The 72089-nt window shown below is 41.1% G+C and overlaps 1 protein-coding gene across 1 annotated transcript; it reads right to left on the reverse strand.

Annotated features, from left to right (window-relative positions):
* Positions 1–13769: 13769 nt before the first annotated feature.
* On the reverse strand, positions 13770–25543 carry LOC309669970 (uncharacterized protein; the record flags this gene model as incomplete). Its single annotated transcript, XM_082480765.1, has 10 exons — positions 13770–13869; positions 15482–15576; positions 16347–16492; positions 17599–17686; positions 18122–18241; positions 19510–19571; positions 22145–22312; positions 23149–23263; positions 24257–24342; positions 25291–25543. 10 exons carry the CDS (start codon positions 25541–25543, stop codon positions 13770–13772), a joined length of 1233 nt encoding a protein of 410 aa, XP_082336891.1.
* Between the last annotated feature and the right edge of the window lie 46546 nt (positions 25544–72089).

Consider the following 72089-nt stretch of genomic DNA (forward strand, 5'->3'; position numbering starts at 1 on the left):
GCTTGGGGCGATGTATTATTAAATGCTATCTACTGATATGCTACTTCTGTAGAAGCTGATTAATGACATCCTACTTTATTATTCCGTATCTTTTATCTTCACCTTGTTTCACAGATGTAGCTGGCAGTACACGGCGCTAACCAAAAGACCCGTGGCACTCATTAGATGGTGGCTGCTCCTCACAAGTGCCATCAGGCATGCGATTCCTATTCACGATTCTGCTAACGATGCTGGTTAACATGTTGCTGTGTTGCTGTTCAAGCAACCTAGACAACATGGTCTTGTCAGTCTCGAACTAACTTATCTTTTACTTATCATTTTCTTTGACACAATCCTCTGATAAGCGGAGAGATAAATACATGACAGGCTCCGCGATGTATTCCCCCAGCACTATCATCTGAGCAGTAACACTATAGAGGGGTTTCATCTGACGAGTGCTTCTTTTGACCTGTTTTCCGCTTTGTTAGGGTGTTGCAGCTGCAGATCTTAAGGCGCATTTAAACTAGAAACAAATTCTTGTTTAGCCGTTCCCCGTGCCTCGGGAAGTTTTCTGCCTTTGTGTGAATGTGGGTGTTTAACGTTAGCAGCTCAGGACAGGTACAGGATACAGGCAAGTCAAACACGTTCAATTGCTTAAGGTCCTATTTTGTATTAGCTTTGATGCTGTGATTAGAGGAGAGGAGTGATCCCCTCTAAGAGAAAACTAACTAGAGGAATAATTTTCTGCTAGGTTAGAGTGCTGATTTATCTCAGCAAAGGTGAATCGGGCACCAGGACACTTTCGTTGAAGACAGCTAAAACAACCTGGGTTACTTCTTACAGCAACCAGAAGTGGATTTGGTGAGGGGGGGAGAAGGAAAATGCAGCTCCTTGTTAGAACTGGCCCGTCGGATGGCAATGGTGTCGCTGCTGGTATTACCTGAGCTACGGCCAGCATAAAATCAGTTCCAGAATAACACTGAGAGCCACATGGAGTTCAGTCGTTAAATTAACAACAGCATGGATACACTGCGGAGATAGCTTCTGCCCAGAGAACGTGTCGTGGAAAGGGGATGCTGTCAGGCGAAAGGAAAGCAGAGAGCAGTGACTGAGCTATGGTGTCACTGTAGGCGAGAGCATGGGATCCCCCCCACCTTGCCTGGTGTTCTGTCTCCCACTCCTAAAGATGACTGGGTGACTAGTTCAGTTAAAGATCATGGTACTAGGACACAAACAGTGTTTTTGTTGGCACACCACTGTGAGAATTTGGCTCCGTTTATTTTATTTCAGTGCTGCGAAGGAAGCCCGATAATGATGCTGAAATAAATTGCGATAATGTGCTCACCTCCTCTTTAAATCGGGACATTTTTAATACTTGTCTGCACATTTTCAAGGGTTTACTGAAATATAAAGAATGGAAAATTTGAAAGAAAACGTGATAGATGATCCAGTTTTCCAGCCATACTTAGTATTCGAGATTGCCAGTCACTGCAAGTCCATTCTACTGCATGCCCTCTCCTAGCTGCTTTCAAATGGCAAGAAGACTGATTTAATGAATTGGAAGTGAGTAAGATGCAGCTTTCTTAATGTGCTATCCCCTTTTTTATGATTTTCCAAGTCAGAAGGTAGGGCCTTCGGCCATACCATACACCTCACCAGTCTAGGCTGGGCAAGGGGTTCAAATCCCTGCCAGTCAGTCTCACAAGAAAGGTTTCCAAAAGTCAGTGTCCTGGGAAGGGGCTAATAAAAAAGCTTGTATTTCATTCTTTTTTTTGGACAAAAGCCTCTCTGAAGCTTTTCCTGTTCTATTAAAAATGGCGCTGGGAAATGAAACCTTTCAAAGTGCACGTCTACCTGGTTTCAATCGCAGAAACTAAGGGATTACACTTTTGTAGCTCTTGCACTTACACCTTTGTGCTCTTTAATAAACGGCTAAGAGGTGCTTAGTGTCTCTTCCAGATCTCCAGCCCATCCAGTCCCTTGGTTAAGAAGGAACCATAACTTTTGTTTTGCTTCTGGCCTGTGAAGTTCTGATGAAATCCTGAAAGACCTTGAGAAAGACCAGACTAGACAGAGAAAAAAAATCCCTTGAGTTTATTAGTTTTTCAAAGTCATGATTTTAAAGTAAACCTATAGGTTTTTGAAGTATGGCTCATGAGTTTTGGCCTTGTAAAGAGGTCATAGAAGGCGTCATCAATGGAAATTATGGTCACCAGCCAGAATGAAACAGGGTTGACATGAAAAAGTGTTCACCATAAGCCATAGTTGTAAAAAAGTTAAAATGACAAAGTCCCCCCAAAATTACAGAAAAAAATCTAGATCCTGAGCGTGCAGACATCTAAATCCAGTCATCCCAGGATAAGCTAGTGCTGGCAATGAATAGCTACCCACTATGATTCCTCAAGTGTCTGCTCTTTCTTCACATGCTCAGTAAAAAATAGGAGGCAAAATGTCTCTTTTTCATCAGGGGTTTTGTTTCCTCATGCCTATTACAGGATAAGAGCACATACAGGGGCAACCATTATAGAATACTTAATGTCTCAAGGCTGTTACAATAGGTTTCCCCTATCTTTATGCTCAGGTCTTTATTCATCTTGAGAAGTATGTTTGTTTGTGAGTATTAGACATTATGAGAAATGGCTCTCAAAAGCAAAGACTGACTGGGGAATGAGATTGTTTCCATGAAATATTTTCAACCATCTTCCAGAACTGACACATCTAAGCATTTATATTTAAGTCTTTAGAAGATATTTTCTTTCCATTGGATAGCTTTAAACTTCTGTATAAAGTGTCTGATTTGCTGTAGAATACGAAACTGATTTTTAGAGTATGAGACATACAGAAAATGAAGGACAGGTCTGATCTGGATACAACTGATGTACTGAACCTCATAGCAAAGGGTGGAGTGAGGGGACGGTAATCTAGGTTAGAGCTTGACCCAAAGGGCACTACACAAACTCCTGTCTACTGTCCAGACAATCATTATGCCTTAACTAGGTGGAGCAAGCAACATGACCAAGCAAAGAATATACATTCCACATAAAAGATACAGAGATAAATTATTCGCAAAATTTATTAATACAACTGACTGAGACAGAATGGGGTTAAGCACCTAATTTTCACACCCCTGTGTGAAACACTTGACCACTCTGCAGGTAATAAATAGCAGTTATTCAAAGAAGAATAGGGGTGTGGGTGTTGGTAAAAGTCCCCAGAATGAAGTGTGGCACATCGGTGGTTGTAAAGGGAGGAGCAAAAGAAGCCCTGGAAAACCCAGTGAATTATTTCAATGCAGCACTGTGACTACATAAAGATGGACCATCCCAACACTTTCACTTACTTCTTTTCCTTTACTGCTGAGGATTGTGGAATTAAATGCACTGATTTGTACAGTCCTGCCAATTTCTTGCAGGTGCAGGACTGTATTTCTTAAAGATGTAAGAAACATTGGATGTGTTCCTCTCTCTGAGCCGCATTAGAGACGGAATTAACAGTAGATGACCCAGAACCTGCACAGCTGTCAGCAAAGATGGCCCAGCCCTGGGCAAGCTGAAGGACTCACGTTGCCGTCACGGTCTGTGCATCCTCCATGTTGGAGACCCAGCGATCCCATTCTTCTGTGTGAAGTGTTCAATCCCTCTTTATGGCCACAGGGAGAGCCAAATTATGTTTCCAGAAAACTTAGATGCTAAACAGGTTCCTCTTTGCTTAGGTGGGAGGGGGTGTATGAAAGATAAGGAGGAAGTTGCACAGTAAAAGATTGTGGTTTTGTTATGATCTTTACGGATCAAGGTGTCATGGTTTGGGCCAGATGGGCCACTCAGGGGGAATGACAGGTGCTCTCCCCCACCTCTCTCTGAGGAGAGGCAGGAAAGACACAGAAAGAGACTTATAAGTTTAGAAGGGACTAAACTAGTTTAATGAAATCTTAATAATAAAATAAAAAGAAAATAATGAAATATATACAAAACTGGATCAAGCTCCCAAGATGACAATCGTGTCACTGGCTGGCACTGGGGCAGTCCCAGACTGGACTCAGTGATGGATGGGAACTGGATTCTGGATCTGGATTCAGGATCAGGATCACAGGCAGATGAACAGACAGAGTCCTCCTCGGATGTCGGCCATTGAAGAAAGAGGACTGACCCTTTGATCCCTCAGCTTTTACACTGAGCATGAGGCAGATGGGATGGAATACCCCGTTGGTCAAGTTGGGGTCACCTGTCTTGGCCGGTCCCCCCTGCAGGTGGGACCCCTCTACGCTTTTCCGCTTCCGACCCTCCCATGGGGCAAATACCAGAGTTCCCTGCCCCGGGGGGTCAGAGCAATGAGCGTAAGCAAAGCCTCTCCGCACACCATGTCCGGGCATCAGCTATAACATAGGTCTGATCACTCTGAGAGCGAACAGTGTCTGCACAATGTGCTGCTAATTTCAGCGGTTAGAAGAGGGTTAGCTAAAATGTAAAGTTACTGAACAGAAAAAATTTTTCTGTTTTGTCTCAAACCAGGACACAAGGTTTGAGAGACAAAGCCCTGCTGAGCTCTGCCTTGTCTAAAAGCCAGAAAGCTCACAGAAAAATAGAGAGAAAAATCTTCCTACCCAATGATGACATCTGGTTCGTACCGTAGCCCAGCCACAGGTGGACAAAGCTCAGGTGCTGAGGCACTATTTTCTCTTCCTCATACTGGGGATCGATCAGCAGGTGTTTCTGCTACATCAGTCAGGTGATTTTCCCCTTTCTTCACAGTTAGACGTTCAGACGTGGAGACCCCAGCATTTCCAAAGAAAGTGCTGGGACAAGATGCTGCTTCCACTCATGCAGAAAGCTGGGGTGAGCACAAGGGTCGCCTCCCACCAAACTGGGGGAATCTCCACCTAAAGCAGCTCTTCCAGTAGAGGTGAGTGTGTTGGACCACTTCCCATCCACATCCCTGCTTTCCTCATCCTTGTCCTTTTAATTTTTTCCCTTCGCAGCACATCTACTTGACAAGGACGGCAAGCACATCAGCTTACTGCTGATGAGGAGGGACTGTGCTGGTGGCTGAAGTGGGAAAACAGATGAAAGGAGAGAAAAAGGGAGCTCAGCCGCCTCTTCTAAACACGCTCCTGGGATGCAGCTGAATTGGAGCCATCTAAGAGTTTCCCACTGTTGCTGGGGGACATTCTATTCCATTCTGCGTCTGCACATCTCAGTACCAGCCAGACTGTGGGTAGTTTTCTGCTGAGTCAGGAAACGGAATCAACTCAGCAAGGAGGAAACATAGTGTTGGCGCTGGGGATGATCCTCCTCTTCCGACCGTGGTAACCTGCGTGAGCCATCCCAGATCACTTTGCTTCCATGGGGCTGTCAGATGAGACAGCCCAACTGCTCTAGTAATTTTTTGCTGCTCCCTCATCTCTTACTTCCACCCCTACAAACTCGGTCTCTGTACTTTGACAGATTACATCTGAAATCCTACCCATGAGCTACGCATGAAGTAATAGCGTAGTTTAACTTTCCCCCATTCCACAAAGCTCATTTCTGCCTTTTTACATCCCCTCAGTTGTAACAAAAGGACTTGATGTTGGACCTTACAGTGAATTGTGCTGAGGAGCTTACCAGAATTAAAAATAGCTGATTTTTCATAAGTTATTTTTTCTTGTGGACCAGCTCGCTGAGAAACAGCTCCCCCCAAAAGAGTCAGAAGAGCATTTACAGCACAACTTATGGAAAATTTGACAGAAAATGCTTGATACAGCACTGCTACTAAAAGATAAACTTTGCAAACTATGGCCATAGCATACTATAGGCAGAGTAATACGTACACTTACAGCAATGGACAGTCCCTGCCACTTCAAGCTGAAAAAGTCAGATTTATTCGTGACATATTACAGCAATTGCTGGCTTGTGGACAGGCTGAGACCCAGATTAAAGGATCCCTACAGACAGCTCTGGGAGAAATACAGCTGCTTAAATCCGAATGTGTGGTCCTAACCGCCTCTGATAGCTTTCTGCCATGCCAAGGGAAATCTGTAACCCTTATGCATGCCACAGCACGGAGCGAGTAGGAGGATTAAAAGCTTGTTTCCTATTAAATTGTAATAGGCCACTCCTTGCTTAGTCTTTTGTTGCAATTTGCATCCGATTTGGAGGCACTTACCTCTTGTGTGAGGCACTGTGCGGGCAGCCTGGGTGCCAAACAGAGGATTGTGGGTGCCATGGCTGGATTCCAGGGTGTAAAACCTCAGGTTCTGGAGCATTTCTTGGACCAGCTGAGGGCACGGATGATCTCTGGCCCTTATAAGATCTGAACGTGCGTCACCCGTTGTTTGCTTTTGCAGCTGCAAAATGGTAAAATGATAATCTACACATGTGTAAAACTATCTGTAGATTATTCCTGTTTTCTTTAAAGTTTGTCTTATCTTTCTTACCTGTCTAGCGAGTTGATGCAGCAGAGCAGGTGGACACACGTGTAATGTCAGGAAATGCATCTGAAAGTAGCACAAAAATAGTTATAACAACGTTCGTTACTGAGTTGTGTAACACTTATCTAAAAAGCTTACCTGTGGTTAACTGTTACAGAGAAAATTAATGAGGATTACCTCCATACAAGTAGAAAAGGCCCCTTTCTGCTCAGATTATTAATATTTGAAGTACAACAGTCCCAGTTTTTTTTAAGGCCTTTTTAAAGTTCATTGTATTTTTATGATGTCTTTACTCTTGCGGAACAGAATACAAATTTGGCCGAGGCAGACTGTGGACAGTCTGGTACTGGACACAGGGCAGTATGCAGCAGATGATGACTCAGCCTCTGAGGGAATCTGTTTGCTAAAACTAATCTTACATATGATAGGTTAAAAGTTAGACAAACAGTATGGAAGGAAGAACCAGCCCTGGCAGAATTAACTGAATGGGAAAAAAGAAACCCCACCATTTCTTGGTCTTGTGTAAACTTACAATTCCAATCAGTTTCTCTGGGTTTACACAATTATGTGAGAGATTAAGCCAAAGGTGCATGCTCCTGCGAAAACATAGGAAAAAACGCACTAAAAATCAGTGCATTAGTCTAATGTAGCAATTTAAATCAAAAGTGTGAAAAGTCTAAATGTGACTTAATAATAAAATTTAATAAAAAATAAGTGTACTACACATCTAATCTTTGTAGGCTTCGCTGTAGCCTCTCTCTCTTTTTAGCTATTAACCCATTAGGTTTAGCTGAGGAACGGAAAATTTTATCTACCATGCAATTTCAACTACTTGTGACATGCATTTCAAAAAAGTCAAGCTGTCCTTCGACTCAAAGCTTAGGACTTTCTTCAAGACAGTATTTGAATACTATGGAATTTTCCATATTTTGATCAACGCATTCATGTATGCTTTCGTAGCAGGATGTTGGTAGTAATCACAAGGCCTACATTTCTGGGCTTCCTCAAATGTTAATAACTTATGTCCAGTGCAAAAAAGGGGGAAAAAAAAATTGATAGATACATTAAAAAGTGTGCCAGATGTTAAATTTCATTAACATATTTTAAAACATTAATAATTGTGAACTGTATTATCTAATGATGATGTCTCTTGCAGCAAGAACATTTTTGCCTTTGTGATACGTGCCAGGCAGCGCTTCCTGGAAGCTGTCGGGCAGATCAAAAAACTACAGCTCCCGCTTCAAATCTCAAGGAAGTATGGAAAGAAATTCACTGAAGTCATTACATTATCAAAAGTCAGTTTGCAATGTTTTTGATTAATTTATGAGATCTGTTGTTTTGTCAGGCCTGTTTTCAAAGATATCCTTATATTAAGCCCATGTTGTTGTCTGGTTGCTATCTCTGTCTTTTAAAATGTTTTTGAGTTTGCTCCTTAGATGTTATTTGGAAATGAATAAAAAGGTACAAGCAAAATGAAGTGGGGAAAAAATAACCGAAGAACTTATTCGTGTGAAAATAGTACTGAAAACACAAAACATGAGGTTATTTTTTCCCCTGCTGTTGATTACAAGATATACAATTTGGAAGTTTGAATAGATCTCACCAATCTTTGGAATGACATTGCCATTTGCTTAAGGTTTACTTCTCTTATAAAGCTGTTGGATGCACAGATGCATTGTTAACCAGCGTTGTCCGGTGAGTGCCAAGCATTCATCGGCTTTAGAAAAGTCAGCCCCATGATGAGGGTGTTATTTAAAAATTAGAGATCCTTCTTTGTTAGTTTTTTCAGATGGACACATACTTTGTTTCATTCAACTCCCTTTCACGGAGAACAAATGTTACTTTAAAGCACGTACAATATCTTTTTCTTGAATTTTGGGAAAGAGCTGTTGTATCGTGCAGCCAGGAGAGAGTCTAAGTGAGAGGCAGCCCGCAGTTTCAGGAGGGATTTTTCAAACCCACCACACATAACAAGACTGCACCGTTTTTCCATCCTCACCCTTGAACATTGTTGTAAAAATTTAAAGTGTCAAATCAATCAAGGCTCTAGGCGCACATTTAAAAGTGTGCTGCGTGGTTTTGCTTTGTGGGTTTCAAGAATATTTCTTCAAATTTAAAAAAAAATAAATAAGTGAATCAAGGCCTATAGCTTGAGAAGAGTGTAAAATACATCCGTCTTACAGCTTTCAGAAGGCTGCGTACATTCTAGGATTATCCAGAAGTTTCATAACTAATGATGACACGTTTTCAAAATGACATTAAAGTTTCTGTTTCAGCCCTAAAAAGATGTCATGACTGTTGGATATGAAATCTGGGGAAAGAGCAAACTCAGTTCTACCTGCCATGGGAATTTTCTATCTGCCACTAAAAGACATTATTTTTGTAACGTGAGAGACAGGACGCTGCCTTAGCTGAACTGAGCATAAGATAAAGTTTTGCTGTTCCTCTTACACCACTGCACAAGTGAGAGTATTGTTGCAGTTTAGAGAGGAACTACTTCTGGAAGGTCCCTTCCAACTGAATCTATTCTATTCTATTCTATTCTATTCTATTCTATTCTATTCTATTCTATTCTATTCTATTCTAAACTGCTTACTTTTCCACAGTGAATCGGGGGCCCATGGTATGGGACGTAATTCAAGCACTGTCCTAGAGCAGCCAGCTGTCTGCAGGGTTATCCATCAGGAGTAGGTGAGAAGGAGGAATCGGGAATAACACCTTTCCACAGGCCCTCCCATGGAAGCTCCTTGTCCACTCTGGATCCTTGGTAAAGGTAGGAAGGGTTTCAGGGGTTTCACTTTGAAAGGTGAAACAATCCAGGAACAGGGTGTGCTAGGAGGAATGCACAATCTGATGACTACAGGGAGCTATCGGGAACAAGGCACACTGCCTTGATGCACGTTATGAAGTATATTTTATAATGGCTTTTGAGTCTTTTACCAGCACTGCCTGGTTGCAGAACTCCTGTTTGTCACCAAAGTCAGTCACTAAACCTTTCTCATGCCCAAGAAAAAACAGTGGCTGGACACCACATAAAGCAGCGGTCATCGCCATCTGCCTTCCAATATATGCTCACATGAAAAAAAGATGTTGGTGGAGGTCTACTTTTTACCAGTTTGTTTTGTAGTGAGAGAATACGTCAGGGGGACAGGAGACCTGATACAATGGCAGTCTGCAATAAAGCCAAGGTTTCTGAAGAAGGTACTGTGAGCGCTAAGTTAAATGCTATTTGGGATAGCTGAGGAAAATGTTCAGTACTCCACCCGTCACAGGTATGTCTCTTTGGAGAGAAAAAGCATATAAAACACCTTGAAGCACACAGGAGCAGCTTAATATCTCTGTAGCACAGTACAGGACATCTTGGTTTTCCAGCTCCAGGGGCTGTTTATACCATCATCAATCTACCAATTGTTATTTCCTCTCCAGATCTTGTCCCTCCTAAATACTAGTTATTCATTTTATACTAAACTGTAATGCATTAAAATTCTGGCATATTTCTTAGAACACAGTCAGCTCTTAATGTTCATTGAAAGAAATCTGGGAACCTAGAACTTGGTTTTGTCCAAGAAAATGCCCTAATGTGCTTGTGGTAAATGGGAATGTGGGTCTGACCCTCCTTTAGCCAAGAAAAGCATTCTGTGAATGTTTTCCACATCATTGGCAAAAGCTGCCTTCAACCGCGATTGTGACTTGTGGCTGGGGAAGATCCCATGTGAGACATGTCCCATGTGGGACATCCCATGTGAGAGCTGTGCAATTAGCTCTGGATGTGGGTACTGCCCAACTGTGTAGACACCTACCTGCATTGCCAGAGGCCTCCATCTCTGCCCCTCGCGCAGGAGCATCATGGATATGTGTGTCCCAACAGCATGTATGTGCCATGTAGTATTACTTTAATCTGAACCACATCTGCCTAGATTGCGAATGTCTTTTGCAGCCTTGTCAACCATGCTACCAAAGCTGAAACATCAGCCACTTGTCTGAGTTACTCATTGAAGAAGAAAGTTTGGTTTGGCAAGATCAGCTTTTGAAAAATCCATGCTGGTATTTATACTCTACTGATTATAAAATGACTGGCAAACAATTTCCTCTATTATCTTCCTAGATATCTAAATTGGGCTTATTGACCTTTAGTTGCCTGGGTCCTCATGGGTGAGATATATGAGGACTGGAGCACCTCTCCTGGGAGGAGAGGCTGAGAGAGTTGGGGTTGTTCAGCCTGGAGAAGAGAAGGCTCTGGAGAAACCTTATAGTGGCCTTCTGGTACTTAAAGGAAACCTACAGGAAAGATGGGGAGGGACTTTTTACAAGGGCATGTAGTGATAGGACGAGGGGGAATGGCTTTGAAGTGGAAGAGGGGAGATTTAGGTTAGATATGAGGAAGAAATTTTTCACTATGAGGGTGGTGAGACACTGGCACAGGTTGCCCAGAGAAGTTGTGGAAGCTCCATCCCTGGAGGTGTTCAAGACCAGGCTGGATGGGGCTTTGAGCAACTTGGTGTACTGGGAGGTGTCCCTGCCCAAGGCAGGGGGATTGGAACTCAGTGATCTTCAAGGTCCCTTCCAACCTAAACCGTTCTATGATTCTATGTTTTTTACCTCATTACACTACTTCTTTCCTCTTGTGAGTGACTGAGAAATCAATTCTTCTGTTGTGGGTTATGATGGAAAAGAATAGATTTCTAGACCTGTTACTCATAGTAAAGGGACCTTTTCAGGAGTGGGGCGTAATGGGTCTACCCATTTCCTTAATGGTAGCAAAACTGGATTAGCTACTGCATTATCATCATTTTTACTTGGACTTGTGCTAATTATTTAAGAGCGCAGTAAATCATGTTCCAGCATTCACATCTGTGCCTTGGCATTTAATTTACTAGCAGAGATGTACCCAAATCAGAGGGCAGTATACCATGGAGGAAAAAGGTTGTGGAGGTGAATGAAACAAAAGAACAACAAACAAACAAGCGACAACCCAAACAATAAGCACTTTGAATTGTGAAACGAGGCTTTTAGCTTAATGCTCATCTTTCATTCTAGAAGAAATGCCACTGAAATATGAGTGAGTCAGAAATGTGTGTTGAAATTGCCACTGAAATGAATGAGTCAGAAGTGTGTGCTGAAATTATTCTGTGCCAAAGACTCTGGGACTTGGAATCTCAATTATGACAGCAGCTTCCTTACTAAAAGAGGACTGAAACGTGAAACCATTGCAAGGTGAGATTAAAATAATATTTAGTCCCACTGTTGACTGCACAGTAGGGCACGTGCTTCCCAAAGGCCACAGAAGTGAGTATTGCATGTTATTTATGCTAATGGTCATTCTCTCTGAGAGGAGTCTCAAGGAAAGTTGTTTGCCTGACTTCTGGTTTTGCCTAGGAAATCTTCAGTTTCTCACATGAACTGTTTCTGCTTATGCTGCTAACGAATCAGGGTCCCTTCAAGACCTAACGCTGATAAAGTCACAAAGTTGGTGGAAGTGAAGTGAACTGTATTTCACAGTAATAAGAAAGAAGGAAAACGACAATGAATAATGAGTAATTTAATGATTGATACAGCAAAATCACATAATAAAGAATAATTTTGGAAGACACCCTCACTTGTTAAAAGCAAAGTTTCCAAATGCAGGGACCTTTCCCCTTGGCTATCTGGTTTTGTTAATTAAGCCCTCTTCTCAGACAGTTGTTTTCCATCAGAGGGCAGGTTTGGTTACCTGTATTTATGCTAAGTGCAATCTTATATTCTAAGCAGACTCATTAATTTAAATGAAATACACTTTTTTTTTTTTTTTTTTACATTTAAATATGCCTAAGCATTTTACAGTAGAACGTATGTCAGCAAAGACACAGATTCTAAACCAGAAGAGTTCTAGCGGAAACTGCGCTGCTCTCCTAATTCCTTTTAAGAACTACACATTTCAGGTAAGCCTGTTTATCTTTTGGTCTTTTGGAACCATACAATGGTTCAAAACATTGGCCAATTTAAGACTAGTTGCACGACCAAGGACTATCTGTCTATATTAAGAACATATGAAACATATGGAACCGCAGAACTTTAAAAAATGCTCCTTAGATAACATTTTGGGAAACAATGTGAGAAGCTAACCATTAAATATATCTGGCGCTCAAATGCTAAATTTCAATTATGAACTCTGCTATGTTCTTGTCTTGGTTTGAGGACCATCTAGATCATTATACAGATAGAATATATACATCCTTCTACAGCTTTTTCTAATGTGAATTGCTGGATTGAAGTCAGTCCTTCTGTGGGAACGGCAGGATGGAATCTGTTTTTGTGAAAGAAGTCACTAAGGAGATGGATGTCCAGGAAGGGAAAAGTTGAGCCTATTATTATTTTTTTTTCCTCAGTTTTTCATTGGCAGGAAGCAGGGCAGAGAACTTGACGAAGCCATGGGTACATCCAGGATCCTTTGCCAAGGCAGTTGGAATAAACATCTTCACATTTTCAAAGCTTGGCTGAAAATGAATTGAAACACAAAATAAATCATAAATGGGAAATGAGAACCTGCAGCATTTCCTTTTAGAATAGTTTTTCATCAATATTTCTTTTCTCTGTATTTTTTTCATCTTTGTTGCCATTTAATCCACAGCAGTATCAAAAACCTTTGACCACACGTACAAAACCCTTAGCTCTTTCAAGGACGTTTCTCACTGAACTTACCAGATGTTTTGTAGCTTTCTTCCTTTATGCTACAGCCCATGACGAGAATTAGGTTAATTCCATTAACAAAAGATTGAAATCAAGTCTTGCATTATAAGACTCAGATCATATGTTTTTATTTTCTGTTAGAACTCTTAAAACTCAGATTTGCTACTTGCTCTTATCAAATATGTTGCTACTGCTACCTGATCAACCACCGTTGTTCAAAGGAGGAACAAGAAAAAAAGACAATGTCCCCTCCTTCCCTAGTATTTCCTAGATTCAAGGATGAGAATTGCCTCTCCTGGGTATGGAAAAACATATAAACTGCGACTGGAAATCTGGAGCTGAAATTTCTGTGATACCACTGGTATAAACTTATCTTTGACCTCACTGAAGTCAATGCATCTTCTTACATCAGGAAATATTCATGAGAGTTTCCATGTGGAGACCCTGACACCATCACCTTTAATGAAGGTATCTAGGCCATAAGAATATCTTGATCCAAGAAGTGGAGGGCATCTTTATCTCAATCTACACCTACTACTGTCTAACACATGTCCACTCTTATCATAGATTCCTTCTTCTTTGTTTTCACTCCGTAGTGGTTCTGTAATAATGTTTTTGGCCTGGTACTTGAACAAATAATTTCAAAACCTTTCCATTTGCATAAATTATATGGGATTTTTTGAAAGCATCAACTTTACCCGAGTCACAGTTAAAACGTTTAAAACTTACTGCATAATCCGTTCTCACAAGCATTAGGGCAATCACCACAGGGTTGTCCTTTTTTGTAGGGTGTCCGAATTGAACTTAGTAGATTTCCCCTGAAACATCAACATTACCAACATAAGCTATAAAGTCACTATAACATATCTGAGAAAAAAAATCTTAGTTATACGGGTGCATACATACATTAATTTACACTCAGTCTTTGGTTATATGTCAAAAAAATTATATATATATATATATATGTTGGGTTTATCTGGAAAGCTTTTGGTAGTGGGGTAGGGTGGAATTTGCAGGGGTGGCTTCTGTGAGAAGACACCAGAAGCTGCCCCTCATTCAGACAGAGCCAGTGCCAGCTAGCTCCAATTTGTACCCACTGCTGAGCCCATCGTCGACAGCGGTAGCACCTCTGTGATTAAAGAAAGGTTAAAAACTGCTGTGCAAAAGCAACTAGAAGAGAGGACTGAGAATATGTAAGAGAAACCATCCTGCAGACACCAAGTGTAGTGAAGAAGGAGGAGGAGGAGGTGCTCCAGGAGCTGGAGCAGAGATTCCCCTGCAGCCTGTGGTAAAGACCATGGTGAAGCAAGTTGTCCTCCTGCAGCCCATGGAGGTCCACTGTGGAGCAGATATCCACCTGCAGCCCATGGAGGACCCCACGCTGAAGCAGGTTAGTGCACTCAAAGGAGGCTATGACTCCATGGAGAGGAGCCCACACTGGAGCAGGTCTTCTGCCAGGACCTGTGACCCCATGAGGGACCCACGCTGGAACAGTCTGTTCCTGAAGGACTGCACCCCATGGAAAGGACTTACGCTGGAGAAGTTTGTGAAAAACTGCAACCCATAGGAAGGGCCCACGTTGGAGAAGTTTGTTCAGGACTGTCTCCCCTGGGTGGGACCCCACACTAGAACAGGGCAAGAGAGTGAGGAGGAAGGAGGAGCAGAGACAAGGTGCCATGAACTAACCACAACCCCCATTCCCCATCCCCCTGCACCGTTCTGGGGGAGGAGGTAGAGAAATTGAGAGTGAAGTTGAGCTTGAGAAGAAGGGAGGGGTGGGCAGAAGGTGATTTAAGATTTGTTTTTATTTTCTTATTATCCTACTCTGATTGATTGGCAATAAATTAAGGTCATTTCCCCAAGGCGAGTCTGTTTTGCCTGTGATGTTAACTGGTGAGTGATCTCCCCGTCCTTATCTTGATCCACAAGCTTTTTGTCACATTTTCTCTCCTGCTGTCCTGTTGAGGAGGAGGAGTGACAGAGCAGCTTGGGGGGCTGCTGGCAGCCAGCCAAGGTCAACCCACCACAATATTTTACAACATGAATGTGAAAATTAATTTGAGACAATTTATGAAATCATCACTCTGCCTTGAAACTACCATTAAAGTATTTAGTATTAATTATAGTTTTCATTGCACTGTACATATTGATAGGCTTTTCTAAACCAAGATTTCAAGTAGAATGTGGAAAATACTTATTTGTGAAAATTAGGATTTTTAGGCACACGAAATTTAATGATTTTTATGTGTTTTATGCCTTTCCTTGTTTGACAATTCTTTTAATGACTGTGTTTCTGTCTTTTCGTATTCCTAATACACTCTTCAAACCTGTTCCTCAGCTACGGGTGATGTGCCCTGTTACAAATTACACCATCTCCTGACTAATTTTGGTAAAGTAATAAGAAGTTCTAGAATTAGAATCGATACGTACGCGGGGCAGTACTGGCAGACATAAAAGTACTTGTATTTACTGTTGGGACAGAAAGCAACAGCACATCCAATTTGATAAGAACTGTGCCAAACCACCTGTAGGTATAAGAATAAAAAATCACAGGAGAATGAAAAATATACATTTGAAAATCTTTTAAGTACAATACGTATTAAAGAAACATTTGCAACCAAGTTAAGTCACTCTATTTACCCTTTCCAGTAAAATATAAGTCCCACCCTGCTGGAAAAAAATCTTTTTCCCGTTTTCAGCCCTGAACAAAATAACATTTAGGATATAATTATAATTTATCGTAAATATATAAATAATATAATATAAAATATATAATAATAAAAAACTTTTGAGTTAAACTGTCTCAATTATATATGTTTTCATTCAATTAAAACTGTTGAGGAGGTGTAGGAATCATAATGTAGAATTTTGTATCCTGTGTTTGGTGCAGGTGAACAGTGGAGCTTATCATAAGCTATTGTCCAATTAGAAACTGAGTCAATGGAACTCTGTTGACTGCAACAAACCTATTTATATTTCCTTGCTGACACTTTAATGACCCTATTCTTCCAGTGTCTGAGCAATTCTTAGATTTTAAACAAATAAGTTTCTTCCCTTTGTGTCTTCCTGAAGTTTTGAAATACCAATATCCTTACTCTTTACTCCATAAAGACACTTAGCCTATTATTTTCATTTTAATTCTGTTACTTTGAAAGTTTTCATCTCGTTTTGTGAGAATAACTCTCATGCCTCCATTGTGCTTATTCCCTTTAAATATGATGAGAGGGTAAATGTTGCTTAGCTAACATACACATGTTTATTTATTCAGCCTGAAATATAAAAATGTTGCATCTACCTGAGTGTAATGGCCAATCACAGCACCTTGTGTTTTTGCTCCAGTACCGTATTCGAAATCTTTCTCCTCATTGTACCAGGCCTGAATAGCATCTGACCATGAGAAAGGGGCAGTTGACATGAAGAGATTTTCACCGCATTGTACAGCTGAAAAGAGAGAGGTATTGAGAAATTCATAAAAAATACGTGTGTGAGAAAAAGACAGCAAAAGGTAGTATGATTTCCTTGGAAGTTCTCATCCCAGATGGAACAGAAGAGCGTTGGGTTTTTTTCCGGTTCGGTGACATCACTCTTTGTCAATACTGATGTTGTCACTTGACCAATTTGCAGCACGGCCAGCCTGTTTGGCTGGTAGTTTGGTTGTTGACAAACCTTCTACACGTCTGCAGATACACCTGCACCACAGATTCATGACTGTAATTTTGCTATTTTTGAAAGTTAGCAACCTAGATGTTATTCAGGTCACAGCTCAATAATCTTGGGAAAATCCCAATAAATCAAAACTTACTTCTGGTACGCAAGAAGGTGTCTACATTGTCTTCACCTACTGTTTTTATCCAGGTCCAACCCTACTGCATGTGCATTAGCTCTCATCTAGGTTCATTAGATTCACCTTAGCAAGGACCAGAGGATTGGGTTTTTAAGAAACAAGTATGGGACTAAAGGACAGCCCACATCCTACACAGATTATAGACAGAAGTCAGTCAGCACCACCCCGGGCTCTGATCGTGGCTGTTGTTAATATAGTGTAGCTGTAACTTCAGTATCCAGTGACTGAAGTTTTCATATGAGCCTCCAATATAGTTATAGGTTGCAAATTGCCAGCGGATTTAAAAACTATGTCTCGTCTTAGCAATTATGCTTAGCACCACCAGCTGGTTTTGGACCTTCACCCTTTGCCCCTTCCTTCCCAGATAGTTTCATCCAGCACTAAACAGGGTCTAGATTCTCCTCTTTCTCATGGATATTTTGAGAGAATATGTTTTCTCACTATGACTTTTTTCACCTACTGAAGAAAATGGGACATACCTATGTAAAACTGATTCAACTGAGATGGGAATGGGATTGAACTTTTCTCACTTGCTAGACAGACTTATATCTACAGTTTTGCCTGTCTCACGCACCAACAAAATTATATTAAATATAAATGGCATCTCAAAAAAAAAAACAACCCAAACCCCCGAACAAAACCCAAACTGGTCACATCAATATCATGTATGACATTATTCAGTTAGCACTCATCTTTCACTTACTTGTTGTCCTCATATTAGCAGGACTGTGACTTAAAGTACATTGATTGGCCCATTTTTGGGCATTGTTTGCAGCCGCAGGATACCATACCTTAATGAAAGAAGAAAATATTAGTCAATCAGACATATACCAATTAATAACCCTTTATGAAGGAACAACATTTGGAAATTACAGTTCAAATCAGAAAAAAATCATATACAAAATCCCTTTCTTCCCCTTTTTTGGAGCGTTGGTGGATAGGAACAAAGTTACTATGGACCCAGGAGAATAGAAATTGGGAAGACTGATGAAAAATGCATCAGAAAGAAATGAATAATGCCACGACTCCTCCTTTTCCTTTTCCTTCAAAAGAAAGACGTTATTGTTCATACCCCACAAAATTTTCCAGACTTTTTCTTCCACCTGCCCAGCTCTACGTTTCTCTTGGTGCTGGCCATGCTCAATCCTTAGGAAAGGTCTGGAGAGTGAATTGTGGCTAGATACAATAATTACTTATTAAAAATAGATTTACAACACGCAACTTACCATCTTCAACATGTTGCTGGCAGTTGGGTTTACTCCTCTCCTGAGGGTATTATGTTTGTCAACAATCACCTTTTGCTGATCTATTTTGCTAGTTGACAGAGCATCGAAACCTCCAGGTTCCTAAATTGAAAGAACATATTATATTTCTTTTTTTTTATTTGAATGTAACTAAATCCTGAATGCTGTCTAGGAAACCTTAAAATATCAAAATACTGATATCAACCAAAGAGATGATCCTTGTGATGGAGGAGGTCCTGTGATAGACTTTGTCTCCTAAGTATCTCTAGGGGTGCTTCCATATGGAACAGCACTTTCAGTGGTGCCACAGCGGAGGGCTCAGCAGTAATGACACACGTTCCTGCATCATATCTGCCAACCCCCTGTGGATGGCAGAGATATCCTGGAATGCCTCGTGTGCCTGTAGACTCTTATATTTAGGCAACTGAATCAGAATTATTTTACTGTTACTGTAATTTCCTTCATGAGGTTTTGAGGAAACAGGATTTAAAAATCAGCTGAAGACATGAATGCGCTTATGATGTGTTTCTCTTCTTCAGCAATTTAAACATGCCTATCAATGCTGTTTTTTTTTTTAATTGAACGAACCTGTGGTTTAGTCACAAGATCGTCACAGACCTCTTGTGGTACTTTGTCCGAACAAAAGAGTGCCTATGTTTTTCATGCCATAGATTTTCTTCCACTCCTGCCACAACTGATAGCATTTCTCAAACTTGTCATGTGTTTTTTAATTAAAAAATAGCCATGTGAAGAACTCAGCCCCCCCCCCCCCCCCCCCCTTACAACTATTCTCACTAGCACGGAGAGCAGAAATTGAAAAATTAGGGGGAAATGTAGTCAAGCCTTCAGTCACATTAGTGTTTCTGAAGCAGAAGTAGCAAAATTCAAACTTCAGGCTAAGTACGGGTTGGGAGGAACCACTCTAAGTGTGTGTTGAGTATGTTTGTTTAGCTGTTTGAGGGAAATCAGTTGAGAGGATGGGACTGCCAGCAAAGGGAGAGGCAGGTAGCTCAGGACCTGTAGGATGAGAAAGGGAAAGAGTTAGGTAACAGCTGTCTGTAGACCCATGGGGAATCAATAGGAAGAGGGCTGGAACTTTGGGAGTTCCAGACTGCTGGATCTGCATATGGGAGCTTCCGGAAAATGTAGTTGTCTCTGACCCAACTCAAAAGTAACACTGAGATGGTTTAGCGTGCAAGTGTGGAACCAGTCCACTGCTCGGAAATGGAACAGACTTCAAGGATAAAAGTTTTCCAGATCCTAGATATCTAATCAGACTCTTTCCACATCTGGTTGGTGTGCACAGGAAAAGCCACATTCAGTCAGACCACGTGCACCCAGATTTTCTGAGTACAAAGTGTGGGTCTTACCTGTCCAGTGGACAGAGGCAGCACAGCTGCAAGACACAGGAACAGCACTGGCAGAATCATCTCTGAAAAGGGGAGAATGGGGATTTAATTTATTTTTTACAGTGTTTTCATTTCTCTGAATACATAATACATCCTTCTTCTGTGTATTTCCTGGCTTTTTCTCAAGTAGCAAGCTAACGTTTTCTTTCTCTCCTCCTTCTCTCATCCTTCCATTTTTAGATGTTAAAACAATTAAATTCATTCCCCGTCTGCATTTCCAAATTTCTATGAATCCACTGCTTTGTACATCTCATACTTCCTGCTGTGATCCTGGCCAAATACCTGAATTCGCAGTATAGGAGGACATCCGTGCTTCCATTCCTGTAGGAAGCCTTCTGCTCATTGCCACGCTGTGGGACAGCTGGGGTGGGATGCTGCTTTTAGCTTGTCTCTGTCCCTCTTAGTCTGAAACTTCCTCTATTCCCAATTGCTTGCTTTGACCAGACTACGTTGGTTGAAAGGGGAATTAAGCAGTCAGCCTACGTGCAGACCTCTGCAGTTAGGTGTCCCTTACTAATGACCAGCGTGTGAGCTGGGGCAGAACTGGCTGGACCAGAAAAGGACCAGCACTGGCTTCCTGGGAAAGACTTATTTCAGAAAGCTTTTTTTTTTGTTTTGGTTGTTTTTAAAGACAACTCTCAGTTATATTACAGGTATTGTGGAATGGCAACACAAATGAGAGCCGCCTTTAATCCAAGAAGCAACCACCTGGACTCCAAGATCCTACTTGCTTAGGAGCCGTACCATCCCACTACAGTGATCCAGGAGGCAATGCAGGTCACCTCAAAGTTCAGGGGTCTGATTGAAGTCAGTCATAAGAGTTACATTCAGTTTGTTTCTGCTTAGCTACCTTGGGCAGGCAAGCAGGTGACTAGAGTGGAATTTACTTATTTTGGCATTTTTCCCAGCCTCCCACTGCAAGGGAATTTATGGGCATGTCGCCACAGAGATGTATTATTAGCTTAACTCCTTATTCCGTTTTGAGGGGCCGCTGGTTTTAGTTTTAACGTATTCCTGGGGAACAGCCAATAGGATTTGCTGATCTTTCCATAGTCAGCAAAGCCCCTTTACCTCGAGGCAACCAGTTTATACAAAACACAAGGTGCTGCAGCTCACGGAGAACATGTGGGTAAGAAAAACTCCCCTTTTCCAAATGGTACATCAAGGACCGTTTTCCTCACCAGCCTGCTTACGTTGCACCGGAGGCGACCCACTGTCCCCAGCCCGTGGGCAAGGGGACCTACTCCAGCTCTGCTAAAGGGTGAAGCCTGTTGAAGTGGACTGTGGCTACGGGCAGCTGTAGCTCAGAGGCCAAAAAACTGGACAGACTGGCCATGTCTGTACAATTAAACTCTCACAGCCTCCAAAATAGTGTGGCTTATTCCAAGCACTTATAGTTGAGGAAAGATCTGGTTGATCTGGGGGGACAAGGTACGGGTAATTAACCATGTAAGTCATTGATTTCCTGTTCATGGTATTGATTTATGTCACTTATGTTTAATTATGACATCACCATTGCCTCCTTGAAATGCTTTGGGATCACAGAATTTTTTTCTTGCTAACTTTTCCACCACTTATTTCTCACAGCCGTTACAAAACTTTGCAATGCATATGACCTAGGTGCTTCGCAATAAAAGATTATACTCCCAATAACGTGAAAAATTATTCTTTTCACTTCATTTTTAACTAGAAAATAAATAGAGGTGGGGGTTATTTTTAGCTGTACTCAAGTTACAAGCAAAAATACGTCTTTTGAGTGCAAAATGTGATGATATGCAAATAGAAAACAACCCTTTTTGCACCTAAAACATGTAAAAACAAATTCTCTGTTTCTATGGAAAAATAACTGTTCATTAAAATTGTGAAGCTTCCTATTTTGCCAACCAAACTGAAGAAGCTAACTTAAATACATGGTCAAAGTATTCATTCACTGTAATATTTTCTATGAATTAACTTACAATTAAATATAATTGGTAATCTAATACACGATACAAGTTTCAAAATGCCACTGGAATGCTTTTTAAGACCCAGTGGCATCCCTGCTCCGAGATATTAACATACTCTTGGCAATCCCACCGATTTCAACCAAATGCTTATAGTTTATGAGATGTAAATTTAATTGCTCTGCATTAATTTCTAGGCACTGGTCCTAAAATCAGTCTCTCTGCCCCCCTCCCCTGTTCCCCCTCAGTCAAACACAAATCAGGACATGTGCCAAGTCTTACTGACTTTCCTGTAACTCCATCTGTGTGCAGGGATCTGCCACTGAAAGATGGTGCTTTAGCATCCCTGGTTTGTATGAGTTTAGCAAACTTGTGTGAATATGTTTTTCTCATCCCTCCTCCTAAAAAAGGAAAGATACCGCTTTCTTGCGTACGGGCAGCTTTTCATCTGGTTTTGATTGTTCATCAATTTTCCCTCCCTTTTCTTCAACTTGTGTTACACTGCTGCCTATGTAATCCTTATTTTTCACTGCATAAAATCCTCTTTCTGTGACGGTTCTAAATGGTTCAAGAAATCTTCTGACAATAAGTTGCATTTTAATACATGAAAAAAATTGCAATACTTTAAACAAAGAAATCAATCTAAATCCTACCTTTTGTTTCCAGGAAGGCTGGAAGTTTCTTCCGTCCTTCTGCAGGTGGTTGTGGAAGTGACCAGGGTTGTTCAGCGGAGAATGATTTATAGCTCTTCTGTTTCCTGATAGGAGAAGGTGACTCAGCGTCACAGGTGTTATAAAATTCAAAGAGTGACCAGATAGAACAGCGTATTTGTCAACTGCACAGTCTTCCAAGAAGGAAGTTGTTTCCTTGTGTTCCATTTCTATTTCCTCTTACTTCTTGTACCGGAAGAGATGAAATAGTCTGAAATGAGTTTTGTATGTATTGCTCCTTCTATGTGAAATATGCAGTCAATGTGACCGCCAGGTACAAAGGCTCTCTGCTAATGATTGACACATCCAGTTGCAGTGAGAAGTGATCTGGATCTCCAGCAATGCAAATAAACTCAGCTGGCTACTGAGGTGTCTCCAAACTGACATTGTGGTAAACAAGGTGGAATCTTGCCTATTGATTTTTCCAAGCGGGGTAAAAAAGGTCTTGGGCCAAGTTCCTGTTCATGCTATGGTTTCTTTACATCAACCCTCTAGTATAAAAGTCAAAGGAGACAAGTTTGTTTCTGTAATTGATACTTTTACCCAGTATTGGGTAAAGATTAAAAGATTATTGTGCGCACTAGCATTAAAACACGTATAGCAGTTTGATGTGACAGTTCCGGGTACATGGAGTAAGATGAGAATACTGCCAGATCAGAAGGGCACCTGTGTGCACATCGACTGTTTCTGTCCATATTTAGTCTCAAGTAGTTACTGACCAGAGCAGCTGTCATTTTGTGCTTTTATATAAAAAGTAGTTATTTTTCTGTTTAAATTCAAGTCTTCCTTCCTTGTAGCCACTCAACTTCTACCCTCCGCCCCTGTGAAGTGTGCCTTCAGAACAGTCTTTTGCTTTTCATTACCTGGGAAACCAGTAGATGGGCTCTACCAGACAAAATGGTAGTGGTGTGGTTTGTTGTTTTGTAATTATATGGAAAGGAACACACCGTCAGCACGTTTGTGGTTGACACCAAATTGCAGGGAGCAGTCAATATACTGGGTCAAGAGGCTGCCGTTCAGAGCAATCTCAAAAAGCTGGCGAAGTAGTTTGACAGAAATGCTCTGAAAGTAAACAATTGGGAGAGACCATTTGTCTAGGGAGCAGCTCTAACAAAAAGCACCTAAGGGTTGTTGTTGGATGACAAGTTGCATGTGAGTCAACAGTGCTCCCTTGCAACAGTGAGGGCTAAGGGTGTCCTGCACTGCATTAGCCACTACGTAGTGAGAGTACCGAAAACAGTGATTATAGCTATTTTTTTCAGTACTTCTTAAACGGTGTCCGGTTTCGGAGTCCCCAGTACAAGAAAGACATTAACAAACTGAAGTAGACCTAGCAAAGGGCGACTGTGCTGGCAAGAGGAAAGGCAGAGAAAAGATTCTTTTACAACATGGATATGAGGTAAGGGCCACAGATTGCAACCCTAACTAGATATAAAGAAAAATAATTTTTACAGTGAGGCTTGTTAAGCGTTGAAGCAGACTGACTAGGGAGGTGCTAGATTTTGCACAATTGGAGATATTCAAAACCGGACAAGGTGCTGAGCAATCTAACATAACTTGCAAGTTGGCGATGCTTTGAACATGGTGTTAGACCAGATGAGCTTCAGGGTTCCTGTACAACCAAAACTGTTCCAAGGTTGTGTGATTTTTGTGTTGTTTACACTGGAAAGTCACCAAATGAGACTTGTCTTATTTTACTTGTTGACAGATATGACTAATTAATCACAGTGGGAACCTCTAATTGTTATATGAGAAAGCAAGTGGTACTAGCATAATTGTTATAACCATTATTAATGAAAAAGGTTGCAGTCAGGCTGTCAGTGAACCATGAATCCTAAGGTAAAGACTAGATTCTATTATGCTCATGTCATTCATACCTCTGCCTAATATACACTGAGACCTCTCGAATCAACTCCCCATTCAAGTTTAAGAGCTGTCTATAAACCCAAGTGAATTATTCAGAGCAACACCCTAACCCGTAACAAGGGATTTAAAGAAGAGGGCTTTAAACTAGAGTTGCTGGGGGATGGGAACCTGAGTCCATCCCACTCCTACCAGTGAGACGCCAATGCCAGCAATAGATGTCCAACACTGGGAGTAAGGTCGCAGGTCAGCGGGAGAGTACCTGGAGTGCAGCATACCTGTTGGAGGGACAACATGGCAGGGTATAAGCAGTCCAGGAGTGTGTCTTGGAATGTGTCGACAATAACTTCCTTCTCCAAGTGATAGAAGAGCCAATGAGGATAGGTGATATGCTGCACCTTGTTCTCACCAACGAGGAGGGGCTGGTGGGGAATGTGAAGCTCAAGGGCAGCCTTGGCTGCAGTGACCATGAGATGGTGCACTTCAAGATCCTTAGGGCAGCAAGGAGGCTGCACAGCAAGCTCACTACCCTGGACTTCAGGAAAGGAGATTTGGCGTCTTCAGGGATCTGCTTGGCAGAGTAGCATGGGATAAAGCCCTGGGGCCCAAGAAAGCTGGATGGTATTCAAGGATCACCTACTCCAAGCTCAGGAGTGATGCATCCCAACAAAAAGTCATGTTAATCTCAGGATCACAGAATAGTTGGGGTTGGATTGGGATCTCTGGAGATCATCTAGTTCAGTCTTCCTGCTCAGAGCAGGGTCACTCAGAGCAGGCTGCTCAGGGCTGTGTCCAGTTGGGGTTTGAAAGTCTCCAGAGACAGAGAGTCTGCAGCTTCTTTGGCTAAGCTGTTTCAGCGTTTGATCACCCTAACCGCAAAAAAGTTTTTTCTCAAGTTTAAATAGAATTGCTTGTATTTCAGTTTGTGCCCGCTGCCTCTCATCCTTTTGCTGGATACCACTGAGAAGAGTTTGATTCCATCGTCTTTATACGCTCCCATCAGATATCTCTACATACTGATAAGATCCACCCTGAGCCTTCTCTTCTCCAGGATGAACAGACCCAGGTCTCTCAGCCTTTCTTCAAATGAGACATGCTCCAATCCCTTAGTCATCTTAGTGGCTCTTCTCTGAACTTTCTCCAGTATGTTCATTCCTTTCTTGTACTGGGGAGCCCAGAACTGGAAACAGTACTTCAGTTAGTGCTGAATAGAGGGGAAGGATCACCTTCCTTGACCTGCCGGCAATGGTCTGTCTTCTGCAGCCCAGGATGCAGCTGGACACTTTTGCCACAAAGGTACATTGTTGACTCATATTCAACTTGGTGTCTAGCAGGACCCCCAGGTCTTTCTCTGCAATGCTGCTTTTCAGTCAGTTGGTCTCCAGCACATATATCTATGGGGCTATTCTTCCTCAGGGGCACAACTTGGCATTTCCCTTTGCTTAACTTCATAAGCCTCTTGTTGGTCCATTTCTCCATCCTGTTGAAGTCCCTCTGAATGGCAGCAGAACCACGTGGTGTATGAACCACTCCTTTTAGTTTTGTATCACGTGCAAACTTGCTGAGGGTGTACTCTGTCCCATCACCCAGGTGATTGATGAAGACGTCTCGTGTTATTGGACCCTTGAGAGGAAACAACTGATTTTTTTGTGTAAGCTATCCTCAGCTATCCTCAGTTATACTTTGTACTGTTGTGTTCTCAGAATTCGTTTTAGTATTACGCTGAGCTGAAATGTCTTGTTATCCCTAATCAGAAAATTCAGTATCAGGCTTACTGTTAAAATAAGATTTAAGAAAGACATGTAAATCCTCGAATACTTAGTAAAAGTTGATCTACTAGCCTCCCCCACCCACCCCAAAAATGTCTTCTTTTTATGCCTGGCTGGTCATTTTCATTACATTTGGGAAATTAACTTTGGTGTCATCAAAGCTAGGCAGGCTCATCTCCCTTGATAGAATATGGAGAAAAATGGACACTTCCAGGATGTGAATCATTTCATCCTGTATTACTTATCTAAAACAGATTATATCCCCCAAAGCCTACAAATGTCTGTTTTACTTCATTTTCTCTAAATAAAGCCTAGAGCAACTAACTCAGCTGTAGACTTCTATACGAAAGATGTCTAAAGGTTGATGAAATAAATCACATGCACTGAGGAAGCAAAGTGGTCATGCACACAGAAAACCTGATTATCTAAACCTCACTTCTGTAGTAAATCACATTAAGTCTCAGGCATTTACAACGTGTCTGTATGCCTGGCATTGCTAATGTAAATACAATTCCTTATCTTGCTTAAAATTCTCATGCCAGCTCCATCTCATCAATCATAACCAACTTGTTTCCAATTTTCAGATGTGTGGAACCCCTCTCAGTTTCCTGACATTCGTCTTTCACCCACTCTTCAGATTCTGACCTCAGCCCCTGGTGATGACTTTCACCTTTTAGTGGGTAAATTGACAGCATTTTTAGTTTTGTTATGGGAAAGTGGTCAGTAAACATTTGCAGAGCTATCTCTGGATCTTCTTTGCTTTGATGCCTACAAAATATTACAGTGCAGTAAGCTAGCTCTAGTCTGTGGATATTGTCTTACAAATAGGTCAAAAGCATTTTATTTTGTCCTTATTATCTCCATTTATTGTTCCGGTTGATCTGTACCCCTCTTTTATCTTGTCCGGTAGCTAACTACATAACCTCTAGGAAGAAAAGCCTCCATTTGTTCTCATTTGTACATCATCTTCTAAAATGGTTTCTTAGCACAGAACAGGGTCCCAGAAGCTACCCCAGTAAGAACAAAAAGCACTAATAAACTATATAAAGAACCATACTGCAGATTCCTCTCACCTGTCTTTAGATGTCCAGACAATGCATATCCAGCACAAAACAGATGTCTAGAGTCTCTCAATAGTCAATGGAGAGTGAGAGACACCTTTCTCTTTTCCTATCTTAGACACCTATCTTAAGTACATTAGCTTCTGAAAGTATTGTTCTGTTCCTGTTGCCTACACAGGGAGCCTGACCTAGCCTAGATGGCACAAAAGCCTCTGCAACTCCACTGCCAAAATATTTTTGTACGTGGGAGGTTGCCTCCAAATGTCTAGAAGTTCCTGGTTTTGTTTCACTTCACGACTGTAGAAAGATGAAGATCAGAATTAGAAGTAGAAAGAATTATCTTTTTCCATTGGATTGTTATCACAGATTAGGATTCATTTCAGCTAAATTCATTGATCTAAAAATTCATTTTTAGTCTTTAAAGGGATAGATAACCTCCAAGTCCATCCTACTTAAAGACCAATCTTGGGTGACGTCCCAGTTCACTGATTAATACAGACACCTGAATCAGAGATGTCAAAACATTTGAGAGAGAAATTTCACCCTCCCAACCACACAATCATTTCTGTTCATCAGTCCTGTGTTATAAATGGGTGGAACTGTCCCATTTTCTTCCCCCGCAAACTGAAAGCCCAAACGCTCATCTGGAGTTTCATGCCTGTTACACAAATGGAACAGTCAATGAATACACCACTTTTAAAGGCCAAAGAGGCTTTCTGGAAGCTTTCCTCCTGGTATTTTAGACATAATCATCCACATTCTTTTCTCATGGTCCATATGATGAAAATGTTCTCAGTTATTCGAGCATATAATTTTTTTATCGTCCTGAACAAAAGTGTGCTCTTTTCTATGTATCATCTGCATTTATCTTAGGGAGGTAATTCCTTTGAGAGCAGTGTAACCTCAGATCACATGCTTGATAAATATTTTGAGTCCATTATTGAGATTCCAAACTATATTAAGAAACCTGAAAGAAACTCGATTCCTCAGCTTCTGTTTCTACCTCACTTCTGTGTTTCCCAGGGCCTCAGTTTTACCAGTAAACTGAATGAAATGTTATGCCATTAAGAGCAACCTTTGGAAAACAGCAGCCTGAAGGCTCCACCAAGTATCTCTAGAAACAGACTGGTTGCAAAGTCAATCACTGAGGCACAGTGTTTCCATCTTGAAGACGATACCAGTCCTTTTAAGAGTCAATGTCTCTTTCTTCCCTCTCTGTCATCCCTAACTTCTGCCTGTAGAGCACAAAGCCCAGGCTCTTCTGTAGCTCTTCCCAGAGTACTAAAGCCAGTAACTCTACGCAAGCATGACTTAGAAGAAGGTTAAACAATTCTTTTATGTAGTTACTTCAGACTTCCGCCATAGCAAATGCACTTAGCAACAGTGCATTTATTTAGAGGGATTATGTTTCGAGGATGTACTCTGTTGGGCAATCAGACAGCAAAATGCAACGACAAAGGAAATTGAATGTCCATAGTTCATCTGAAAGAAGTGTTTCCATGTTTCGGGTGAGATGTTGCTTGCCACTATTTCAGCAGTATAGCAAGGCTGTGTAACATTATCCTTGTACCATAGCATGCTTTTCTATAAGGCCTTATTAAGATCTTTGGTACAGTTAATTCCCGGCACACTTGCTGTTATCAATTCTGATTAAAAAATGTCAACAAGTACATGTTAGATGTCATGGAAGGAAGCATTTGTGATAACCATTTTGGGCCTGTAAAAGACAATAGGAAAGGAGCATTCTGTAGATTTTTTATAAATGTCCAATACATATTTCTTACCCTTTGTTGACCACAGATTGTTTAAGGAAACAGCACATCCTGAGGCATGTTCCAAAATTTAGTATCTTCACTGAATGCTGCACTGGACTAGTGGAGCTCTGATTTCCCTTGTTCCCAAGGGGATTTTTAAGGTATAGTCTAGCCTGATCAAACCCTGAGGTGGTCTAAAGCAAGAATCTGTTATAGAAATAGCCAAGTCTTGTGTTTTAGACCAGTAATGTATTTTATCAAGAAAGCAGAATTGGAATGAAAAATTAATTTTATCAAGGACTCTATGTAGAAGAAACTTATGTTGCAAAACTGTATTTCTGGTTTTCTATATCCCTTTATGTGTTTATTTATCTCTCCATGACTTAGAGTAGAAAAGAAAATTCTCCACTGGGCAAGGAGAGTTCTGTGCTGACGGTGAAAATCTGTTTTGCTCCAGCACCTATGGTTCCCCAAGCACTGCAAATCCGAATAAATATTCAGGTCTTTTGGGCTGACTCAAGACAGCTTGGCTGGACATTCAGTCATTGTTTCCCTGGCTGTGGTGGTATACATGCCATCATATGAAAGGACCCAAGCCCTAAAGTGTCACATCTCTTATGGCCAAAGCCAGCGTGTCCACTCAAACCCGAATCCCGACATCTTGTTTGACCTTTAGTATGTCCTTCATCAATGTGGAAGAGAAAAAGAGGGCTCCAAGAGCCAAAAGAGTTTCTGTGGACCTTTTCAACATCTCTATGAACACACATAGGCCCTCGTTAACGGTACTGCAGGATTACATCTTGTGGCCTTTCACAGAAAGGGAAAAGCCCAAAATCTTTTTGAACTGCCTCTCACAAAAAGGCCTTGTCTTAATACCATGAACAGGAAATGTTCAGACACAAATTGAGCACAGTGGGAGACCTTAATGATTATTTCTAAGACTAACGGACTTCCAGTTTTAATGAGAAACCTCAAAATCTCTGGGAGCAATTTCTTTCCCTTATACAGTTTAAAAATAGATACTGCTATCAAGTACCTGGACATGATTCCAAATGGCTTCTGAAGTGATATTGTCTCCATCGTCACACTAAATCCTATATGTGTAAAGATAATAAAAGCTGAACCTTTTTTTTCAGGTATTCTATGTCAATGGACATATGCAATACAGGAAACTTTACTTACCAACCTGCACATCTAAACTGCTGTGCCAAAACTAAATCAAGTGTGATTACAATGTAAGAAAAAAATAAAGACAATTCTACTGAATAGTGCATTTTGTTTCTTTTTAAGAATTAAGTATGTGCAGTCTACACAACATTACAGCTGTGGCTCTCTTCTGCATTAGTGGCTTATATAGTCATGTCCCCTTTGAATTCAATTAAATTAAATTAAAACCAAGGTTTACTAGGAAACATGATGAACAGTTCTGAAGAAAATAATATTACGAAGATCATTAAGACCACATTCTCCAAGTCATTTAGGTACCTGTAATGGAATTAATTTGATTAAACACAGACACCAGAAGGGTCTGAGTGTCCTCTTTGGATATGTCCTCAGCAGTAAGTGTAGAGAAAAGCTTGGATTATTTTCAAGTAGGAACAAGTATCTCCATTCATGGAGCCATGAGCACTGCCTGTAGATGAGGGTTATCTCCCTTGGCTTACACACCATACTGCACTATGTTGCTCCGAGCCTGAGCTGGCTGATACTTGCAGTTCTGTGCTATGTGGGTGACAAATTGCAAGGTTGGATCTCCATATGCTTAGGGAAGCTTGAAGTGAAGACATACAAGAGGGGATTTTGTTGCTGAAACATGGACATGTGTTGCCAGTTTTGCTGTAGCACGTTTGAGGCATATGCACGGTAGTGACAGGTATTACACAGCACTCATGGGAGACTATCCTTCTGGAGTGTCAGATGGAGGCTAGGTAGGACATCCTGAAGTACTTAAAATAACCCTAAATGTCTATGTGTAGGCAAATGAATCACATCCTTATTGTTTCAGGCACCGTGAGCTATCTCGCCTGGCCTCAGCTACACTTCAACACTCTGGGGATTTCCCAGACGTTGTCTGGGGAAAGTCATATCTGCACGGCTGCTAAAATGACACTAAATGCCAAAGTTTGGGCCGATAAATATAGCCCACTGTCTGCTTCAGTCACTCTCCTTCAGATGTTGAATTCAGTTACCTCAGCTTCAGTGCCTGGCACCGTCTTGAGATACTGTAAGATATTCTGCCTTAACATTAGCTACTGGTTCAGAAAGTTTGAGGTTCCCACTGATGTTTTTTAATACCTGACAGCCCTGTCTCAGACTGTCTCAGGTATGTCAGCGCATCTTACGCAGCCAAGAACAGCTAAGCTCAAGGAAAGAAACGGAGACTCAGCTGTCTAAATGTTAGGGATTTAGTCCACCGTAGGACCCAATCCATAATCAATGAAGATAAAAAGTCAGACACTTTAATCCGTGCCTTTTCTCAAGCTTAGAAAAGGGTGAACCACCCTCTGCAGGTGACTATGTCTCTCCAGAGACTAGGAGTGAGCCCATGGAAAGATTCAAATTCACACACCTAATTGTAGATGTCCACACTTGACCTGCATGTCCTGACTCTTGTGATCACTGGCAGTAAGATTCAGCTGTCTCCAGGCATCCAGACACACTAGTAATACCTTGGAATATTAGAGATATTCATGTGGGCCATGTTGGATTTTTAGATTTACAGATTACACTAAAAAAGTCATGCAGCCTAGTGGATCTGAAATACGTCTCTCAGAGTCACAAGAAAATCAGAGAGTTTCGTGTGTCATTCGTGTACTCCAGCCCAGATGCTTTATTTGGTCAGATCTTGAACAAACAAGGTTTTTCAAGACTTGATCTCAGACTGGATCCAGCTGAGATGTTTCCTTTGATTTCCGTGCACGTTGCATTGTGTTTACGGGAAGGATTCAGCTGGTGCTGTAGAAGGAGACAACAGCTTTTTGTTATGGTACAAGATCCAAAGAGAATATTCCACTTGGAGCCCCGGCACATTGGATAAACACCATGACTTCACTGCAATGTACCTTAGACTGATGTGGTATGGTTACAGCATCCCAACTGTGCTAGACTTTGTTAAATGCATTGCCGGGTGCCAAATAAGTACCAGAATGATGGTGGATTGCGATGGGATGATTTAAGTTCATACTCGGTAAGTCAGCCTGGGCCGTCCACCTGTTCACAGGTTTCTCATCCAGTTTTTTTCCCTTATATTTGTCCTGACATTGTCATTAATGGCAACAACTTCCGAAGTGGAGATGTCCTACAGTAAATACAGCCACAGATGAGTTTTGGGTATAGAATGAAGACTTTACTAACCTTGCAGTTAGAGATTAGGAAACATCCCTTTGAGTTTAGATCTTACATGCTCGATTTGTTTATCCTGGGTTGTATCAGGAATAGTGTGGCCAGCAGAACTCGGGCAGTGACCATCCCCTTATACTCAGCACTGGTGGGGCCGCACCTCGAGTGTTGTGTTCAGTTTTGGGCCCCTCACTACAAGAAGGACGTTGAGGTGCTGGACCGTGTCCAGAAAAGGGCAACGGAGCAGGTGCGGGGTCTGGAGCACACGTCTTATGAGGAGCGGCTGAGGGAACTGGGGGTGTTTAACCTGGAGAAGAGGAGGCTGAGGGGAGACCTTATAACTCTCTACAACTACCTGAAAGGAGGGTGTAGTGAGGGGGTGATTGGTCTCTTCTCCCAAGTAACAAGTGATAGGACAAGAAGAAACAGCCTCAAGTTGCACCAGGGCAGGTTTAGATTGGATATTAGGAAAAATTTCTTCACGGAAAGGGTTGTCAAGCACTGGAACAGGCTGCCCAGGGAAGCGGTTGAATCACCATCCCTGGAGGTATTTAAAAGATGTGTAGACGTGGTGCTGAGGGCCATGGTTTAGCAGTGGGTTTGGCAGTGTTAGGTTAATGGTTGTACTTGATGATCTTAAAGGTCCCATCCAACCTAGACAATTCTATTCTATGATTCTGTGATTTTTACAAAACCTTTAAATACGCCTTCTTTGTTTGCAAGTTCTGAGACGTCCATAGGAGCACTCTCTTCCTTAAGGTTTTTTCATGTGTTCTGTTTTTGTTTTCCTGCTTGGACCTGAGCAGTAGCCAGTGATGGCTGTTTCTCTCTCTGTGTGTGTGCGTGTATGTGTGCTTGTGAGCCCGATGCCATATTTGAAGTCTTTCACCTCATGCTTGTCTGACAGCTGACCAAGTACCGAAAGTGTCTGTCACAGACAGATTTTCACTGCAGTTCACAGCTAACATAACAGAGGGAGAGGGGAGGGAAAAGACAGTTCACAAAATGTATGAGGAAACGTGCCGGGAAGATGCAGGGATCTCTGCGCAGACAGAGCGTCTTTTGTCTCTCGGGCAGAATGACTCCCTGGCACAAAGCCCACAACGAAGCAAATAACAGAGCAGATTCATTATGCCCTAATGCTGCTACATGACAGTACATCTGGGAATTAAATTATAGACAAAGGTGGGCTCTCTCTCTATTATTTTTTTTTGTCGTCTCGAGAAGTTGCCATTGTCTCATCGTTCAATAGCTTCTTTGTACTCACTAGATCTGCACACGAAGCCCCAAATTACCTTACTCAAAATAAGCTACAGTTGCACTGCAAATGTTTCTTCATATTAGTTTTCAGTCAATTTCCAAAAGAACAAGGGCCTATTATTGATTAAAGTTATACAAAACAGATGGTATTTTTCTTTTTTATATCAGAGAATAACATAACCATATTTAGGTATGAATGGTGAGATTATTTTTTAACAAAGTTTTCATAGGTTAAAGTCTGATGTCTGGTCTAAGCTAATCATACAGATGTCCTGTAGTGATTAGACTGAACAAGATATCAGTGGAGCATGACTTAACCTACTTGAACAACTTCAGACAAGATGCATTGCATTCTGGAAATGCTTGCACTGCCCCATTGATTACAGAGATCTTTGACACATATGTCTGTCTTACAGATCACTAAAGTAAATGGTCTTAATTTCTTCTGAACACTGAAAAAATTTTTGACTTTTTAACGAAGATCTTGATTTTTCTACTTAGATTTTTTTCTTTTTCTTTCTTTCTTTTTTTTTTTTTTTGTTGTTGTAAAGCCAGGTATAATTTAACCTTTTTTAAAAAAAAGAAATCTAATTAATTAAATAAAATTTTAAATAAAGTTGTATAAGAATCTGTAAACAAAGAAACAAAGAAAAATCCCCCCCACAAACCCATGTTAAATATTCCCACCAACTATTTTTATAGTTATTTACAGGTGGCATTTTACACTTTCACCTTTTTACTAATCACTGACTCCACCCATCCAGCCTCCAAACTGGATGACTGCATTGAAATTGCCTGTTGGGGATGGTCTTTGACCCATGCTGATTCTTGAACCATGTTTGGACATTATTTGGGAAGGAGTTAGATAGACAGGTATTCTTCTACCTGTTACAGCGCTGAGTGAATCAATGGAGTCAACAGAGATTAGTTTTGGCTACATTGACTCGATCTCCGCTGGCTGTAGGGGCAGCCTAGGTACTTAACTTCAACATAGACACCGCTGTATGCATGCTTAAGGGCAGATAAGCTGAATTCCACCTTTCTGCTCTCAACGCAACTTTGAAACTGAAAACTCACAGCTAGGTTGATTTACTCAGGCAGACACATAGAGAGTTTTCTAAATGACGTTTTTTCTTGCATATCTTGTTTTTTTAAACATAGAAGCTTTAATGTGCCGTTTGAATGTTCTCTAACAGTAGAAGTATATCACACGGCAACAGAGAAACTCCCAAAACAAAAGAAGCGGATCCTCTCAAAGGCCAAAACTAATGCAGTACATTTGAAATCAATGCTTTTTAACGCCTACTGATACTCATTTTGCTCAAGTGAACAATCCCATGCACAAATACAGGCTGGGCAGACAATGGATTGAGAGCAGCCCTGAGGAGAAGGACTTGGGGGTGTTGGTGGATAAGAAACTGAATATGAGCCAGCAATGTGCTCTCACAGCCCAGAAAGCCAACCACATCCTGGGCTGCATGAAAAGAAGCGTGGCCAGCAGGTTGAGGGAGGTGATTCCACCCCTCTACTCCACTCTTGTGAGATCCCACCTGGAATATCGTGTCCAGCTCTGTGGTCCCCAACATAAGAAGGACATGAACATGTTGGAGCCGGTCCGGAGGACGGCCATGAAGATGATGAAAGGGCTGGAGCACCTCTGCTACTAGGACAGGCTGAGAGAGTTGGGGTTGTTCCGCCTGGAGAAGAGAAGGCCCCGGGGGGACCTTACAGTGGCTTTCCAATACCTGAAGGGGGCCTACAAGAAGGCCAGAGAGGGACTTTTTACAAGGGCATGGAGAGATTGGATGAGGGGTTATGGCTTCAAACTAGAAGAGGGTAGATTTAGAATAGATATTAGAAAGAAATTTTTTACTCTGTGTGTAGTAAGACACTGGCCTGGGTTACCCAGGGAAGTTGTGGAGTCCCCATCCCTGGAGGTGTTCAAGGCCAGGCTAGATGCAGCTTTGAGCAACCTGGGCTGGTGGGAGGTGTCCCTGCCCACGGCAGGGGGGTTGGAACTAGATGATCTTTAAGGTCCAACCTAAACAATTCTATGATTTTAGTACACAGAGAATAAAAGCCATCTCTACTATAGATCTGCATGAATTTGAGGCCATATGTTGACTGCACACTAGAGGTACCTAACCTGGACACTATAAGCTTAATGGTTTATAATTTAAACAGTATTTAGACCACTTAATAATTTCTGCCTGTCTGTTGGATTTTCTCAATATGGGTGTTGTTGGCTTGGCACACATATTATAAGCAAGATACTTGCAAATTCAAGCAAGTCCGGCAGAAGACCATGAAGATGACTGGGGGCTGGAGCTATTGACATAAGTGGAGAGGCTGGGGGAGTGGCATTTGTTCAGCTTAGAGAAGAGACGGCCAAGCAAGGAATATCTAATTTATATTTCAGCACGGACTGTAGAGCAGACAGATACAGATTCTTCTCAGACATGCAAAGCAAAAATACATAAGGGAATGGGTATGGATTGTAAATCAAGGTGGGATGAAGAGGTGTGGCCAAAAGAAAGTCCCATTTCGTGGTTCTTATATTGTGAGAAGCTTATGAAAAAGGAAAATAAAAATTTCATCAGCATCAATGCTAGGGAAGACAGCAGTTTTCCACACTGATAAGGGAAATGTTCAATAACGGCAGAAATATATCGGTCATGTGTCCCGAGGAAACCAGTCCACCATGAGAATCATAGAGATCCCAGGGATTAATATGGATGATTTGGGTCCTTCTGCCTTTTTACATTCTCCTCTCTTTCCCCTGACTATCTTGAGGAGGGGTGGATTCCCTTGCAGTCTAGTAGTCTAGAGATGTGCATGGAGGATGACAGCTACTGCATTTTCTGCTTTCCTTATTTTTCCCCTCAAACTCATATCTGCTTGAATAACTGCCGTATTTCTCCTCAGCAGTCTCTCCTCTCCGTTTTTCAGACTTGCTTGCTGCCAGTATGAAATAGCTTTAATTATACAGGATAACTTATTTAGGGGTGCCCGTTAGTGGCACACATATGGTCCATGATGGAAACCTCGGGTTTACGGTCTTGAAAATTTCCATGCACTGCTAACTTTTCCAAGCTGTCCCCACCTCTATTCTATGTAAATATATGTCCTAAATCTTGTCATTTCCAGATCAATGGAGTGAATGTCTTACAGAAAATCCTATTCTGGCAGTTGTTAAAGTGTGCAACTGACTTACAACAAAGAGGTTGATTTTCTGGGGACTACTCAAACCTTAATGTTAAATATTCCTTGCTGAGTCAGTTGACATTGACTATGACTGTAGGCAATTAATATGAATTTCCCAAATGACAGCCATTTTCTGTTGGTAATTTCGCCTTTTTTTTTTTTTTTGTCTCAGAAACAATTTAACACGGGCAGAGTGTGACAGGTTGTGATTGTGAATCTGCTGCAATGCTTCCAGGTATTCATAATATTGTTTGCATTGCTAAGTGCTGTGAGGGAAAAATATCAAAGTTAAGGGATTATGCTCTGCTGAAGCTGATTAAACAGTTCCTTCAGTTTGCAGAGTTATAACAAATAAAAACCTCTTACACACAAAACCAAGTTATCCTGGTTGTCTGTTAATGAAACAGATGTCAGTTAGCTTAAATGCCAGGCTTCCTTTTCTCCCATACTTCAAACCCTGAATTTCTGCCTGAGCAAAAGTTAAGAGTGTGCTGCTGCATAACATTTGCCTACATGATAAGAAAATTCCTTCATCTGGCTGTTCCAGAATTAAAAAAGGAGACCTTATATAAAAATAAAATGTTGAAGAAATTGGATCTTATTCCTTTGTTCTGGTTTTCATCGTATTCATAATTACTCCACTGGAAACGCCATTATAAAGTAGTTCAACAGAGTGCAGAATTCATCTGACCTAAATTAATCTTTTCACCTTCAGGATCTAATCTAACAGGTTGTGTAGGCCTCCTGTGTAGTAGATGGAGAGAGAGAGCTGTAAAAAGGCTATTCATCGCATCTTTGCAGAGGTGTCTCTGAAAGTTAGGATCACAGTATCACAGTATCACAGTATGCTAGGGATTGGAAGGGACCTCAAAAGATCATCTAGTCCAATCCCCCTGTCGGAGCAGGAACACCTAGATGAGGTTGCACAGGAAGGCGTCCAGGCGAGTTTTGAATGTCTCCAGAGAAGGAGACTCCACAACCTCCCTGGGCAGCCTGTTCCAGTGCTCTGTCACCCTCACTGAGAAGAAGTTTCTTCTCAAATTTAAGTGGAACCTCTTGTGTTTCAGCTTGAATCCATTACCCCTTGTCCTATCATTGGTTGCTACTGAGAAGAGCCTGGCTCCATCCTCATGACATTCCCCCTTTATATATTTATAAACGCTAATAAGATCACCCCTCAGTCTCCTCTTCTCCAAACTCAAGAGACCCAGCTCCCTCAGTCTTTCCTCATAAGGGAGATGCTCCACTCCCTTAATCATCTTAGTTGCCCTACGCTGGACTCTCTCCAGCAGCTCTCTGTCCTTCTTGAACTGAGGGGCCCAGAACTGGACACAATGGATGCAATGGACACAGGATGCAATGTTCTCTACAAGAGGTTCACTTTATTCAGTGATCATGGACAGACTAGATTGGATCAAACCCTTACTGTTTAAAAATCTGCAGTTAAGCAGGATACACTGTATTTTCTTTAGGAGTTTAGAAAAATGGGAAAAAAAAAGACATGGCAGATTCTCTGAGAATTACACTGTGATGAAAAATTGGAAGCAACTTAAAAAAAAAAAAAGCCTTACCTTTCTTGAGTTTTCTCAAACAGTGTCAAGGCAAACAACACTGGGAAAAAGTAAGATTAGGATGGTGTAGCTATTTCAGTAGGGAATTTGAATGGCATACAAGGAGACTCAAGGGAGAAATATTGTTAGTTAATAAGTAGCAAGATTTAATAGACAATAAAGGCTAACTGGAAGATGATACATTATAGCTCAATTATAATACAGCCATACTATATTTCTGGAGTATAGTAGGCATAGTTTGTTTGTTTGTTTGTTTGTTTGTTTGTTTTAATTTGAAATGTGTTCTTATTGCGTATATATGCTATTGTACCATAAGGACTAATCTTTCCTCTGTCGATTATATAACTCTCTTAAATCAAGTCTTTTTCTATCTCAGTGATGCATTTATAGGAAGCAGGATGGTGTTGTTGGGCAGCTCCAAGGCTCGCATGGGGCCAGAGAGACTGTTCTCCAACTCAGCTGCTCCAGGCCAGTAGGATGAGTATTTCACTGTCAACTTCAACCTTTCACTTGTGCAGAAGAGAAAGAGGATTAATTTAGCAACCCCATGTTGAGGGTTATGTCTTTGTTAGCGACCCAGGTGTGTTGAACAGTCATGTCCTGGAGGAAGGGCGCCCTGGTCCCAATGAGTCCTGCTGATGCTCTCATTTAGGGAGGGAATTGTGAATAGATGGTGTTGGACATACTAACAACTGGTTGGCTTATGATGGTGCTTCTGAGTTGGACAGGGAAAAAGGGCAGTGTCAGAGAACACCGAAGGGAAAAGGCAAAGAAGGGATTTGCCATCTCCAGCTCTGGCTTGACCACAATCCCCTCTTTGCCAAGGGCCTGATTTCCCCCCTCTCTTCCTTCTTCAAGCTTTACCAACCGCTCATTCATGCCACAAAATTCTGTTCTGCCAAGGTAACTAGCAAAACGTCTGCAGCTGTTGGTCATTTGACACCGCTTTTGTAGCAGTGGTATGAGTCCACAGAAGCCATCACATTTGGGCATTGGGAAGTTGTTGCATTCCCAGGCATGTTGTTTACCACTTACCACTTTTATTCTTTAAAGTGACCTATATAGAGCAGCATGTCCATTCTCCTTGCTTTTTTAAAAGGAGGATTTTCCCAACATTTTATGTAAATAGTGTCACATTCACAGACACTCATGCACTGGCCCAGCACTCTGCCAGACCATGGTTGGGTGAATGAATGGCTGCACTCCTTGTATTCAGCTGCTCTTTGAGATCAGTGAGAACAGCCCCACAACAATAACACTAACAGAAGATACAAGGAGGCTTTGCTTCTTTGGCATGGATGCCACTTCCAGAAGTAGGACAGAATGACTCATTTACATATATTTAGATGGCTAGAATATAGATGCCCACGCCTCATCTGGTCAACCCCATGATTCCTTTACAGACAACAGACAAAAAAAGAAACTTGAGGGGAGTGAACTTATATTAAGGTGCAGCTAAAATAGGTGAGATGTTCATATTCTTCTTTATTGGCTTTAGCCACAGTCAAGACTATCTCAGGTGAAGATGTCAACACTGTGGACATAGGGGCTTGCCCATACAGAGGCATCTAGAGCAATTTGTGATGCCTCAGGGCATCCAAGACACCCATGACAGGAGTCTGACAGGGAAGGAAGACATAAAGAAGATCCACAGCCTTCTGGAGCATCAGCTGCCTGCTGGATAGGACACATCTGAGTACTTAAAATGACATTACATGTATATGATTATTCCCATCCTATTTTTCCACTGGTAACAACAGTAACTTGGTCATCTTGTTCAGATGCACACACTACATTGTAGATATGCAAATCTAAAATGACCAGTGATGAATACTGCCCTTAAAGCTGGATGACCTTAATCTCACTCTTACAAGTAGATTTAAATTCAAGAGGCTAAGACCATGTCAATATGTACTTAAAGTAACTACTAGCAAAGGTTGCAAGACTTAATGTTCTTCTTTAGTCTAAAACTGAGGGAGGAAATTTTTATTCTTCTATGTGTGTAACACAGATATCATGCTCTGTTGACTTTTTCAATCCACAATAAAGCAGTCAGGGATAATATTCACACTGATTTACTCATATTTGTTCTGAATCTAAAAGACTGTAACAGTTAATCCCATCTCAGCTGACATGGCAGGTAGTCCGTTATGTGCTGGATATGAACACATTCAGTAATACAAACACGTATTGTTTAAAGCAAAGAGGCAAGTCAAATCCCCTCCACTGGAACGGATTAGCCAACTCAACGTTACCAAAGCCACATCAAATCTTCACAAAAGCTACTGTCCTCTATTCACTTACTGCTTAGTCCATTGTTGCAAACGTGAGAACGGTTTCAGCAGGGGAATCATTTGGGGTAAGGTGTGTAAGTAGACCTCATTAGATTTCCCCTGAAATTTTCAAATGACATAAAATGGAAAAAAAATCTTTTCAATATATCTATTCCAAAGAAGACAAGAAACCTTGTTCCCTGGTGCTGCAGTTGCTACCCAAAGGGAGAAATGAATATCTAGTGTCTATCTGATTTTCAGACAGCTGAATCCCAACTAGAATAAAATTCTAGGACTGGCAGAGAAATGCTGGTCTAACTCATTTCCATAGCCTTATCTGTTGTAGGGACAATTTAACAGTAGGCTAATTTAATAGGTTCTGAAACTGGGTGCATGTACTATAAGCAGCACTGAGCAAATACCCAGCTGTTACAACGTAGTAAAAGCCTGGCATAATTTTGGGAGATATTGTTGCCATTGTAAGTGCTCTCAGCAGTGCTACAGAGCAAAAGGTTGGTTCTAATGGAGCATAATTTTTTATAGTTCATGTAATACTTGGGATCGATTTCCTACCACTGTCCTAGATGTTGTTGGTCAGTTGAACATGAAGGTTTGGGTTTCATTAAACTACTCCTGGATTGAAGATGATCATGAGGTGTGTCCGCTTGCATAATAGGGATTTTAACCATTGTAAAAAATGTAGACCACACACAGTATGAGAGTTTGCTTGTTTGTGTCAAGGAAAAGTTATGAAACCACTCAAGCATCTCCAAAATTAAAGAGAACGGCATGCAAATGAGACAGAGCAAATGCTTCAGAATAGCATTTTGGAGACCCCTCATATAGCTTTAGCAACATTTTCCTGATCATTCTTGCATGCCTATATGTACTTTAAACATTTTGACTTGACTTTCATTTATTCCAAGGTTTCTTTGATCTGCTGTGACAGCCTAAACAGGACTTCAAATGTGAGCAAATGTATTGCTGCCGTCCTATCTCTCTCACCTGTTTACATTGTCAAAATCACGCTCATATTCATAAAGACTTTGTGTATATGAGAATCTGACTCTGCACTTTAAGCTGATTCACCAGTAAAGTATTTAGTATGAAACAGTTTAAAGTTTGACCCTTTCCTGAGCCTCTTTATCAATGCCCGGAGTCCAATAACATAGACCTCATTTTTGAAGGAAGACTTTCTCTTCATTCTTTTCTGACTCTTGCTTTGCCTTAGTGTCCCATTTCTACCTCAGCTGAGCAGAGTAAAAGTTCTTGCTGGCAGCTGATATAGACTATTAGCCTTCATAACCAGTCAGTGCCACGGGATTCAGGTTTCCATTCTCCCACGGTAGATTTTAGCAGCTTGGTTAGCTGTCTGCTGCTTTACATTCTCTGCTCCAGCACGTCACATAATGCATAGAATCATAGAATAGTTTCAGCTGGAAGGAACAGTTAAAGGTCATCTAATCCAACCCCCCTGTGACGAGCAACTAGATAAGGTTGCTCAGAGCCCCGTCCAATCTGACCTGGAATGTTTCCAGGGATGGGGCATCTACAGTCTCTCTGGGCAACCTGGGCCAGTGTTTCACCACTCTCATTGTAAAAAAATTCTTCCTTATATCTAGTCGAAATCTTCCCTCTTGTAGTTTAAAACCATTATCCCATGTTCTATCGCTACAGGCCCTACTAAAAAGTCTCTCCCCATCTTTCTTATAAGCCCCCTTAAAGTATTGAAAGGAATTCAGAAATCTTATGCTTCTGGAAATAATTTTGTTACTCTTCCCCTCTTTTCCCTATATACAAAAGAATGCTAGGAAGATTAGATCAATTACGGAGCACTTGAGGAAAACAAGCAAACAAACAAACAAACAAACAAACTTACTTTTGCATTGTCTTCCATAATTAGAACTATAAGATAAAGTGTCCTTTTCTGTTTAGCATTCTTTGCAGCTTCTTCATTTCACACATTAAGAAAATATGGGACAGGGAACACAATTAATTCAAAGGGTAAAATAAACTACTTAAGGGGGGTTGTTTTCTTTGGTGGCTTTATCTAAAGTTGAATATTCAAGCTGCTATTTTCAACAGCTCTTGCTGAGAACTGTGTGTGTGTCTAAACTCCTAGGAACCTGTTGTATTTCTTAGCCCAGTGTGCACAGGTAGTTCAACTGTCTGCAGAACAAGTCTTAAAATTGCTTACGTCTCTCATGGACACTGTATTGCTCTGAATCTATAAAAACTGACCACGTAATCAGGTTTCTCCCTCAGGAATTAGATCCCCAAATATAGATATCTAATCTTCTAAAAGAAACTTGCTCTCATTTGCTTAGTGCACCAAATGTCTCATGAGATATAATGATAAACTCTTCCCTTTAGCTCACTGATTGGATTTTTAGTTAATAAATACTGAGCTAAAGCCACGTTCCTCAGTTACTTGTCAAACCGGTTGTTGATTTGAATTCATTACTATTTGAGGAACTGCATACTGAGTAAAGAAAACTTCCATACTAGCACAAATTTCCAGCATTATTGGCTAATTAAGGCTTTGTCTACGCTGGCAGCTGGGGACTTTAGGCAATCTCATGCCCATATGCACTAACCATTTACATTGTAAATCTTTTGGCTTGGTCTTAAGTGACAGTCTTGCCTGATGCTGCAAAAAATGTTGGCATGAGGCTGATCTGACCCCTTTGTACCATGTGCTTTGAAATTATCTGGGCACACAATCTGTAAGCACTATAAATCGATCTGCTGCAATCCCACAAGTCCCTGTTTTTGATTTCTTGCAGTTCCTGCAACTCCTTTCTTTTCTTTTTACCACCCATAAGTACAGAGAATCTCAGAAAAAGGCAGACAATTCACAATCGATTGTTAAAAGAGCTGTTTCGTATGGTATAAGGGAAACTGTAATTCATTTAACCCTTATTCAGGTAATACAAAGCATGAGATGCATGGTTTGTGGGAATGGGGGAGCGGTTTAGGTTCACTGTGGACAATTCGAAGTTGGTCATAAATGTCAGATGGGGTTTCCTTTGCACAACACTGTGAAGATAACACTTCAAGGTAGCTCATGGCAGAGACATAACATTTAACAGGACAAAATAAAGTCTACCTTGCAAACATGCCACCCTTTTATGCCCAGATTTTTCCAAGCCTTACTTTTTGTAGAGATCTTGATTTCATTACACGAGCACCTGAGAACTAATTGGGCCTTTGACTTATATGCATGGGCAATACATAGTGAAGAAAAATATTTTCGAGACTAATAATCCTGAAAACACAAGGAATGCTAGAATTTCTCAGACCACCCAGAAAACAGCCTGCTTTTACTGAACCCAGAATTACATTTTTTTGCCACTCTTGATATTCTTTCCAGTGACTGGTGACAGTTTCAGTCATTATTCTCTACAGTTCCTCTCCTTTTATCCACATTTTCTGCATTTCTTACCATCACCAGTACTATTTATTCTTCTGATTAAAAGGATGAAGGACAATTTATAATATCTGTCGCCTTGATCATATATTTGTATCATTTTCAGAAGGCACTGAATTTCCAGCCGAGAGAGGGACGCACATAGGATAAGCAGACTGGATCCTCCTCTGCACAGGCGGCAATGTGAGCAGCCCTAAATGTGGCCTGGTTAGAAAGGGAAAATTACTGAACAGAGAAAATGTCAGCTGAAAAATACTGACAGAGAAATTGCCTGCCAGCCTGGGAGCTGTGAGCCTGGGAACTAAGCCTTCAAACTAGAAACATCCTTGAAAAGTGCAGCTGGCCTCTCTGAAGTACAGCTGAGGTACCCAGAAGCCAGAGACATCCTGAGATACCACCGATAAGCACAATAAACTGTAACAGTAATTTATCATCTGAAAAAGTGGAAATAGTCTAGGAAAATAAAACTGGTCTGAAAGAACCAAAACCATCATCATCTATTGGCTGGTACAGGTGAAAAATAGAAATTAACAGCATCTATTGGCTCCTTGAAGTGGTGACGTCCTATGCTCTCTTATGTCTCTAAAAAAGGGCTTATTTTTTATCCAAAATGGAACCTCTGTCTCTGAGAACTTCCCATTCTGCATGTACTTTTCCTTTCTTTTCCTAAACAGGCTGATTCCCCTGCACGAACTTTCTATGAGATCTTGGATTCTTACCAGGGACATCACGTCAACTCCAGACTCTGTAATATGGATCATCTTTGAAGTGAGACTGTCTGTTATCATATTGGTCCCCCTTTGTGTCCACTTTTGGGGTTGGGGGAGTTTGTCCTCCCTCCTCTGGGGTGGTTTGGTCCCCCTCTGGGATTGGTTTCCCCTCCTCTTTGGGAGTGTTTATTCTCTTCTGAAATCTAATTCACTCGATACCAGCATTATATATCTATATAATTAATCTTTTGTAAGTATATCAGCTGTTATATTGTTGATAAGTTGCTTCACTAATTATAAGTTTGTAGAAACCTGTAATAGTGTATACCTACTCGCTTATTGTTGTTATTGGTTGTTGCAATACAATTGGTTGCTGCTATTATTAACTGTTGCCAGACTATTAATTGCTACTATATTATTGATTGTTGATAGATCTTGTAATAACTTGATATATATACATTTGCTCTATTACTCATGTGTGTCCTCTCTTCCTAAAGTGAATTTCTCTTCCTAAAGTCAGACTTTTCAGCGTTGAACAAGAGTAGTGGCAGGCCAGATTCCACACAATTTAAGAGTTCGTGGTTATTGCTTTACAATACAATGAAATATGTTAAAAATGAGCAACCATGTAATTTCTTATACATGTTTTGGTGGTCTGGAAGACACAGAATCACTGAATCATAGAATCGCAGAATGCTTGGGGTTGGAAGGCATCTCTGGAGGTCATCTTCTCCAGCCCCCCCTGCTCAAGCAGAGCCACCCAACCAAGTTTCACAGCATTGTGTCCAGACGGCTCTTGAATATCTCCATGGAGGGAGACACTCTCCAAGTCACAGTTCCTGTAGTACCTGGTGACAAGAATGAGGTGTCGAGACATTTCGACCAAAACGGTTGCAATCTTTTCCTTGCCTCTACCAGAAGATCAAGGAAAATTGAGCTTGTGAGGGTTCTGGTATTAAAATATTTGAGAACTACTGCTCCAGGAACAGGAGCAATATGTTTACCACAAATGCCATCATCAGCATAAACTGCAGCAGAGTCCTAAATGCAATTAAAGATTCAAGGAAAAGCATTTATTTAAATAGATATTTATTTGCACTTTCAGATCTTACATTATATTGATTTAGGAGCCAGCCTGGGACAGATGCTTGCCAGCAATACTGTAAGATTTCCAAGGCTGCAAGAAGTGTTTCTGGTAACGACATGTCAGGTCTTCTCAAAAGGTTTCTAAGGAAACACCACAGCTGTCTGGGGGGACACTTCAAATTTTGAGTTCATATCTGTCTGAGGTAGAAGAGATCCAGCAACTCGCTAGATGAACACAGCTGGTGGACTCATCTCTGAAAAGGAAAAAATGTTTTTGAATTCCCTGAACTGCTGCAAGTTTAATCACCTGGAGAGTTCCTGTAAGACTGTCTTACAGAAGACATATAATTAAGGCATCAAAGAGTGTGACTTTATTGAATGACTAATAACAAAACATAGGTAAATGCAGGAAGGGATTGTCTTAATCTTGGCAGTAAGCGTTGACTCGATGCTCATGCTGAAATGTTCCAGTCAAAGGTATCATCTGACTTACCAGAACACAAAATCTGAATTTTGCCAGATTTCACCCCCGCGAGGAAAGTTAAAATACTTGTGGGATACTGACTAGGCAAGTCTGCTTGGTAACACTTTCAGCCCATCTGCACATGAATCTCATGGTTCCAGGATGTTTCATGATAGTTTCCATCCGCTCCAAGTCTTACAACTCCCCAGCTAAGGGGTCGGCCTGTATATTTATACTCATAAATTACATAGGGCACGATCTTACGCATTGCAGTGCAATGTAAAGCCTCTTGCTTAAACTGTCATCACAGGCCACAGATGGAGCTCAGGCTGATCAACACTCTCTAGACAATCCCAGGGTAAAGTTCAGGAGTTACTGTGGACCAAGGACCATCCTCAACTGACAATTTAGGATCCAGCCATATCATTTGGAGTGTAACAGCTGTAGCTGAGCCCAATGACTTGGCCTTAGGTCAGAAGACAGGCCTGGCAGTGTTTACATCGCTTGTATAGATGTGGTCCCAGTTGTAGAATGGAAGGACTATAGATTGTCACCCGTATGGATAAACAAAGCCTCTTCACCTTACAGTGTAGTATATCTGGGCTCTGTATATCACATAGGCAGTAGAGTTAAATGCTAGGGGAGGATATACAGACGTTAGTAGCACTTTCTAGGCTAAATGGATAGTTCTTGATAGGTTTATAAGCCACAGGTTGAATATACTACTGCAAACCACCCCAAAAATGTGAATAATTACAGTTTCCCATAAAGTCCACATCTGCACCTGCATTCACTATGGTGGAAAATGTGGAAAAGCTCAAGGTGAACATAAAATGCAGTACTGGTTTATGGCTTGTTAGCAGTTATGAGACAACTAAAGGCCAGGACAAGTTCCTTGAGCTGTTTCCATCATGACCTGCCACAAGACAAGAGTGCAAATGGCCTTTGTGACTCCCAAGCTTGGCATCAGTGACTAGCTCTCCCTCCTTGCCAGCCTAAAGGGAGGTTGTTGTTCTTGAATAAGAGTAAGTCATCATCCATACCACCTTAGGTTGATATATTGTTCTTGGCAAACATCCATGGAAAAGTTCCATGTAACCTGATGAGAGGATCCCCTTCCCACCGGCCCATGAAACTCATCTGAATGCAGATCTGACTTAAGGGGACACAGTGGGGTTGATCCATTTTGGAAGACACTTCTCACAACTATCACTACCAATTTGGGTCACTTCTTACAGAATGTTTTTATTATTTGCTTCTTTTTTTGTAACAAAAATACCAAAGCCATGTTGACAGTTCAGAAAAGAATTGAAATGTGTATTCTAGTTCATTCTCATCCAGGACTTGGTGGGAAAGTACTTTTAGCATTTTTACTCACACTCCTCTGATCATAATGAGCTTTTAATAAATTCCTTATCTCGGGCAATTTTTTAATTGCTGTATTGAATGTGAATCACTTTTGAAATGAGGGTCTGAATCATTATGGGCCCTCAATCAAAGGGCACGTTGCTCAGATGAGAAAAAACAAAGGTATCTTTTTGTCTGATATATGGAATAATTAGAACACCGTTGAAACTGCCTCAATCCTACAGCAGAAATAGTCTTATTGCACAAACTCCTATAAAGTAGAGGCGGAATGGTAGAATAAACTTGTTGGCGGATGGTTCAGCCTTTCTGCTGCGTATTTTGCATTTCCATCACAAGGAACTGGAGGAGCCAAACTGCCCAGCAGTCATAAGAACTCAGTCCTCTGTGTAAAGATACAGACTGTAGCCCAGTTTTGCACTGGAAAACCACATCATTGTCACCTTTGCTCATATGCTACTGGGTAGCACAGGCTTAGGTAGACATAAGGATGCGCTTATTTAAACAGAAAAGTGATTGTGAATCTATTGAGTTCAGCTTCTGCCTTTTGCGTGTGTAACAGATAAATGGCTTGACAGAGATTGGGCTTTTGGTGTTTTCACAGTTGAAAATTGTTCAAAATATCCAAGATAATCGAATGGCACTAAGTTATTACAGCAGTGAAAGAGAAGTTCATAACATCGTCTCTTTTGGAACTGATATAGAAAAACATTTCTTGCCATCATTTTGGCAAGGAAGCAAAAGTTTCTCTGTGATGTCCATTTTCAAAAATTAAAATCAGTGGACTTCTAATGAAAGAAGTGATAATTCATCTACAAACTCTCTAGGAAGACTGTAGAAATCAATGGTATCAAGATATGAAGGAATTTGAGATACTTGTCTTTCTTTTCACCTGTTTTGATATTATATCTTAAGCAATACCTGATCACATCCAAGCTGAGAAACCTTTTCTGTCTGTCATTCATGTTTCTGAGCGGTAAAAGAAATATTTAGGTTTTTACCTGGTTGTTACTGTAGACGCCAGTAACATGCAATGTGAGCAGTACAGACAGAATATGAAGTTGTCTCCGGGTTAATTTACCTATTGATATTACAGTAAATTAATACAGCAGTAACGGTACCACAGGTTTCAGGATCTGTGGAGCCTCATATATATATTCTGAAGGTATTCTTTGCAATAGGTGTTCTTTAATTGTATCACACCTCTTGCAAGTTTCAACTAATCCTTGCCATTTACTTAGGCACTATATATCATTTAAAATCAAATACACTCTTACAATCATTTCACAATCAGTTCAGCCTGTCTTAACACAGAATGACTCCCAGCAACTCCCAAGGGAGTGTCGTATTTAAATAATCCTGATGTTTAACGTCTATTTCCCTGGACAAATAAAAATGGATTAAAAGTATCTTTACCCTTATTTTTTATAGGATTATAAATAAATAAAGTCTTACATTGTCCTTGACAAACTAATTTCGTCATACAGTACTGATGTGAGGGTTGCAGAAGGAACAGAAACAATTCAGTCCTTGGTGCTGGGACCCTTCTGAGCTAGTGCCCAACTCAACGTTATGGCAGATTTGCACAACTTTGGTATGCATGAAAGTGTAGAAAATGGCTTTTAGCACTGGGAGCACAGCAGCTGTCTTCGTGTTTTTCTGATACTATGTGTTTATTATGGGATAGGTAGTTTTTGGCCATGTTGACTGCTCACTAGTTGAGGACTCACGGTGCGGCTGTTCCAAGTTAGCTTTGAGGAATTTACTTGCATTCTCCAGAGTTTAGGTCTCAGCAAAGGTTTTAGGCAGTTTGTTCTATACTGGGCCTCGGTAATATTTGACAGTTTTGCAAATGCCCGCTGACAGAAGCTTACGCACTCATGGGCACGCACCATCTGAAAAACAGGTTGGAAAGATGGTGGGAATAAGCAGATAGATCATTTAAAGATTTTAGCCTGAACATCAAATCCCATTCTCAGCACATAATGTAGGACAGCTGTTTGCTACACTTCTTATATCACAAGAAGTCTAGGTTGGGCTACAAAGATGATGAGGGTGTTAGAACATCTCTCCTATGAGGAGAGGCTGAGGGACTTGGGGCTTTTTAGTTTGGAGAAAAGAAGATTGAGGGGGGATCTTATCAATGCTTATAAATCCTTCAAGGGAGGGTGCCGGGGGGATGGGAACAGTCTTTTTTCAGTGGTGCCCAGTGACAGGACAAGAGGTAACGGGCACAAACTTGACCATAGGAAATCCCATCTTAACCTGAGGAGGAACTTCTTTCCTGTGCGGGTGGCAGAGCACTGGCACAGGCTGCCCAGGGAGATGGTGGAGTCTCCATCTCTGGAGACATTCCAAACCCACCTGGACGCCGTCCTGTGCAACTGCTGTAGGTGACCCTGCTCTGGCGGGGGGTGGGACTGGATGATCTCCAGAGGTCCCTTCCAACCCTGACCAGTCTGTGATTCTGTTGCACGACTAGAAGGGATTTTCTGAGCTGTTAATTCTAGTCCCCCTGGTATTGCAGATAACGGATTTACATGTTTCTTTTCAATTCATAAAATGTCCTCTAAAAAACAGTTTATATTTCTTGTGACCATAGGTTGTTTCCAAACATTGGCCAAGCACTTTAAGCTATTTACAGCTGCTGTTGGGTTGCTAAGGAAGTGTGTTAAACAGAAGTACAGAATATATCACTCCCCAGTAACAAGAGTTGGCTTGTTGCTAAACATCAATTATCTTTCACCATAGACAATCAATATTGTCTTTTTCTCTGAGTACAGATAAGGATTCCTCACTGCAATTTATATCATACGAGCATTGAGGGTCTACAACCAGGAAGACATCTTCTAACTGTCCTTCTCAGACAAGGGAAAGCAGGGAGGAGAACAGCAAAATTTTAGATATATAAAAAAAAAAATTATTAGATAAAATTAGAGTATTTTATTCTCTTTTTAATCACATTTTTTTGAACTGGTAGAAGTAATTCAGAGACCTTGTGGTGCAATGGATCACAGGTTGAAAGCCATGTTAGAATAAGGCAGCACATCTTAGCCAAAAATCAGTAATTTCAAAGCTTAGTCAGGGGGACTTGTGGATGGATCATGTATTCTCTGCTTGTTCAGTTCAAAGGAACAGCATCCTTTACGTAGCCTTTCTCCTGAATGTACACAAGATACCACCTTGGAAGTAATAAATTCATAGCAAATAGTATGGAAATGATGAGATCATGAGACTGAGATCACATGTACGTAGTCTAAACAAGGTCAGTTTGTTGCGTTTGTTCAGTCTTGAGCACTCAGCATTTACCTTTTGCGTTTTTAATGGTGTGTTTTGCAGTTTTAATCTTGCAATTTAACAAGAGAAAGGAATAAATATTTGCATTCGTGCAGAAGTACTGATATTTAATATTCAGGGTGACCATAAAGATAGAAACCCCGCATAAAGTTCATGGCCTTATGCACTCATAACATTAATAGTGAAGGATGGTACTCAGTCTACCTATCTGCCCTAGCCCTAACGAAGGGGACAATACATAAAGCATAATGAAACATCGTTCCAAAGCAAGTGGTTAGCTAGTCTATATTTTAAAAGAGGAGGTACCGTCTTTTGTGTCATTTGCTTCAATTTCATTTGCTTCAATTAGATCCTAGAAATAAGTAAAAAATTCTAGTTTAGTTGTTCACTTGCAGTTATGAAAAGATTTGCAAAGGTTTGTCATTGGACAATTAATATTTAAAAATGGAATGTGACTAAAATGCCACAGACTTTAAGTGCTGTTACAATAATCAGATCCACTGGTATTCAAGCGATCTGTTTTTTCTTGAGACGTGTCTGAGGGACATGGTTTAGTGCTGCCTTGGCAGTGTTAGGTTAACGGTTGGACTTGATGATCTTACAGGTCTCTTCCAACTATAACGATCCTGTGATTCTACGATAGTCCTTGTACCTACAGTTTAAAATCAATGTTTAATTAACAGAAATCTCTTTTCACATAGTGTGGGACATTCAGACAAGCTGATTTCTGGTCTGTTTCTTTACTCGACATAAGGTGTGGGTTTTCACACCGTATTTCCTGCTTTGAGGACAAATCTTTAATGGAAATCAAAGAAACTAGAAGTTGCACAAGATAACCTTAGCCTTTCTAGTAATTGCTCCAATTCTGATTCTGTACTCTGATTGCATGATTGTCATGTGTCAGTTCATTCACCTGAAAAAAAGTCTCCTCCATGACATCTCGGTGATGATTTACAGCCAGTTCTCCTGGAAGTGGGTGGTAGTAATCTCGCATTTGCATTTCCTTCTGGATGAACAGGGAGATGAAGCAAGGATGACAAAGTCTGAACCTGAGCCACATGAAATGAATCTTCAGGGTAGCTAGAGTAGCCTTTTCTTTTTCTTTTTTTTTTTTCCTCTCAAAGTTTTTGTTGCTCTAGAAGGCCAAAGTATTTGATCTTTTCTTATTTTTATTCAGCCTGTTTTCTAATGTAAAGCGATACAAAATTATCCTCCAAAATAGATAGCTATGGCTTTTCCAGGACAGTATATATCAGTATACATTTTATCCCATAATCAAGGTACATGTTTTCGTGTTGCTTGACTTCCTCCTTTCTTAGAGGTGATAAAAGGCACAGGTATTTATCAGTCATATCATCTCTGACACTTCAGAAAACTACTGGCTGCTCACATTATTAAAATGTTACTCCAGTGATTCATGAAGAATTTCCTTGAGCTGGCGCTGAATGCACTGAATGATGATTAGACAATATGTGACCTTTTCACTGCTTATAAATATTATACATGCTTCTACAGCAGTCAGTTTCAACACTGTGTCAAAATATTTACTTACTTATTGTGGATTTGGGCTTATAATGAGCTAAAGGATCCTGCCTCATTCATCCAAAGTAATTGAAGGCATAATTGACTGAAAGCAATTTCTACCAGCCACCTGCATGAAGGAGCATTTGTTGAAATTGCCTTTTCCCTGTAAGCAATTATCAGATTTGTTACTGACAGTATCACATTGAGCTTCATTAACCAACGGCTCCTCAATCCCGCAAAACTGAATGTGCTTAATTATAATCCCAGTTCATCTTGCTTATTATGGCAAATGCATCCTAACCATAAAAATTAAACTTATTAATTGCAGCTTTATTGCTGCATGAAGCAATAGCCGAGCTAGATTTTTCTAGTGTTTGGCATGGATATTGTGTGGTTGGACAGGGAAAAACTAAAATTATTGACAACTGAAGGGAGTTTTTGTCACCTTTCTAATACCTCTAAAACCTGAGATTTGATTTTGTGCTGGCTGATGTGCTAGAGCAACTTTACACTTTACTCTCACTATTAAACAGTAGTTTTGTGAGCAGTGGAACTGCTGAAGCTGCAGATGGGATTGAGCTGGTGGAGTAAGATATCTCCATTTAAGTGGCCACATGTAGGGCGCACGAGGTGTTCAAATCACATTGCAGTCAACAGACCTCAGTCAATCTAGGGAAATCTACAGCTGTTCGCCCCACCAAGTGTCTGAATAACTCCAAGATTAACATCGCCTTCCTCTTGTTAGGGGCATAAATTTCCACTTCTGTTCTCTATCGTGTCAGTAATTTTAATCTAATTTTAGAAACGTAATACCTGCAATGATTTTGACGCCACTAAGTGACACAAGACTGGGAAACAAGCTTGGGCACTGGCACCTGGTTGCTGTGTTTGCCAGGGTCCTGGCCTGCTACTGGCCTGGGACAATATAGAACCATAGAATCATAGAATCACCCAGGTTGGAAGGGACCTTTAAGATCATCAGCCATTAATTTAACACTGCCCAAACCACCACTAAACCATGTCCCTCAGCACCATGTCTACAAGTCTTTTAAATACCTCCAGGGACGGGGACTCCACCACTTCCCTGGGCAGCCTGTTCCAATGCTTGACAACCTTTTCCATGAAGAAATTTTTTCTAATATCCATCCTAAACCTCCCCTGGCACAACTTGAGGCCATTTCCTTTTGTCCTGTCACTTGTTACTTGGGAGAAGAGACCGACCTCCCCTCTCTACAACCTCCTTTCAGGGAGTTGTAGAGAGCGTTATGCAGTATTCATCTCCCAAATAATTCCTGGACATGATCTGAGACTTAACATGGACCAACGTGCATTCCTAAGAGGCCATTTGGATGTGGCTGGTTGTGGAAGTTAAAAAATTTTAATAGTATGGCATGGCTCGACTATGCACTTGTGCCTATAGGCACAGTGTTAAGTATAGCTATAGGCGGTGAAATCCCTCTTTTTCATCAAACATAGTAGGTTGAAGAGTGGGTTCAAATGTTAAGGTAAATAGTGACTGCCAAAGAGAGATCTGCAGGTGAAAGGTGACTAGACATCGTGATAGCATTTAAAACGGGCTAACAATACACTAGCTGAGACAGGCATGACTCCATGAAACCAGCCTGAAATCATGTTAGTAAAGTATGGGGTACGAACTCCACTGCGTGTATACGTAGAAGTGGGTTACCATGGCTGCTGCTTGGAGGTCATAACTGAGACATTTCAGCCCCACTCCTGCACTGGGACTTGTGCGTTTGCCACGGTGAGCATTTTTCTGCATTCTGTCACATCCACAGACGGCAATGGCATGCCAACAGACCTCTTTCTATTTGGGTAAGCTAAACATTGTCAGCTCCTATTCTGCCTTCGTGAGACCAACCAGCACAATCTGCCACCTTTGTGCTCTGAAAGAGGGAGTCTGCATCTCGCTGTGTGCTCAGACGAGGTCTGGTGTAGCTCCTGAAGTCTGCCTAGGAAATGTATGGGACAGTGCTGATGGATCCAAGCTCAAACAGCTTCAGAGACCATTCTAACGCTTCAGCAATGTAGGCAAAAATCAAATTCCAGTGCAAAGCCGTGTGCCTCAGCACTGTTGGATTCACTAATACAGGTGCAGCTTTTGATAATGTGTTCATTCAAGCACAGCCTATCACTAACCCTCTGCACATGAAATGTAGTTTAAGTGAGTACACTACAACATGTAATGCCCCACTGAGTTGTGACACGGTGTCGGTGGAGCTCTGAACCGAAACATTTGCTGAAGCTCTTACAGTCTTTCAAGATGACCTTTGGTCTGAGGGCTTGTAATGAATCATCCTATTCTATAACAAAATTTGCAACTTTAAAAAGTTCTGACTATTTTGGGAGAGATTAAAATGCTCTCGACTTATGTCCACACCACATAGACACCACAGCAGGAGTAGTGTGAGCTAACCCAGAACCTGAAGTGCTAAAGGGAAATTTCACAAACGTTCAAATTAATATATCTGTGCCAGGAAGCACCAAACAGCTTGTACTTGCTGCCTCAAGTTGGCTGCAGCCTGATGTTTCTTTATTAGCTGCCATTAATTGCTGTGTAGAAGACCTTCCTTACTTTGCTTTGCAGATCATTAATTGAGTTCAACAATCCTATCTTTCAAGCAACATAGTTTTGAAGATGAATCGGGAATTCTCTCTCATAGTTGAGTTTTGGCTTGATTTTTTTATTTGGTTACTAATTGAAAAAAATGTGTGTGTGTATATATATATATCTGGACTGATTTGCAAAGCAGATACAGAGGTAACCCCTTAAACTGATGGTGCTCTTTTTGAAGTAGATGACAAGCGTAAAACTCTTTGTTACTGTGCAACGGGACTTGATTCTGAATTGCAAAGCTCATTGTTCCTTTCTCATGTTCCCTTCTTATGGCTCATTAAACAAATTATTCCTATCCCTAAAGTTTTTCTTACCAATTCTGAAACTCCATAAAATAATTGATAGGAGCAGGCTATGGGTCTAATGAATTGTTCTTCTGGAGATTTCTCACTATCTGTTCCCAAAAACTCCGCTTAGGGTCTTCATGTATATTGAAATAACTTTTTAAATCTTGAAAAAAAAACAAACAACATCAAATTCCCTTATGAAAAATCTTGTTGTGAATCATAATGGACACAAAAAAGTTTAATTCAACTATCTTTAGTAATGCCTAAAATTATTGCTTTGCCTACATTGCCAATGTTACATTATAGCTTGAGAGGTGGACCTGTGCAAACCTCATGAAATTTAACAAGGTCAAGTGCAAGGTCCTGCACATGGGCTAGGGCAGTCCCAAGCACACATACAGGTTGGGCAGAGAATCAGTTGAGAGCAGCCCTGAGGAGAAGGACTTGGGGGTGTTGGTTGGTGAGAAACTCAACATGAGCCAGCAATGTGCGCTCACAGCCCAGAAGGCCAACCACATCCTGGGCTGCATCAAAAGTGTGGCCAGCAGGGCAAGGGAGTTAATTCTACCCCTCTACTCTGCTCTGGTGAGACTCCACCTGGAGTACTGCATACAGCTCTGGGGCCCCCAACATAAGAAGGACATGGACCTGCTGCAGCATGTCCAGAGGAGGCCATGAAGATGATCAGAGGACTGGAGCACCTCTCTTATACAGACAGGCTAAGAGAGTTGGGGTTGTTCAGCCTGGAGAAGAGAAGGGTCCAGGGAGACCCTGTAGCAGCCTTCCAGTATCTGAAGGGGGCGTACAAGAAAGCTGGACAGGGACTTTTTACAAGGGCATGTAGAGATCAGATGAGGGGTAATGGCTTCAAACTGGAAGAGGGGAGATTTAGATTAGAGATCAGGAAGAAATTTTTCACTCTGAGGGTGTTGAGACACTGGTCCAGGTTGCCCACAGAGGTTGTTGAGGCCCCATCCCTGGAGGTGTTCAAGGCCAGGCTAGATGCAGCTTTGAGCAACCTAGTCCAGTGGGAGGTGTCCCTGCCCATGGCAGGGGGGTTGGAATGAGACGATCTTTAAGGCCCCTTCCAACCTAAACCATTCGATGATGATGGTTTGATGATGATTCTTCATGGGTATGTCCAATAGAGGATCGTGACAAGATTAAATTCAATATCTTTAAAGCTGTCTTCTCAAAACTTGTTTTCATTATATCTATATTTATGACACTATGCTAAGCCTAGTGACAGGGAAGTCTAGCATTGGAAATAAACATTTTGCAATAAATCTTTATAATCTTAAAAATCTTTCCTTTCCTGTTGGGTCAACCGCTCCCCTTCCATTCACATACAAAACAACTTTCAAACATGTTTTTTAGTAGTTTTTATGAAGAGGAATCAGAAGAAAATAGATATATTCAGAGCTTAAATGTCTCAGTATGCCTGTATTGGCCCATCTACGCTCCCTTTTTTGACAATCCTCTAGAATTGCAGTTGAGAAACAAAATATAGCCTGAAATTGATTTTTCCCCAGCGTCAGGGGTATTCAGAATCAGGTTTTGACTTGGATGTATTTTGTCAGTTATGTTAATGACATTTGATGGGATTTCTATTTAAGACACATTAATGTTTCTCTGTGGGACATTTGTTTCAATTGCAAAAGAACTCCAAATCTAAAGGCAGATAAAAATATTATTTAACTGTTAATCCACCTTTTAATTGGAAGCAGTAAAGTACCTTTGAAAGAATCCTTAGCTAAACCAACACAAATTCAACAACTTTTTAAAGTCAATGTCTCAATGTGCAAGTGGAGACCAGTAACGAGCGGTGTCCCTCGAGGGTCTATACTGGGATCAATACTGTTTAATATCTTCATCAATGATGGTGGAATTGAGTGCACCCTCAGCAAGTTTGCAGATGACACCAAGATGAGTGGAGCAGTTGCTTTGCTGGAGGAAAGGGATGACATTTAGAGGGATCTTGAGCGCTTGAAGGGTGGGCCTCTGTGGACCTCATGAAGTTCAGCAAGGCCAACTGCAGAGTCCTGCACCTGGGCAAGGGTAGTCCCCAGTATCAATACAGATATTGAGACCCATCATGAGACCCCACCTGCAGTACTGCATCCAGCTCTGGGGACAGGCTGAGAGTTGGGGTTGTCCAGCCTGGAGAAGAGAAGGCTCCATGGAGGCCTTATTGTGGCCTTCCAGTACTTAAAGGGGGCTTCTAAGAGAGAAAGAGAGTTACTTTTTGTCAGAGCCTGTAGTGCCAGGACAAGGGGAAATGGTATGAAACTGAAAGAGGGTAGAGTTACGCTAGATATAAAAATATATTTTTTTACAATGAGGGTGGCGAGCCACTGGAACAGGTGGCCCAGAGAGGTGGTAGCTGCTACATCCCTGGAAACATTCAAGGTCAGGTTGGATGAGGCTCTGAGCAACCTGGTCTAGTTGAAGATGTCCCTGCCCGTGGCAGGGATCTTGGAACTAGATGATCTCTAAAGATCCCTTTTAACCCAAACCATTCCATGATTCTAAATTAAAAATGACATAAACACATTCAGATAAAGAATCAGTATCACTCATCCATTGATCTATCAGTTGCTAAAGCAATGTAGGACAAGCTGTATAAATGCACACAGATTCCCCAGGCTTTTTGTTGTTGTTATTGTTGAAAGATAGTCAATACGTAATGACTAAGCAAAATTTTTGTCCTAATTTCTTTGTGTTTTGACTTAAAAAAATCATAATAAGAAATTTTCAGTACCAAAAAATTGATATCTGCTGTTGGTCATGAGCTGTAATAATCTTTTCTAGAGAATACTAATTAATTTCAGCCAGTGAAAATGAAGAAATGATTTAAATTTGATTTAACCATAGTTAAAGGAAAGAAAAGCACATAAATATACCCTGAATTTGCAGATTCTAATTCAACACTACAGTCAGCATTCCCTAGAGTCATTATCTGTCCATTATAGGAAATTATATTGAAGATAGGATTTAAGATGCTAGGTGTTTTCTATGGAAGCCCAAAAAACTTCTTCTAGCAAAACCCATGAGTTCATTTACAAAGCAGTTAATCACAATTTACGTTAAATAACTGAAAACTCTCAGATTTCTGTAAAGCTTCCAATAATTTTTAAAAGCTTTGTTTAAGTTTATAAATGGGCACCAGACCTTTGGTCAGATGATGATGAATTCTCCTTAACTTCTGAAAATGGCCATGTATGCGTGGAGAAGAAATAGTTCTTGCAACTGGCTATTAGATTAATGTGTTTATTCTGATGTGGACTCTGGTCACACTCAGCAGCAACTCTATCTTCTCTCAGTGCTTAAAGAAGAAATTGATGTATTGTCTTTGGATAAAATAAATATAAATGATAGGGAAATTGTGTTTGTTGTTATGGTAACTGAAGCAGAAAATATCTGACTCTCACAAAAATCAAGGAGCAGAAGAATCTTGTCAATTATTATTTCTCAAATGAAGACACAGTTTCAAAGAACCAATTTAACTAAAATAATGTCTGTTCATAAAATAAAAACAATGTTTTTCAATTCAGCATTTCCTTCAGAATGAACTTTTGAGGTATCTTTAAGTCATTTTTATTTTTCAAATTGCTGAAATAAAGATGAGAAAATCAATGAAACTTTTGTCTTATTTAATTTGTTTGCAGGACACTATGTAGTCCTTGTTTATAGATCTTAAACATAGGAACCTTTTCTTTTGTACTAGATTTGAAATCTCTCTGAATAACGGCAATAATTTTCCCAAAATAATTTTGCCAATGATGTGACACACTTTAGATCAGAATTGTGCTCCCCAGAGATAAGTAAATGCCTTAGTTCAATCCCAATCCCAGTCTGCTGTTTCTTTTCCCATTGAGGTTATCAACAGCTTGCCAGTTCTGAATTAACTTTTTAATGTTGAGTCCTCCTTGTACAGAGACAAAAAATATTTAACTTGTGTCAAGAACCAGATCACGCTTTCAACTATGTGTTTCCATTTTTCAGCTTGCTTTTCCTTTTTACGTGTATCTTAACGCAAGCAAGACAACCCATGACATAGAAATCTCAATGTGCGTGATGAGTTTAATCATAAGGTGCTGGCTTGCGAAGTGATAAGTGAAGGTTAACGAGATTTACTTTGGTCCATAATTAACTTTATAAATCATATCAAGTATTCATAAGACATGCAGCAAGGCCCAAGCCACCTAAGGCAGTGGCACCATAGGGTTGTTCCTTAGGGTGTTTGCAGAGCTTCTCACCATTTGTCTGGGTTTTCCTGCTTGCAGCACCAGCACGGTGTCTCAAAAGGCACCTTTCATGAGCTCTTTGGAGGAAATGTTGCTTCATTTTGCCAACACACCTTGCATGACTGGGCCATAATTAATCGCTGATGCCTTTGGACACTATTGCCACGTGTGCCATTACTTACCACGTAAACAAGGCTACCTATGGAGTCTCAGGTATGTAATCCAGAAGTAAGGACCCATTGCCGTACCATATTACCATGAAAAGAATGTTAGATCACCTTAAAAGTTTCTCATGTCAAAAATATGACTTAAATAAATAAAACATGAGCTTCATGGGTTTTTTTTTTGTTTTTTTTTTCTTTTTTTGAGGAGTCACATCTGTGTCATATGTTTATGTTTCTGGGTTTGATACTACAGGCTAAGATGAAACCATGGTGGTAACTGGCTGTTACTGCCAGTTTATCTGTGTAAAATGTGTAGACTACATCAAAAGCATAGACATCATCACAGATAAAAGGAGTGGGACAAAATTACTTGCAGCGGAGCAGGACACAGCAACAGAACTTACGTCTTAACTATTATAATACCATTCCTGTAAATATAGATGTCTACATCTGTAGTAGTTACTTGATTTCTCTTTGAAGTGAATGAGAACAAGGTGCCATTTCAGTGACATGACTCATACTGGAGATTTTAGTATTTGCTGTAGGACGAGATGAACTGAAATTTGGAAACACCCATTTCCTCTCTTGACCACAATAGGGAGACTAGTAGGCTTTCAAAGGGATTTGCACTTCATTGTTTGCCAGAACTGGAGGAACTGTACCTTCAGAGCTTACTTCAATGGCCTACTTTGTCAGCAAATAACTTGAAGAGTAGTATCTAAGTAGAGAACAATTATTTTCTTGTCTTTGTATCTTGATCACCTAGGAAAAGGACAAAAGGTTAAAGAACAAGGTGGTTTTTAATCTATGATAGAAGTGTCATTGAACACCACTCTACTAACTATAAATTAAATATATTCATAAATATGCCTGTTTATACATACCTAATTATATACACATACATGCAGCTTACTTTTTCCTCTTTATTGACATTTTAAAGAGGAACTTGTGTCTTTTTAATCTAAACACTTGCATTTCTAATGTTACTTTTCTCACAAGATTTTACAACAAAAGTTGACAAAAGAACCCAAAACACATTTTCAAGAGTATTATTGAAAAGGTCCTTCTCCTCTTCCAGGTTGACCACCATCCTTAATAGCCTAAATATAGAGAATTGTTCCTCCCCAAACCTGTCTGATTTTTGGTTTTTTTTTTTCTTTCTTTCAATGGGCACAGCTCACTGCAATGTTATATGCAGCAAAAAGACATACACCTTCACGGCAAGAAATTTTTTCCTGATGTAGGAAATTCTGCATGAACAAGTGACATGATTTATACTCTTTTATTCTCCAGCTAGGAATAAAGAAAATTAAATTAAAAAAAATCACTATACCAGTATAATTTAAAACTGCCAACACCACTGCTTATGAAAAACAAGGAAACCAAATTTAAAAGGAGGTGCTATCATCAGTTTCAGTAATGGGGTGTTCCTAAGACATACAAATAGGTACAAAATAGGAACGGTGACTAAATTAGCAGTGTAGTCATTGAGGTGCAAAAGGAATATCAAATATTCTGGCTGACATCTTGCTTGTTTGGATGAATGAGCTGCAGAAGGATTGACTTAAAGGAAGAGTTCTGGAGTCATATAGTCCAACCTCCTATTAATTATGGAATTGAGCAGAATTTATCTCAAAAAGAAAAAGCAGTTGCTGACCCAACTCTTGGAGTTCCTGACTTTAATAAGGTTTTTATAAGGCATGAATAAAGGATGACTTCTGTCTGAAAAGTAATTTATTCAGGAAGATAATGATAGTACACTTTTCCTATTTCTATATATACAGAAATGTCATCAACATACTTGATAGCTGAAGATCTTCAAAGATATTTAATGTCATCATTTTATACAGGAAAACAAATATGGTAGAAAATAAGATTTGATAACCAGAATAATAATGTTGGGGGTTGGACTAGATGACTTTTAAAGGTGTCTTTCCGACCCAAACGACTCTACAATTCTATGTTCAAAATGAACAGCCTCTACTACCTGCTTAAGAGCGTTCAAATCTTCAAGGAATTCATAAGCCAACTCTTCTTATTATTCTGCTCTTTGATTTTAGCTGAACTCAGTGCTGAGCATGCTTTCAAGGTTTGATCCGTCAATGACTTTGAGAGAGGAATACATAAAGTGTGTCTATTTTTAAGTACAAACTTGGTATCTACAATGCCAGTGCAAGAAAAATGGAGTCTGTCCTTGCTTAATCACCTGAGAAACTTGTTTGGATAAACAGTCAGTTATATGATTAGAGCTCGGAGGTGTTCAATGGATTGGTCCATTATAACACATTGGTCAATGTGGACCATAGATTAAAAAGTGCCATCTGTGTTTTAAATGAAGTAAACAGGTGTTGGCACACACTGTTTAATTGCGAAAATATTTTACAAATATGAAGTGGAGCTTACATGGAATCAGGCATCGTTTTTTAAAAGTTCAGTTCACCAACTCCCCTAGTTAACTGTGTAGTCATTTCAGAGCTGTAGCTGTCTCTGTTTTGCAACAATAAAATTCCTCAGAGCTTGGTACACCATATTTTTTTACAAATGAGCGCATAAGCATTCGTTTCCTGCCTAGGTTACGCTTTCACTCACAAACTTGACATTGTCTTGCTTGAGTCGTTTGAGGAAGCAGACCTCCTTGGCATCCTCTGAACGTGTTTTATGTGTATCATGGAGACTGCACTCCACAGTGAAGCCTGGCTGCTGTTTTGATGTAATAAAGTGAAACATCAGCAAAAGAAGCTCCTTTATGCAGCTGCTAATGTCCCACTTCCCTATGAGATTTCGGTGACGAAAATATGTACAAAAAAATGCAGAAGGAAAGGGCTGAGTTTCTTTTCTTCCTAAATGGGAGTTCAAATATTTGGTCTTCTCAAACAAGACCCCAACATGAACAACTTTCCACTTTTGACTTCTGATTTCGTTTCCACCCCCGAGTCCCTTTAGAAACCCGTCCTTTGTTCCTTGCTCAGTGCCTGACTGAAGTGAGAGGGATTCAACACTGCAGTGAGGACGAATAAATTAGTACCAACAAAGCGCTCAACGGAGTGATGACGGATGTTAGGAAAGAAACTGAAATACGGATCATTAACCAGGGCTTCCCATTTAATTGTAAAGTTCTGTTAATCTTCAACAATCTTCTCCTTTCTGGAAGAGGTGTTCCTTTTATGTCATTTTAACTTTTACCTCCACGTAGCCATATTATACTATACAGTTATAGATATATATACTTATAGAGACTTAGCTGCTGACAACTAATAAAATTAAATCAAACATTTCTTCAGCGTTTTGTAGCACAGTGAAGTCTGGTTTGATGGTTGTTGAATTAACCTAGAACAAGTAAGATTCTACAAAAAATAAGCAATTATCTTTATCCTAATAATGCCTGAACATAAATGGTCCAGTCATGAATAAATTTAAGATTAAATGCTCAGTGAAAATCCTCATATTCTGTCACTTTGGTGATATTTCTCTCATCTCCCATTTTCCTCCCATTTTAACATATCTATGCTATCGCTTAATTTTGACTCATATTTTTTGAGCATGTCGTAGCTATCTCCCCGGCACAGGGGCTGAGAACTAACAACTGGAGAGTAGCTTAGGGCAGGATCTATTTCTTCTAACTTTAGAGATGTATTGTGTAGCTGTCTTAAATTAATTTCTTCATTTAGGCTCCCTTTACCGTCAGGGAGAGAAAGCCAATGATTACAATTCATCTTATCCTAACTGAATGTCTAATAGGGGTGGGATAAATCATATTATTCCATGGATTACAACCTGACAATGCAGTAATTTCAGACATAGCCAATTGGACTGTCAGTATCTAAACCTTGGGGATATCAATCTGACCATCTATGCCATCTCCTAAGGGTAACTTGAAGACTGGACTCGACCATCTTTGATATCACAACCCTCTGCGTGCAGCCTTAGTCACTTCCAGAGCTGATGGACACACTGCCAGAAGGACAGTCACGTTCAAAATGTTGTGTGGGATGTGGATCCCACCCTCATTTACAGCATCTCTCAGAGCATTATGGCAACAGCGTTTATCCCAGAGGAACAGAGACAATGTCTGTGCTTTTGCTTACTTTACTTATTTTTTTTTTTTTACTTTTACTAATTTTTCCACCAGGGAGGCTATTCATAATACCTCCAAAGCTGTTCACTCTTAGGGCTCAGAAGGGAGGCTATTTTTTTTTTGCAAAGATTGATTATCTAGGAGCAAGCGCAACACCAGGGAAGAAGGCACGATGTGAAAGAGCACCGCAGAATACTGTGCAAGCAGAGAGACTTTTCTATTTTCTGCCCCTATACATACATAATATGGAATGACTCTTCCAAATTGGAACAAGGAAAAGACACAATGCAGATTAGATAATCTGGAGTGAAGTTCTTCCAGTCTCTCCTGTTGAAGCAATAGACTTTTCGGTGAAACAATAAGCTATTACTTTAATTGGAAAGATAAAGCATGTGAGGCAGCATTGTTGTGTTCCTCGATAGCTGCAGAACACTTTGCTCTTCTGTGGAATAAACGAACTGCTTTTCTTGTACCCAGTCAGTTTGTGTCATCATTTGAAGTCATATCTCCAAATCCTGAGTATTTTGTCTACTTATCATTCACTTCTATAACAAAATACCTTATAATAGAAAAGGTTTTAATGTCCCTAAAAATACTGTTTCTCATCTGTAGTTACATATTTTACTGTCAGAAAACACTTAACAAGCTTACACACTGAACTTTAAGAGAGGAGCTGTGATGAATATACACTGTAGATATATCTTTGGGGTGCAGTGCTGCCATTAGCTGTAGTGTCTCTCCACAGAATCCACTGACTCTGTGAATCTCACCCTTAACAGCTGTATTGTGTTTGAGCATGGGTAACTAATTCAAAATTGGAAAATCTTCTCCAGAGAAGCAAGCTTAAAATCAGGTTCTGCAAAATCTCAAGATCCTTTATGCATTTAGCCCTTTTGTCCGAGGCCTGGATTTTGGGAAGGCATTAGGATGGCCTTTGAATGCCTGTCATTTCTACATCTGAGAATAACTGTAGAAAGAAAATAAACCAGAAAATAAATAAATAGGTAAAAGCATACGCATGCAGTGTGTGAGACTGTGGATAAAGATATTTGGACATCTTAGGACTTTATTATTTTTTTACGTCTGGTGGAGTTCTGTTCCAACGGCACCAGTAAGGTCTGCAAATCCAGCCCGTGAAGAAAGGCAGAAATTTCAGAAATATCTGGTAAGTGCACCCATGTTGCCGGTCCCTAAAAGAAAGAGAGACATCAACAGATAGCAGAATGTTGCTGCTCTCTATAATTTTGTTGTATACCTTTAAACTGACAATGGGCAAATTAAAGACCCTGGCTTGGTCAAAGGATCTATGATGACACACTCTGTGGACTCTGTGGACCACTGATCATTCCTCCTACTACAAAATGATGACTTCTAGGATTAATCTAACTTGTTGTGAACCTGGGAACTTTTTCAGCTAATATTAAACTGCTAATCAGTCTAATTATCAGATAGTGTAGTGATTGAAAAGAAAAAAAAATAGAGAATGGCCAATACATGCTCACTGAGGACTTAAAAACATTAGAAGAACTAAGAAGTTGAGTTAGTGTGGGGGTTTTGTATTTAGGTTTTAAGCATGTCAAGTTCCCTGCCTATGCTTGATTGCACCTCTTCAAAATAAAACAAAATTTTAAATACAGCAGAGGTATGAAGATAAGATTCCTGGTTTCCTGTATTTCTCACTAATTGCGGACTAATTGCACTTACAGCAATTTAAATTTGCATTCAGTTTAAATTCAGTCAGTGTTTAGAAAAGAGCTACTACAGAATGGCTGCAGTATCACGGAAAAATAAATATTTCCTGGGGTGCAGCTCTTATTTTTTTTTCTCTGTATTCCTCTGTCCAGCTGTAGAAAATACCTTTAGAAGACTGAAAACAAAGCGTTCCTGCTAAAGGGGACTGAGAAAACTGTGATTTTTCCCGGGTCACAGAATCACAGAATCACAGAATCACAGAATCACAGAATCATCAGAGTTGGAAGGGACCTCTAGAGATCATCCAGCCCAACTCCCCTGCTAAAGCAGGATTGCCTAGAGCACATCACTCAGGACTGCATCCAGACGGGTCTTGAAAATCTCCAGGGAAGGGGTCAAAAGTGAAGAATTCAGATCTCCTGAACCCCTGCCAGGCAGCAGTGAAGTCTCACTGATACATATCCTTAGACCAACTACATTTTCTTCCAAACTGAGATCAGTCCCTCTTTCAACGAAGTGAACATATAAGTCCACACGCATCGATCTGGGTTTTGTCATAAACAGAAACGTCAAACAGCTGTAGAAGCCATTTTAAATTAATTCTTTTACTACTCAATACTTAATTAGAAAGGAAAGACAAGTCTTCAAGCAGTATCGGTCTCGACCATGTAGGCTATATCATGCACCCCACTGTGCATGCACACATACAAATACAGATGTTCAAGAACACTTCCATTCACTTGAAATAGCGTGTTTGCAACTGTTAGTGATTTCTCTAAGGCTGTTGTGGCATCTTAAATCTTTTCCTATGCCTTGTAGCAGAGCTGATTTGACATGTCTTAGGTAAAATTGCATTTTGTGACTGTGACAGAAGAAGTGTGAATGTTTTTATGGAGATAAATGTGATGATGAGTCACAAGAAGGATCGGTGGGGTTCTGGAGGATGACAATGTGGTTTTGAAGGAAGCTCCAGGGACGTGAAGGGGGGCTTAGGGATGAGAACAAGGTGAGTCGATGAAGATTTGAAGAGCAGTGAATGATTTCAGGAAGTTTTTCCTGGGAGAATACTACCTTTCCCCCTTTCTTTAAAGATCTTCTAGCTCCAACCCACCTGCCATGGGCAGGGACACTTTCCGCTAGATCAAGTTGCCAAAGCCCCATCCAACCTAACCCTGAACACTTCCAAGAATGGGGCATCCACAGCTTCTCTGGGCTACTTGTTTCAGTGTCTCACCATTCTCATTGTAAAAAATGTCTTTTCCATATCAATTCTAACTCTACCCTCTTTCAGTTTAAAACCATTGCCCCTTGTTCTGTCACTACAGGCCCTGGTAAAAAGTCTCGCTCTACCTTTCTTATAAAAGGTCCCACATAAATGGACCTATGAACCCACTCTAGCATGTCCATGTCTTTCCCCTGCCGGGGGACCCAGAGCTGGATGCAATACTCTGGGTGGGATCTCACGAGAGCAGAGTAGGTAGGGAGCATCACCTCTCTTGACCTGCTGGTCACCCTTCTTGTTATGCAGCCCAGGAGATGATTGGCCACAATTGACTTCCTGGGACTCTTGGGCTCCCATTGCTCCAGTGAAGAGTGGGAGGGGATCTCCTTAGGGCAATGGGATGGGGGAGAGGGGTTGTAGGCAGAGCCTGGAGCAACCCTGGGAAGCTGGGCTTGGGGTAAGAGAAGGCATTGGAAAGGCAATGGCAGTGCTGAGAAGAACTCTCCTCCCTTCTGCACTACCACCCACCACTCAGAAACAGATTTATCTCAGTGGCAAGAGCAGTGAGGCTGTTTGTATCGAGCTGCACGGGCAGGAGGCAGAGGTCAGCATTTCAGATGGTGCAGCTTGCTCAAATAACTGGGCCTTGTCACCCCTGGCATAGGAAAGGTAGTACAACTATTCTGTTTGTCCAGCAGACCACTTTCTGAAGTAAATCCTTACTTTACAGCTATAAAAGCCACTTCTCAAGAATTCTGTTTGGGTAAAATCCAAGCCATAGAAACACGTCTCCAGTCATTTGCTCTACAGTAATTCAGCAGAAAGAGGAGGAGACATTTGGCTCAGAGTTCAAATTATATTTTTTTTCTCAATAATCTCTACCTCCAAAGAGTTCAGGAGGCTGAAAACCTTCTTGGACCTGATGAACTTGAAAATCTACTGCAGTTTGTCTGTTATTCACTGGGATTTGATCAATTGCATAATAAGAAAAAAATTATCCCATGAAGTTTCATTGTGTTCAAGGTCACAGCCTGGAACTGACGGCAAACATTGCTCCAGGCTCCTGGTCTGACCTGGTGAAATAGGTGAGTTCAGCCCTGTAACTGTCCTCTGAGGTGAATCTTACCAACAACAAAAATCTGGGCAAAGGGGAAAGATGGTTGTGTTAGATTTTTCCCATTGTGCCTCCAAGTCTAAGTCATGGACAACTTAGAATCTTGAACCACAGGAGACAAATAAGGCAAGAAGGTCACTCCTGTAGCTCAACCAAAGTTAAAAACAAACAAAAAAATTCAACATCTGGAACTATTTCCTGTCTGATTCTTTTAGATGGAAGAAGCCAAGCTCTTAGGCCAGAAAGTCACATACCAAAACTTTCACATGTCCAGCTCTACAGCAAGGGATGAAAACATGGATGTGTAGCCAGATACCTGGACAATTTGGCACTGGCAGCTTCAGCAGCTGCCACTGGTTCATTTTTTTCACAAGAGCCAGATTACCCAGCAGTTGTTAAGCGAGCACAAACCCATGGCTTGTTATGTGATGTCTTCATGATGATGATCAGAGGGCTGGAGCACCTCTGCTATGCAGACAGGCTGAGAGAGTTGGGGTTGTTCAGCCTGGAGAAGAGAAGGCTCCAGGGAGAACTTATAGCAGCCTTCCAGTATTGGAAGGGAGTCTACAAGAAAGCTGGGGAGGGACTTTTTACAAGGTCATGTAGTGACTGGACAAGGGGTAATGGCTTCAAAATGGAAGAGGGGAAATTTAGAATAGATATTAGGAAAAAAAAATTCACGAGGGTCATAAAGCAATGGCCCAGGTTGCACAGGGAAGTTGCCCCATCCCTGGAGGTGTTCAAGGCCAGGCTGGACGAGGCTTTGAGCAACCTGGTCTAGCGGGAAGTGTCTCTGCCCACAGCAGGCGGGTTGGAACCCAAAGATCTTTAAGGTCCTTTCCAACCCAAACCATTCTATGATTCTATGATTGATCATTCAGTGCTGCTCTAGGATACCTTGCAAACTGCTCAGGAGCCATAGGATGAAGAATCAGACAGCTGATAGGTTTCTCTTAAAGATCTGTTGTAACACCCATGTTTCAAACTACATCTATCCACTGATGTCTTCAAGCCTCAGTCCACCTTCTTGCCTGACTGTGCTTCCTTGGCCCCTGAAAACCAGAACACAGCTATCTGACATTGAAGTTGCAGAAACAGAATTAAATGAACATCTTAAATAACAAACAAACACAAACAGAGGCACAAGATCTAGTGTGGAATGCCCTATTAGTTATTTTCTACTTTGTCCTAAAGGTTTCCACTTCTTATTTGAATCAAATTTTGATTCAAATTCTGCCAGTCATAGAATTTTTTAGGATGGAAAATGTTTTTAAGATCATCAAGTCCAACCATTAACCTAACACTGCCAAAACCGCCACTAAACCATGTCCCTCAGCACCATGTCTACGTGTCTTTTAAATACCTCCGGGGATGGGGACTCCACCACTTCCCTGGGCAGCCTGTTCCAATGCTTGACAACCCTTTCAGTGGAGACATTTTCCTAATATGCAATCTAAACCTCTCCTGGTGCAACTTGAGTCCATTTCCTCTTGTCCTGTCACTTGTCACCAAGGAGAAGAGACCGATCCCCACTTCACTACACCCTCCTTTCAGGCAGTTGTAGAGAGTGATAAGGTCTCCCCTCAGCATCCTTTTCTCCTGGTTAAACAAACCCTCTTCCCTCAGCTGCTCCTCATAAGACTTGTTCTCCAAACCCCTCACCAGCTTCGTTGCCATTCTCTGGACACGGTCCAACACCTCAATGTCTTTCTTGTAGTGAGGGGCCCAAAACTGAACACAGTACTCGAGGTGGGGCCTCACCAGTGCTGATTACAAGGGGACAATCACTTCCCTAGTCTTGCTGACCACACGATTCCTGATACAGGCTAGGATGCTGTTGGCCTTCTTGGCCACCTGGGCACACTGCAGGCTCATATTCAGCCTACTGTTGACCAACACACCCTCAGGTCCTTTTCTGCCAGGCAACTTTCCAGCTACTCTTCCCCAATCCTGTACCGCTGCATGGGGTTGTTGTGACCCAAGTGCAGGACCTGGCACTTGGCCTTGTTGAACCTCATATCGTTGCCCTTGTCCCATCAATCCATCCTGTCCAGATCTCTCTGCAGAACCTTCCTACCCTCAAAGCGGTCAATGCTCCTGCCCAGCTTGATGTCATCTACAAACTTACTGAGAGTGCATTCGATTCCCTTGTCCAGATCATTGATAAAGATGTTAAACAGAACTGGCCCCAATACTGAGCCCTGGGGAACACCACTTGTGACTGGACACCAATTGGATTTAACTCCATTCACCACCACTCTCTGGGCATGGCCATCCAGACAGTTTTTTACCCAGCAAAGGGTACGCCTATTCAAGCCATGAGCAGCCAGTTTCTCCAAGACAATGTTGTGGGAAATGGTGTCTAAGAGTTTGCTAAAGTCTGGGTAGACAACATCCTCAGCCTTTTCCTCATCCACTAAGTGGGTCACCTTGTCGTAGAAGGAGTTTGGGTTTGCCAAGCAAGACCTGCCTTTCATGAACCCATGCTGACTGGACCCAATCACCTGGTTGTCCTGTATGTGCCGCTTGATGGCACTCAGGATGATCTGCTCTGTAACATTCCCAGGCACCAAGGTCAGACTGACAGGCCTGTAATTCCCTGGGTCCTCCTTCTGACCCTTCTTGTAGACAGGCTTCACATTTGCTAACCTCCAGTCAACTGGGACCTCCCCGGTTAGCCAGGACTGCTGATAAATGATGGAAAGTGGCCTGGTAAACACTTCTGCCAGCTCCTTCAGTACCCTCAGGTGGATCCCATCCGGCCCCATAGACTTGTGTACTTCTAAGTGGTGTAGCAGATCACTCACTGTTTCCTCATGGATTATGGGGTCTTCATTCTGCTCCCCATCTCTGTCTTCCTGCTCAGGGGCCTGGGTACCTGGAGAACAACTGGTCTTACTATTAAAGACTGAGGCAAAGAAGGCATTTAGTACCTCAGCCTTTTCCTCATCCTTTGTCACTATGTTTCCCCCCCTGCATCCAATAAAGTATGGAATATGAATATGAACTGGCAGTGTGCCCAGGTGGCCAAGAAGGCCAACGGCATCCTAGCCTGTATCAGGAATAGTGTGGTGAGGAGGACTAGGGAAGTGATCATCCCCCTGTACTGGATCTGTACTGGTCTCACTGGTGAGACCCCACTTCGAGTACTGTGTTCAGTTTTGGGCCCCTCACTACAAGAAAGACGTTGAGGTGTTGGACTGTGTCCAGAGAACGGCAACGAAGCTGGTGAGGGGTTTGGAGAACAAGTCTTATGAGGAGCGGCTGAGGGAAGAGGGTTTGTTTAGCCAGGAGAAAAGGATGCTGAGGGGAGACCTTATCACCCTCTACAAGTACCTGAAAGGAGGGTAGAGAGGTGGGGGCTGACCTCTTCTCCCTGGTGACAAGTGATGGGATGAGAGGAAATGGGTTCAAGTTATGTCAGGGGAGGTTTAGATTGGATATTAGGAAACACTTTTTCACTGGAAGGGTTATTAACCATTGGAATAGGCTGCCCAGGGAGGGGGTGGATTCCCCATCCCTGGAGGTGTTTAAAAAAAGGGCAGATGTTGTACTTGATGACATGGTTTAGAAGTGGTTTTGTCAGGGTAGGTTAATGGTTGGACTTGATGATCTTAAAGGCCCCTTCCAACCTCAGCAATTCTATGATTCTATGATTCTGTGATTCTGCCAGTGACACCAGGCTTGGAGCCAGGTATTGATCTGTTGTGTCCTCCTGTTTCTTCTCTCATCATTCCCTGCAACTGGAAGAATAGAGAACACTACTTGTGCTCCAGATCCCTTAACCAGTCTTCCCAAGGCCCTTAAATCTCTCTTGACCGCCCTCAGGCTTCTTGTTGCAACCTCATTACTGCCTACCTGAAAAATCAATAATGGATAGTAATCTCGAGGGCCGTACCAGGGTAGGAAGCCTTCTCTTCATGTGTTTAACCTGGGCTGAATTCACTAAGCAGGGGGTCTGGTCTGTATATTGGTCCTTCAATTCCCTTTGGAAGGAAGTCTTCTATGACAATGTCCCATCTTTTTTCTTTATGGAAGGGATTTTGATGCAGGGCGTAGGACAACTTAACCTCGGTGACACCTCCAAGCTAGATGAACCATCGTCCTTGTTATTGTTTGATTTTACTTTCAGGGCCTCATACCTATTATGCAAGGGCATCTGGGAAGATGGGGTAGTCACAGAGGAGACACACCTGGGCAGGAACTTGTTGCCACTGCCCCCTATCCCTAAAGTCATTGTATTCATCCAGAAGGAGAGAAGACAGGGAATCTTCCGTATCACGCATCCTGTCCACCTGACAGGCCTGTCCCAGGGAAGGTATGGTGCAGTTCCAGTCATCTATCTCTCTCTCACTCTTCCTGATGCTCCTCAACCTATTCATCCCGGAACTCTGTCAGTAGAAGTCATCAATGTCATCAATGAAGACTCATTTCTGCCTTCATGAAAAGTGCAGATGTTAAGGCCTCTGGTACACAGACACCT

This window comes from Vanellus vanellus (genome assembly GCF_965231255.1).
Source record: "Vanellus vanellus genome assembly, chromosome: 3".
NCBI lineage: Eukaryota > Metazoa > Chordata > Aves > Charadriiformes > Charadriidae > Vanellus > Vanellus vanellus.